This window comes from Cibotium barometz, chromosome 49 (genome assembly GCF_041138505.1).
Source record: "Cibotium barometz isolate CiBa-2024 chromosome 49, ASM4113850v1, whole genome shotgun sequence".
NCBI lineage: Eukaryota > Viridiplantae > Streptophyta > Polypodiopsida > Cyatheales > Cibotiaceae > Cibotium > Cibotium barometz.
The window spans coordinates 40826152-40898240 of NC_141094.1; the positions used below are offsets into that span (position 1 = coordinate 40826152).

The 72089-nt window shown below is 40.4% G+C and overlaps 3 protein-coding genes across 3 annotated transcripts; 2 read left to right on the forward strand and 1 right to left on the reverse strand.

The window, feature by feature from the left end:
* The first annotated feature begins 25173 nt into the window (after window positions 1-25173).
* Window positions 25174-25849, forward strand: LOC147610590 (uncharacterized). The gene is made up of 2 exons (XM_086786030.1): window positions 25174-25618; window positions 25711-25849. Exons 1-2 carry the CDS (start codon window positions 25199-25201, stop codon window positions 25834-25836), a joined length of 546 nt encoding a protein of 181 aa, XP_086642156.1. The 5' UTR covers window positions 25174-25198; the 3' UTR covers window positions 25837-25849.
* A 1126-nt stretch (window positions 25850-26975) lies between these two features.
* On the forward strand, window positions 26976-31751 carry LOC147610591 (triacylglycerol lipase 1-like). The gene is made up of 9 exons (XM_086786587.1): window positions 26976-27188; window positions 27479-27586; window positions 28384-28524; window positions 29079-29189; window positions 29454-29597; window positions 30785-30825; window positions 30924-31006; window positions 31107-31202; window positions 31456-31751. The coding sequence occupies exons 1-9, from the start codon at window positions 26976-26978 to the stop codon at window positions 31749-31751; spliced, it is 1233 nt and encodes a 410-aa protein (XP_086642713.1).
* A 1683-nt stretch (window positions 31752-33434) lies between these two features.
* Window positions 33435-35333, reverse strand: LOC147610592 (uncharacterized). Its single transcript, XM_086786531.1, has 3 exons — window positions 35219-35333; window positions 34906-35138; window positions 33435-33962 (listed from the first exon to the last, which is right to left on the reverse strand). The coding sequence occupies exons 1-3, from the start codon at window positions 35316-35318 to the stop codon at window positions 33795-33797; spliced, it is 501 nt and encodes a 166-aa protein (XP_086642657.1). The 5' UTR covers window positions 35319-35333; the 3' UTR covers window positions 33435-33794.
* Between the last annotated feature and the right edge of the window lie 36756 nt (window positions 35334-72089).

Genomic DNA, 72089 nt, shown 5'->3' on the forward strand with positions numbered 1-72089 from the left:
TGGCATTGAGGTCATTAGGATGCCTGAGGGCATATAGTTGTCACATAGAGACAATATGCATTGGACATGTTGTCCAAATATGGTATGGCTCTGGTATGGCTCTGAAATTCCACTATGTACAAAAAGATAGTGGGAAGCTTGATCTAACCAGGCTAGACACAAACTACATAATTGGATTAGAGAGTCAATTTATGTAGGTCCTCAAACGCCACATTTAGATAGTGTGAGGCACACACTACACTATGTGAGGTCCACAATGGATTATGGTTCCTTATATGAGGTTAGTATATACAGTTTGCAGGTGTATGGATACACTGATGTAGATTAGGCTGGTAGCATGTTGGATAGAAGATCTACTAGTAGGTTTATGTTTTCCTTTGATAGTGTTGTTGTTACATGGAGAAGTAAGAAGCAACCAATGGTTGTTGCCTTGTCGAGTATAGAGGTAGAGTAGAGGGGTGCTGCAATGGTAGCATGTGAGGTAGCTCGGTTATAGAAGTTGTGTTAAAAAATATGGCAAACACCTTCACTAAAATGATGTGTAGGGCACATATACCTTGTAACTAGCACTATGCACTAAAGTCATAGATTATGGGCAAATGGATACAAAGGTTATTATGCAACCTTACCATGATGTAAAAGAGTCATTTAGGATCTCAACATCAGCCAAAGGGGTCGTGATCCCTTGATTAGGTAGCATTGGTGTGATTAGCAAGATTCTAGGGTTGGTGGTCACTTTTAGGTGCTTGAATCTAGGAGGGAAGGTGGAGATGATTTAGATGATGATTAACACCTAATCTTGAGCTTAATCCTCATGTACTTCAGCCTATATAAAGAGGCTCTCATCTATTGAAATCAACACATATTGCCCCTCACTTATGTTGTCATTATGCTCATCATTATGCTAATTACTTCTTGATTAGTAGCTTAACTTCATCTTCTTCATTTCTATTCAACTATGCAATGGAGCTAGTGTTTGATCCTCCTTAGGATGGTTTTTTTAACATGGTATCAGAGCTAGTACTAGCCCATTCATCTAGAATCAAGCCCCATCTTATTTGCTTAGCAAGAGATTAGTGAAAATTAGGGTTTCATTAGCTTTTATGGGTTTCCTAGAAAATAGGATCTAGAATAGCATCTGAGTGGAGGCCTTGGTGCTCACAAACCACGTAACCATTGCCAAAATCCTTTTGTGGGCACTTCACCAGCAATATTGCTAAGGGGCATGGCACCTCAATTGCACCATTCATAGCTCCACGTCGCCGGCAACTTCGTTTTCCCCAAAACAGGCACGTTTTTGATAGGCGACCACCAAAAGTATTGTTGCAGCTCACACACATCAAATTGGTCTAATTCCTCTGAGGTGTGGCTTCATTGGAACCTAAACTTACTCCTCCTAAGAGGGTTTTGCAAATGATTGAGTGTGCTTCACACACCAAGCAAAAAACCAGGGTGCTGTCCAGAACTGCCATAGCCAGAAAAGGTACTTTGGTAAATTTGAGATTACTCATTGATTAAGTTGCTTAAGCAAGTGTTTGTGGGCTCTAAAATCATCTAGACATACTGCTATTCAATGCCCTTGAAGCTTTTTAGCTTATTCTTTGTGCAACTCCTTCAAATATTGACTCCAAGTGAGCTCATTTCTTTGCATAGTGAGCAGAATATTCAACTCCACTAATCAATGATTAATCTATCCTAATCCTTATCATTTGGTGCAATAAGTGGTTCATACATGTCATTAGGGACTTGCTACATCCCCTTATTACTTCACACTTAATTTTCCCCTTGATTAGGTGTCTCCCTTGCTTCCCACAAATCAATATATTTTCTGGTTTTATCTTTTGGAAAGCATATGCTAAATAACTTGATTTAGCACTATTCTTTGGTCTTAATCTCTCTTGTAAAAGGGTAGACACTGCCTCAATCATCAGAGGTAAGACCCCCTTCATTCCATATCATAATGGCTACCAAGGATTCTCCATCAATGCGCTTTAAAGGTCATGGTTTTCACACATGGCAAACCCGCATCAAGTTAATGCTCATGAAGAAGGGGCTCTTCAACATAGTAAATGGGAATGAGAAGAAGCCAAGGACTCTTGCTGATGTTCCTTGTTGGGAAGTAAGAGATGACAAAGCTCGTGCCATCATCACATTGGAGCTTGATGACACTTACATTCATCATGTGGATGGATGCGAAACTTCCAAGGAAGTTTGGGACCAACTCACAACTCTATTTGGGGCTCGATCTAAAAGTTCAAAGTTTGGTTTGCTCATTGAATTTTTTAAGCTAGAAATGAAGTCTGGCACATCCCTAGCCTCACATTTGAACTACATGAAAGGCCTATTAACACAACTTGCAGGAATAGGTCTTAAGATGGATGAAGATGTCTCCATTGGTGTATTACTTAAATCTTTACCTGAAGAATATGACCATGTGGTCACAACCTTGACCAATATGCCAATATCAAAGCTTGTGGACATTGAAGCATCTCTTCTTGAGGAGGAGAGAAAACTAAAGACCAAGCAAATGGAGTCTCCATCGTCATCAACCTTGTCTACTGAAAAATGCTTATTATGCAGGATCTAGTAGGTATGGCAAGAACAAAGGCAACTACAACAAGGGCTACAACAAAGGCAACTACAACAAGGGCTACAATAACAACAATCTCATTTGTGACTTTTGTCACAAACCTGGTCATGTAGAGAAGAATTGTTTTGCCAAGAAGAAGATGCAACGAGTCTACATCATGGAAGAAGTGCAGCAGGAAGAAGACCAAGAAGAAGAAAAAGATGAAGACAAGGGCCACCATCATGAGGCCCTATCTATGATTAGATCAAATCATTTATTCTAAAGTGCTAAAAGCAAGGGCATGCCCTATACACATGGGTGTCCTCTTCACTCATACATGTAGCCACGTCTTGTCACACTCTTCTAAAGTCGTCCCATACCTCTTTTGTACGCATGACTAAAGCCTCTGAGTTCACATTGGCATAACCTATGTATGGCATTGCTAGTCAGACCACGCTCATGCATGCTATCACTGAGCATTGGGTGGTTAATTAGGCTCATGAGAGTCAGCATGACCAACTGCATCATTGAGTGGATTCAGTGTTTGAGGAGGGGTGTTAAAAAATATGGCAAACACCTTCACTAAAATGATGTGTAGGGCACATATACCTTGTAACTAGCACTATGCACTAAAGTCATAGATTATGGGCAAATGGATACAAAGGTTATTATGCAACCTTACCATGATGTAAAAGAGTCATTTAGGATCTCAACATCAGCCAAAGGGGTCGTGATCCCTTGATTAGGTAGCATTGGTGTGATTAGCAAGATTCTAGGGTTGGTGGTCACTTTTAGGTGCTTGAATCTAGGAGGGAAGGTGGAGATGATTTAGATGATGATTAACACCTAATCTTGAGCTTAATCCTCATGTACTTCAGCCTATATAAAGAGGCTCTCATCTATTGAAATCAACACATATTGCCCCTCACTTATGTTGTCATTATGCTCATCATTATGCTAATTACTTCTTGATTAGTAGCTTAACTTCATCTTCTTCATTTCTATTCAACTATGCAATGGAGCTAGTGTTTGATCCTCCTTAGGATGGTTTTTTTAACAAGTTGCTTGGAGATTGAGGGCTGCATGTGGATAGGCAGGTTGTCATCTATTGTGATAATCTTACTAGCATATAGTTGGCCCACAAACCCAGTGTTTTAAGCATGGACCAAACATATAGAGGTCCATTATCACTTCATTAGAGAGAAGTTCTAGGGAGGAGATGTTAACCTTGTGTATGTTAGCACAGAGGAGCACGTAGCTGACATTTTCACCAAGGCCTTGGGAGCACAAAGGCTTTGCAATTTCTACACTATGCTTGGAGTCTTGGAGATGGAGTTGAGCTTGAGGGGGAGTGTTGAGATGTCAGGCTCAACACAAGCTGACAGTCATAATGCGCTTGGGTGATCGTTCCACATTTACGCCACTTTGGCTTGTTTGGTAGCTCACATGACAAATTTCTACGAAGGATTCTAGAGCTAGACTACACCTGCCTAGTCCAACAGAGTTATGGCATACTTATCTTGCCAGCTCACCTATTTAACATGTTCACATTATGGACTGCTAGTACTTATGTTGGGTTTTCACTTATCTTTTGTAGCCTTCTTTTGAGAATAATAAGGAGAAGAAGATTTCAGCCTTCCATTTTTGTGTGTCTTATCTATTTTTGTGTAAGTGTGTGTGTGCTTGCAAGAGCTCAAGCTCTCTCTCCTCCCCCAATCTTTTCACTAAAGAGCAAAAAAGTGCCACGGTCCAATATTAGCCTATGTCCACACATCACTACCATATAACTGGCTACAAATTTGACTTACATATACAAATGGCTACTACTGCTCACACGGTCGTCCATAACTTAAAAATGTTATAAGACCAGTGTTTCTAGTTGTAAGAAAGTAAGTATATGAAGTATGTGGCTTTTCTATTGAGCATTGAAAGCACAAGTTAAGGCTATTCCATAAAATCTAGTATCGTCACAAAAGATGATCATTATATGTAAATTTAAGATGGCAAAGTGCATTATGGCAGTGATAGGACGGTTTGCAAAACCATGGTAACCTTGGCGAAGTGGTTAACAATCTACTCGATAAGAAGGCAAGGTACTACGTGGAATTCAAATGACATTGTACAAGCTTAAACAAGCCCCTCGGGCTTGGTACAAGTGTATTAACAAACATTTTATGAGTATTGGTCTTTCTAAAAGATCGTTAGATGGTAATTTACATATTTTCTTTAAGCATGGCAAGTACATGATCATAGCCCTTTTTGTGAACAACCTATTTTAACATGGAAAACCACGAGGAGAAGATCTTGTAGAAAAAGGAGTTATTTAGATTAGATTTTGAAATGATTCACCTTGGAATTATATATTTTGATTTGGGGATTGAGGTCTAGCAAGAGGTGGACTATATATCGTTTCTTAGTAGGAGAAACTCATGATGTATCATTTCTACAATAAACCCATTTGGTATGGTTGCAAATCATTTGGGGACCGAAGGCTATGGAGGTTGTTGAAATATATGATGCACAAGTGATAAAGGGTGAGAGAAAGAGGTCATGTAGGTGTGAACACACCCTAAATAAAGTGGGCATGTGGGTGGAAAAGGGATCTAGGGTTGGCCCAACCCTAGCCTTTGGTGGACCCTATATAAAGGGCAGGATGCCTCACTTTTTGTAACACAACACAACACAACCAACACATGAAGGTGAAGGTTAAGCCAACTTTGGAGTGGATGAAATAGAAGGTAGTATAGAAGCTTTCTATACATCTTGTGTTCTTGCTCTCTCTTATATATGTTGCTTTATCTTGCCATCAACTATTATTTTCGTTATGCATACTCCCCATAATTTTGACATGGTATCAGAGCCTTGCAGAGGCTAAGTTCCCCTTCAATACCTTTTTCTCTCTCTCTCTCACTACTATCATAAGCCATTCACATCCTCATCTCAAGAAGGATGGTGGTAGAAGAAGGTGAGAAGCAAAAAGGCATCAAGAAGGAAGGCAACAAAAGAGCTTCATCAAAGAGGAGATTTCATCATCATCAAACAAGTTTTTGAAGCTTGGAAGAAGAAGAAGACGATCCTCATCAATAAGAAGAAGAAGAAGAAGAAGTGGAGGAGAAAGAAAAAGAAAACGCAAGAAAAATTGGTAATTTTCTAGTTTTTCCGTCAAAAAATTTGCGTTGAATCTTTCTTCGAAGGTGCATGGGAGCTTCATGATCGGTTCAAGGTGTGGAAGGTTGTTTAGTTTCTCCTCTTCTCTCCTATCAAATTGGGGAGCAAAAAAAAACACAGTTGCCATTTCTACATTGTTCCGGTCCGCCGTGTGCCGTCCGTGTAAAGTTTTTGTCGCTTTCACCATTCCGTTTGTCGCCTTGAGCACAATATGTGGGCCACGGTCTTGAGTGTGGTGGTTGTTACTTATGCAATAATCGTGTTGTGGTGGTGAGCAACACTATGGCAAGGCAACATAGAGCGAGCTTCATCAGAGCCGGTGCAACACCAAAACGACAACATCGTCGTCGTCCACCCCCCAAACAACAGCCACGTGTCAACACGATAATCGGAATGGTCTAACGATCACCAATACATAAGGCGAGCCTAAGCTATGGTATCCTTCCAAGCAAGGTTTTATCCTTTAGAAAAAATGTATAAATAAGTATATCCTTCAATTAAAAGGAACAATATTGAAAATAATAGTAGTTATCCTTCATTTACTCACTCTTTTGAAGGACTTTTATGTAGTCTTTTATGGTTTCTCTTTATGCAACCAATTTCTTGGTTAGTTGTAACATGCCCATCTTCATTTAATAAAAAAATGTCCTTGTTAAACAGATGAATTTATGAGTTTTTATGGTGTAAAATTAGTGATTTCTACTAAGAATCTTTAAATTTTGAGTCTAAATTTGAAATTTGCGCACGATTTTCCCTAATATAAGATTTTACAGCATCCAAAATGGACATCGGATCAAGCTTATACGTGAATTTTAGTTATTTTTAATTTAAAAAATGATGATCTTTAAACCTTAATAAATGCACGATCAGGATCCAATTGACGGACGGTTTGCACCCCAACGACCAGGGGAACATCCCGGACATTTTCACACTGAAAAACAATTTCACCCCCCGGGCACTTCGGCATGCAAATCGAGGCTGGCGTCCCAAATTTGGAGACCGTGCCCCAAAAAGGACCATACATACTCACCAGGGTGCCCGTACAATGGCCGCATAAGGACCAAAGGCCAACCACCCATTGTATGGCCACATGTACCGCCACGTGGACATCCATGCTGCCTCTGACCAAAAGGGTACATGCATATCACACCTTTGCCTATGCACTGCCACCGTACCTTTCCCGGTGCCCATGTAGACCACTGATCGGTGCACTTTGACGGCAAACCGTCCTTTCAATCATACTTTGCTCTGTACCCGCACCCGCACCCGCACCTCCTGCAGCTATATAAACCCCCGGGTACTCCATGGCCAGCATCCCCTTGCGTAGAGTACACCCTGCACAAGGTCGTACCGCCAATCCGTACCATCCTTCTGTGCCTGCATACTGTACTTGTTGTAGTACCTGCAGCCGTCCCTTTGCAGCCTTCCTCTCAGCACCCCCTAATCAGCCAACTCTCAAATAAGCCCATTCTCAATCACACCACCCTTGTGAGGAGAGAGTGTTCTTAACTCTTCTCTCCCCCCCCTCCCGTGTGAAGAGACTTACAGCAGCCCTCACCCCTTCAGCAAAACGTTTTTGCCCTTAAGACATCTTGCAATCCCCCCATTTGCGTAGACTTTAGCAAGAGGTTTTTGAGTCTAGAGGAGGTTCCCACGATGTAGTTGTTTGCCCATAGAGTGAGCAAACGATCTCGGAATCGAGATCCGTCTGAAGCACTACCTTCGCAATGTCAAGCACTATGAGGCGGTGATTAAGATGGTCCATCCCGAAAACGCCAAAATGTTACCTCAGGAGAAGCACACAACAATGAGATTATAGAAAATGCTCTTAATGCGCCAACCCTCCCGTTGCAAGCTCCACAAGGAAACAGTGGCCAGGTTAGCTTGGTTATCTTTTAAAAGGAGTTTTAAATTATTCTTTAATAGTAATATCAATAAATCAAGAAATAAGGTGTGAAATTTTCCATTGAAAAATGTTAGAAATTCTATGAAGTTACTATTTGAAGTGATGTATTTTGTAATCAATGGTTTGTATTGAAATTGCTATCTTTAAGAGAAAGAGTACATGTATTTTTTCTCCTGGCTTTGATGTTAACTCTGTTGCCGTGCTTGTGTAGCTGGGAGGCGTTGTTAGTAAAGCCCAGGATCGGCCCATGGTATCCCTCATACCATTGGGAGAATGAGGTTTGTCGATTAAGGCGAGTGATTGTGATGCTGTCTAGTTCTGAGGGCCCAGGCTAGTGCGGTGAATATGCCCACCCTAGCGCGTAGATATCCCTTTGAGGGGCGAGAGGATCGGGTTTTGCCCAGCATGTAGAGGCTAGAAGGCCGAATTCTAGATCATTGGCAGTATAAAGGAAAAGAATAAGAGAGCTGGTTTAGCTTGTATGGAATTGATTCTTGTATAAACTTTTTTTTCTATAAATCTTGTCTTTGACATTATTATATTGTGGAAAGAGGCTGTTTTAAGGAACCTTGTGGAAAGAGGCTGTTTTTAAGGAACCTTGTGAAAAGGGCCTTAATTAAGGAACATGTTTATTTATGTCAAACACTGTGGTAGGATTAATTAGAAAATAAATTGACACGTGAGTAGGGTGGAAAGTGGGAGGATGGAACGCCCTGATTGCACCATTCTATGGACGGGTGGATCTGATTAGTTGGGTAGCTTTCCAACAGATTAAGTGAAAGCCCTATGCTAGATAAATAGGTTCTCAGGCATCTAGAAGACTAGGCCAACGGCTATGCCTTGCATGGATAAGGAAAAAAGCATTGTCTCTAAGAATCAAGATTAGTAGTTGCCCAAATTCTGATCAATTACCCTATGGGTGATTTGATTTTTAAAAGACCACGCTCCCCCTGCGAGATAGGACTAGGTCTTACCTACAAATCGTATCCTTGAATCTTTACATGGTCAAGGTGTCAACGAGTAGGAAATTTTCTCCAAGTTAAGACTTAGTAGACTATCTTAAGTGTTTCACCTATTTTAGAAGGGGGAAACCTTACAATTGGTATCAGAGCCGATCTTAGCTCCTAGGACTTGCCATTTAAGGACTGTTTTGCAATGTATGTTTGACCTAACATAATGCTAATTAATAAAAACACCTTACTAAGAATAATTTGAATTGATGTTTGAATGATTGTAGGAAGAGGAAGATGCCTACTCGAAATTTCTAGTTTTCCAGTGCATCTTTGAGACCGCTTGTCACTCCTCAAACTTCGCGTTTCGTGACACCATGGTGCAAATACTAGAGAAGATGTTCCTCCTCCTTTTCTCTTCTATCGAAAGAGAATGGGGTAGAGATTTCTAGAGTCACAGGCGGAGATATTTCTAGAGTCACAGGCGGAGATATTTCTTCATCCGAGCGGATCGAGTTGGGAACCTTACCACCGACCTAAAGCGGATTCGTTGGATTGAAAAGTTGAAGATGGTCCGTTTATTTTGGTTTGTGGTGGGTACTCCCAGGCCCAACACCTCTGTGACTTTAGATGGGATTTACATACCACGGGATCATTGGGTGTATGACCGAGTGATGCAGATCTTACCTACCCGACAGAGTGGCTGTGTTGGGACCTAGCCCAATCTAGAGTCTACTACCCTTACCATCAATTTTTTGAGTCTTAGAAACTATAGCGGAACCCCCATACTTCACCTATGTGGACCGCTCTACCCTTTTCATAGTCGAGCTTAGGAATTTCCCTTTATGAGTGAACGAATAAGACTAATTATATTAGTCTCACATCTTTGTAATAAAACTTATCCTTGTAAATATTTAGGAAATAAAATGATTTCAATGTTTCCAAAAAAAGCTTAAGCATTGTGCATAATATGAATCTTCTAATCTTAAAAATTTAATCTTACAATGATGGACAGGATGATCAGCCTCCACTTCCCAATACGCGTTACACTGATATACAGGAGAAGAAGCTCCTGCTCAAGTAAATGTAACCTCCCTCCTTTAAGGGAGAAGGTTCAAAGATTGAGAAGGATGCTAAAGTCTAGATTGAAGGTTCAAAGGTTCAAAGATTGAGAAGGATGCTAAAGTCTAGATTGAAGCGATAAGATAATTATTTCTCTACTGTCGGTACTGGAGCAGCAAATCAGTCTATGCTTGCACGGTTTTGCCTCGCCGAAGATGCTAAACTCTAGTGGAAACAATGGTGCCGTGACAAGGGAGTCGTCGAGCATTCTAAAACGTGGAAAGACATCAACTAAGTCGTCCAAGGAAAGATATCTTCCCCCATCCCATGAATCCATAAAGATGAATGAGTTTTTTAGTCTTAGGCAGTGCAGCTTAACTCTCGAAGACTACTATTCCAAATTTATCACTCTTTGGAAGTATGCCCCAGCTATGACTACTTCCCAGCAAGTTGCTCGTTTCTGCCAAGGTTTAAATGAACCCTTAGATTCCTGCCTCAAAGCAATGAGACCAAGCTCGTTACAGGATGCTCTCATACGAGCAAAGCCTCTTGTGAAATAACTGAGGACCGTTAAAGCTAAGCCTCAAAAAAGATCTTACCCTGAGGTAAACCCTAAGGATCAGCCCTATAAGAAATCTTCCAGAGAAGACCCTCTATGTTTTGAATGCAATCAGCCGCCGGGACACTTTAGGGCCAACTGTCCCAAGCTGGCAACATCGTTTCCCCAAGGTGGCAGAGAAAATCAAGGCCGTGGAACCCCTATCCACGAAGGTGCAAGAAGCAATGGACGTGACAGAGACCGTGGAGGAGCAGTTGCTAGAACCGCATGTACTATAAGTGAAGAACCGACCTTGGAAATGGCTGAAGAAGCGCACGCCACCATCCATGCGACGGTAGAACATCAAGGTCTGAATCAACAATTTGGTGTAATCCAAACCCTAGCCACTCATCGCGGTAAGCCATTCCAGCTTCTGATTGATTGTGGTAGTACCCATTCATTTCTTTCTCCTAGGTGTTTGCAAAATTAAATTGAGCTGGGTAATGAGCAAACTCATGGCCACTTTAGAGTCCTGCCATTAGGAATTTATGATGGAATCCTTGGGATGGGCTGGTTAATTACAAACAAAGCGAGCATTCACTATAACCAAGGGAGTATCACTTTTGAAAATGAGCATGGCCAAGTAGTATCTGTTCAAGGAAAAACAGGTAAACCTAAATCTAGGGTAGTCAAGGCAAAACATCTTCTCAAGGGAGCACATAAGGGACATCAAGTTTTCCTAGTCAAGCTCAACAAAACCGTTGAACCTAGTAAGGAGACAGAACCCTCTTGGCTCCAAGAATTATTTGACATCTTTCCTGACGAGCTTACACGGCTACCACCTTCTCAAGAAGTCGATCGCATGAAATCGAGGTGATCCCTGGATCTCAACCCATCTCAAAGACGTCGTATAAAATGTCCCTCCGTGAAGCCATTGAACTTAAGGAGAAACTTTCTCAACTCATTGAGCAAGGATTTATACGTCCCAATAGCTCTCCTTGGGGAGAGCACCTATTCTTTTCCAAAAGAAGAAGGACGATACTCTTCACCTCTGCATAGATTATCGAGGGCTAAATCAAGTCACTGTCAAGAATAAGTATCCTATCCCTCACATCGATGAGTTTCTTGATAGGCTTCATGGGACCAAAGTTTTCTCAAAAATAGATTTGAGGTCTGGTTACTATCAAATCAGAGTCAAGGAAGCAGATATACCCAAGACAGCCTTTAATACCCATTATGGCCACTATGAGTTTACTGTAATGTCATTTAGGCTAACCAATGCTCCTGCAACCTTTAACCACCTAATGCAAGATATATTCCATCCTTACTTGGATGAATTTGTGCTTGTCTTTTTTTATGACATTTTGGTCTACTCCAAGTCAATGGAAGAGCATGAGGAGCATGTGTGTAGGGTTCTGCAATTGCTACACGGACATAAACTCTATGCTAAGAAGAGTAAATGTACCTTCTTTACTCATCAAATTGAGTATCTTGGATTCATCGTCTCCAAAGATGGTATCTCAGTAGATCCCACCAAGGTCAACGATATACTACAGTGGCCACCCCCTAAATCAGTTTGTGAAGTTCGTGGGTTTTTGGGAATCACAGGATGGTACAAGATTTTTATCAAAGATTATGGCCTGGTAGCTACACCCTTGATGGATATTCTTAAGAAGGATTGCAAAATAGTGTGGCTGCCAATCCATCAAAATAGTTTTGATCAGCTCAAGGCCATTATTACTTCTACCCCAGTCCTGAAACTTCCTGATTTCACTAAGGAGTTTGAAGTGGTTTACTGATGCCAGTAGGCTAGCACTTGGTGATGTCTTAGGCCAAGAAGGAAGACCAGTCGCTTGCAAGATAAAGCAATATGAAGCAAATTATGCCACCCATGATTTGGAGCTCTTAGCAATTGTTCATTGCCTCAAATTATGGAGACATTATCTCTTGGGGGGCAAATTCCACCTTATAATAACTGACCACAAAAGTCTGAAGTGGATCTTCACCCAGCCTAACCTCAACATGTGGAAAAGGAGATGGATAGAAATCCTACAAGAATATGACTTCGACATCAAATTCCACCTTGGGAAAGATAATGTGGTAGCAGATGCACTTAGCCACTGCAAATCTTTCTTAAGTGCAACTTCGATGCCAAATGATCCCATACTGGTCAAGGTGAAAGAAGTCTCATCTCATGATCCAGATTATCAGAGGATGGTGAAGTTAGTAGAAGAAGGGGAAAATTTAGAGAAAGAGAAGAATCTAATCAAGGGATACTCCACTCATGAAGGAAGCCTCTACTTCAATCACAGGCTATGTATCCCTAAGGATCTTACTTTAAAGAAACTAATCCTCCATGAAGCTCATGATAGTCCCGCTGCAGAGCACCCAGGCTATGTGAAAACATTAAATGCCATAAGGAGGAGCTCTCATTGGGTAGGCCTAAAAAATGATGTCCTTCGGTACTTGAAGCAATGTCTCTCATGCCAAAGGATCAAAGCTGAAAGGGTCAAGATGCCTGGGAAACTTCAACCCTTGGATATTTCCCAAATGAAGTGGGAGTACATTAGTATGGATTTTTAGTCTCCCCACTGAACAAGGAGGATATGACTCCATTTTGGTAGTAGTGGACTTGCTTACCAAAGCAGCTCATCTTATACTAGCAAAGAAGACCTTCAAAGCTTCTGATGTTGCTTGATTGTTCATCAAGGAAGTCTTCAAACTTCATGGTCTCCCAAAGAGGATAGTAAGTGATCGGGATTCTGACTTCACTTCAAAGTTCTGGTAGTCCTTATTTCAAGCCTTGGGTACTCAACTTTGTTTAGCATAGCTTATCATCCAGAGAGTGATGGCCAGACTGAGACAGTCAATCAGGTAATTGAAGACATTCTCAGAGCATATTGTGGACGGGAACCAAGAAGATGGATTCAATACCTTCCTCTAGTAGAATTTGCCTACAATACATCTTATCATCAGAGCATAGGAATGTCACCATTCAAAGCACTCTATGGAAGAATGCTTATCTCCTCTAAATTTCTCCGATCCAACCATGAGTTGAGGCATCCAGGAAAATGCTTGAAGAAATGGAGGAATAGACCAAGGCAATCCAAAGGGATATTAAAGCTGCTTAAGATCAGCAAAAGCATTATGCTGACACCAAGAGGTTTGAAAGGATCTTCAAGGAAGGAGATAAAGTTCTTCTACGAGTGCGACCCAATCGAAGTTTTCTATCACTTGGCAAATCTGAGAAGCTCAACCCTAGGTATTGTGGTCCCTATACAGTTATCAAGTGTCTAGGTAAAAGTGCTTATAAACTCCAGCTCCCATCCCATATCCAAATCCATAATGTATTTCATGTAAGTTTGTTAAAGCCTTATGTACCCAGTCTCGATCATATTCTTGATGATGACCACGTTGTAATCCCTACTCAGGGAGTCCTTGAATAACAACCTAGTAGGATCATAGATTCTAGAGATAGGCAACTCCGCAATAGAACTCTTGTAGAACATCCAGTACAGTGGAAAGATTACCCGAAGAGGATGCAACTTGGGAAGATGAAGCTACACTCTTAAAGGATTACCCCCAATTTATGATGACGAGATGAGGACACCTCTATTTCTTTAAGGGGGGAAGGATGTAACATGCCCATCTTCATTAATTAAAAAATATCCCTGTAATAGTTGAATTTATGAGTTTTTATGGTGTAAAAATTAGTGATTTTATTAAACAAGCCGTTTCTACTTAGAATCTTCAAATTTTGAGTCCAAATTTAGAATTTGCGCGTGATTTTACCCTAATATAGGATTTTATAGCATCCAAAACAGACACCGGATCAAGCTTATACGTAAATTTTATTTATTTTTGTTTAAAAAACAACAACCTTTAAACGACCATGGGAACATCTCGGACATTTTCGTCAAATTTTTTTTTTCCCCCGGGCGCTTTGGCAAGCAAATCGAGGCCGGCATCCCAAATTTGGGGACCCGCTCCAAAAAGGACCGTACATACTTACTAGGGCACCCGTACAAATGGCCGCGTAAGGACCAAAGGCCGAACACCCATTGTATGGTCCACACGTACCGCCACATGGACATCCATGCTGCCTCTGACCAAAAGGGTACATGCGTACCACACCTGTGCCTATGCACCACCACCGGTGTACTTTGATAGCACACCATCGTTTCGACCGTACTTTACTATGTACCCGCACCCACACCTTTTGCAGCTATATAAACCCTCGGGTACTCCATGGTGGCCAGCAGCCCCTTGCGTAGAGTACACCCTGCACAAGGCCGTACCGCTAGTCCATACCGTCCTTCTGCACCTGCATACTGTACTTGCTACCTACAATACCTCCATTCGTTCCTTTGCAGCCTTCCTCTTAGCACCCCCTGATCAACCAACTCTCAAATAAGCCCATTCTCAATCACCCCACCCTTGTGAGGAGAGAGTCTCCTTAGTAGCCCTCACCCCTTCAGCAAAACGTTTTTGCCTTTAGGACATCTCGCAATCCCCCCCACCCCCCATTTTGTGTAGACTTTAGCAATAGGTTTTTGAGTCTAGAGGAGGTTCCCACGCTACAATTTTTTGCCCATAGAGTGAGCAAACGATCTCAGAATCGAGATCTGACTGAAGCACTGCGATTGCAATGTCGAGCACTAGGAGGCGGTGATCAAGATGGCCCCATCTTGGAACTGCCAAATTGTTGCCTTGGGAGAAGCACACAAAAATGAGATTAGAGAAAATGCTACCAAATTGTTGCCTTGGGAGAAGCACACAAAATGAGATTAGAGAAAATGCTCCTAATGCAGTTCCAACTCTCTCGTTGTTGCAAGCTCCACAAGGGAACAATGGCCAGGTTAGCTTGGTTATTTGTTAAAAGGAGTTTCAAATTTTTTTTTAATATTAGTATCAATAAATCAAGAAATAAGATGTGAAATTTTTCATTAAAAAATGTTAGAAATTCTATGAAGTTACTATTTGAAGTGATGTATTTTGTAATCAATGGTTTGTATTGAAATTGCTACCTTTAAGAGAAAGAGTACATGTATTTTTTCTCCTGGCTTCAATGCTAACTCCGTTTCCGTGCTTGTGTAGCCGGGCAGCGTCGTTAGCAAAGCCCGGGATCAGTCCAATGGTATCCCTCATACCATTGGGAGAATGAGGTTTGCTGATTGAGGTGAGTGATTGAGGCAAGTGATTGTGATGCTGTCTAGTTCTGAGGGCCCATGCTAGTGCAGTGAATAAGCCCACCCTAGCGCGTAAACATCCCTCTGAGGGGGCAGGAGGATCGAGCGACCGAGCCCGAGGGGGCGACATGCCGGCTTGAGTCCTCGCCAACGCCGACAACGAGGTGTATGATCCCATAGGGTTTTGCGCAGTATGTAGAGGATGGAAGGCGGAATTCTAGATCATCGGCAGTATAAAGGAAAAGAATAAGAGAGCCGGTTTGGCTTGTATGGAATTGATTCGTGTATAAACTTTTTTTTCTATAAATCTTATCTTTGGCTTTATTATATTGTGGAAAGAGGCTGTTTTAACAAACCTTGTGAAAGGGCCTTAATTAAGGAACATGTTTATTTATGTCAAACAGTGTGGTAGGATTAATTAGAAAATAAATTGACGCATGAGTAGGGTGAAAAGTGGGAGGATGGAATGCCCCAACGGTACCATCCTATGGACGGGTGGACCCGATTAGTCGGGTAGCTTTCCAACAGATTAAGTGAAAGCCCTACACTAGATAAATAGGTTCTCGCGCAACTCTATTCTAAAAGACTAGGCCAGCAGCTGTGCCTTGCATGGATGAGGAAAAAAGCGTCTCTAGGAATCAAGATTAGTAGTTGCCCAAATTATGATTAATTACCCTATGGGTGATTTGATTTCTAAAAGACCACGTTTCGCCTGTGTGCAAGATAGGACTAGTTCTTACCTACAAATCGTATCCTTGAATCTTTGCATGGTCAAGGTGTCGACGAGTAGGAAATTTTCTCCAAGTTAAGACTTAGTAGACTATCTTAATTGTTTCCCCTATTTTGGAAGGGGAGAACCTTACATTAGTAGTTGGGCAAGCAAGGTGATGTAATAAACTTAAGGAGATGTGTGAGATTCTAGTGATTCTCTAAATGATTACCACATGGATACATTGTACTAGCATATAAAATCAAAGAAATTGAGTTTATGTTTGTAACATATATAAAATCTTAAGTTTTTTTATTAAAGATTTGAAGTTTATCATATGGTGTCACTTATATTGAAGGAACTCTTCTCATATAGTGTGGTTTAGGTTGTAAATAATTACCTAAAAATTATTTTCAAATTTTTCTAATAAGTATACATCCACTTTCTAAAACCCTAGGAGTGTCACTCAAATTAATGTATGATATCACTTGAGTGCATAGGGTACCATTTTTTAATAACATTCATTACAGCCTTTTTATTTAGCTCTTTTATTATTTATGAGTATAATTTGACTTACATTAGGGGTGTTAAATATTTATCTCAAAAATGTAAACATACAAGAAATTATATATGTATGTATGTATGTATATTCATAAAACCATGTATACTTAGTACGTTCTTTTTATGGCACTATGAACATAGACTTATGAGGGTTCTTTACAAGTTATTCCCCCAAGTCAAAAATTATTCCATCAAGTCAAAAATCAAGAAATGGAAACTTTTGGCTCAAGGGGTTTGTGCATCATTTTGAGTAGAATTTATTCAAGAGTTTAGTGGCTACTTTTTATAACACTACACACATAGGTTTCTGAGGTTCTCTTACAATTTAGGCCCCCACTTCAAAAATCAAGAAATGGAAACTTTTGGCTCAAGGAGATTGTGTATTATTTTGAGTAGAATCGTGGGTTTCCCGCGATCTAAAGCAAGTTGTTGGGGTAGAGAGCCGTATGTGCGGCGACGTGCTCCTATGTTAATGTATTCAAGAATTCCATAATAGATCTTTCATAATAGATGTTTGTTGGAGTTCTTAAAAAGGAAAGACTTTAGTTTTAATTTATAACTTAATATGAATCACTATGTTTAAAGGTTAACATCAAAGTTATTCATATTGAGGCCATATTTAAATACGCTCTCTCTCTCTCTCTCTCTCTCTCTCTCTCTCTCCTCTCTCTCTCTCTCTCTCACACACACACACACACACACACACACACACACACACACACAAAATACAACACAACATAACTCACAAGTGGGGGGGTGAGTGGGAGGGTGTGGGAACTAGATTTATTTAGAAAGAGTATCCAAGTTTCTCCCTATCAATTTTGTCTTAATTGAAAATCCAAAGGTCATCTAATACAAACACATTTTGTTGAAAAGTTTTAAGAAATTTTGTTTATTAGAAAGTTTTAAGAATGCATTTATAGACGTTATGAGTCTAGACCATATTTATAAGCTAAGTTACCATTTCTTGGATATGTAAGTGGCTTTGAGGCCGCAAGTTTTGACAAAAGTAAAGCTTCATCAACAAGGCTTGAAATGTCTTTTTGATAGTTTTTCCTCTATGGCATATTAGTGAGTGGCATAAATCACATTTGTGTGAAGCCTTTTTAACAATTATCCTATCTATTTTAATTGACTACTTTGTGAATGGTGTGTCCACTGCATGTAGCATGTATGATATCACTTGAGCGCATAGGGTACTATTTTTTAATAACATTCATTAGAGACTTTTTATTTAGCTCGTTTATTATTTTAGTATAATGACTTACATTAGGGGTGTTAAATATCTATCTCAAAAAATGTATGTATGTATATTCATAAAACCATGTATACTTAGTATAATGACTTACATTAGGGGGTGTTAAATATCTATCTCAAAAAATGTATGTATGTATATTCATAAAACCATGTATACTTAGTACCTTAATTTTATAGCACTATGCACATACGTTTATGAGGGTTCTTTACAAGTTAGTCCCCCAAGTCAAAAATCCAGAAATGGAAACTTTTAGCTCAAGGGGATTGTGTATCATTTTGAGTAGAATGTATTCAAGGGTTTAGTGCCTACTTTTTATAACACTCTGACATCTTACAATTAGGCCCCCACTTCAAAAATCACGAAATGGAAACTTTTGGCTCAAAGGGATTGTGTATCATTTTGAGTAGAATGTATTCAAGGGTTTAGTGCCTACTTTTTATAACACTATGCATGTAGGTTTGTGAGGTTCTCTTATAATTTAGGCCCCCACTTCAAAAATCACAAAATGGAAACTTTTGGCTCAAGGGGATTGTGTATCATTTTGAGTAGAACGTATTCAAGAAGTCCATAATAGATGTTCAGTCACTCACTCTTTCACTTATGTTTGTTGGAGTTCCTTGAAAAAGCAAGACCTTAGTTTTAATTTACAATTTCATATGAATCACTGTGTTTAAAGGTTAACATCAAAGTTATTCATACTGAGGCCATATTTAAATATGCTCTCTCTCTCTCTCTCTCTCTCTCTCTCTCTCTCTCACACACACACACACACACACACACACACACACACACAAAATACAACACAACAAAACCCTCAAGCACGCGCTCGCATTTTAATTAAGGGTGAGTGGGAGGGTGTGGGAACTAGATTTATTTAGAAAGAGTATCCTAGTTTCTCCCTCTACACTACAAGAGCTTGAGGGCATACCGACGCTAAAATACCGACGCAAATGTCGAACGTCGGTATGCCCGTCGTAATGTTGGAGGAGACAAGTCGGGCTGGGTATTTTCAAATTTTCATTTATCGATGCGTATACCGACGCGTATTTCGACGCATATACCGACGCACATTCCGTAGTATATACCAACGCATATTCCGACGTATATTCCGTAGCATATACCGACGCTCGTAATTTTTTTACAGCCGAGAGCGTATTTTCTGATTTTTTCGCAGACAGCGCGTTGCAGAGAAGGTCTCTTTCTCTCCCTCTCCTCTTTTTTCCTCTCTCCTCTTTTCTCCTTCTTTCTTCTTTTCTCCTCTTCTCCTTCTCCTAATATGTTCTTGCTTTTACTTTTTAATTTAAGAATTAGGACGTTTAGGGTTTTGTGTTTTTTTGGCTCTCTATGCATGTTGAGAGCTCTCTATGTATGCATAGATCTCCTAATGCATGCATAGAGATTTTAGGGTTTTGTATTAGTTCTTATTCTTGTGTTTAATTTACTAATTATTTGTTTAATATTTTGTTTTGCAGCTCTTTCACCTCACCAATCTTTCACCAATCCTCTCCTTCAGCTTCGCAAAAAAGAGGTAGATCCTCTTTCGATTTTTCTTGTTTATGCTATTTTCTATGAATTATTGCATCCCTGTTTTATGGTTTAGGGTTAGTTTTGGGTTCTTGTAAGCTTATACATAGGATTAATTTAATATCTATGCATAAAACCTATCATAAGCTTGCAATCTCTATGCATAGCCTTCTTGCAAGCTTTATGCATAAGCTCTATTCATAGAGCTTGCGAGCTTGTGAAATCTCTATGCATAAGCTCTATGCATAGGCTTTATGCATAGAGTTTGCAAGCTTATAAAATCTCTATGCATAGGTTTCTTGCAAGCTTATAAAATCTCTATGCATAGGTTTCTTGAAAGCTTGCATGGACATTGTACATAGAGCTTGCATAGCCTTCTTGTTGAAAGCTCTATGCATAGCCTTCTTGTAAAAGCTCAATGCATATGCTCTATGTATAGGCTTTATACATAGAGGTTGTAAGATTATGAAAGCTCTATACATAGGGCTTGTAAGCTTATGCAAGCTCTATACATAGAGTTTATGCATAGAGCTATATGAATCTAGCTGAATGCATGAATTAAGATCTATGCATAAAGCTTAATACATAATGTTTTATGTATAAATCTTGTGGATGAGCTTTATGCATAAGGCTTCACATGCGTTATGTTTTTTTGCATAAACCTTTTTTTGATGTAGAGTGCCTTGCATGGATGGAAAGCATAAGCTTTTTGAATGTTTATACTCTCTTATACATATAACATATAGGTCTTATGCTCTGTTTTTCTATGCATAAGGTATTCTCTTTATTCATAGAGTTAATATATGTTATCAAGGTAAGATCTCTTATCCATGTAAAACAAGATCATGTTTATTACACCATTGGGTGATGGGATTAAGGGTTAGCATAGTGCATAAGGCTTATAGCATAGAGCTTATGCATAGAGCTTATGCATAAGTCTTGCATAGAGCTTAGGCATAAGACTTATGCATAGAGCGTATGCATAAGACTTATGCATATGGCTTATGCATAGAGCTTATGCATAAGACTTATGCATAGAGCTTATGCATAGAGCGTATGCATAAGACTTATGCATAGAGCTTATGCATAAGACTTATGCATATGGCTTATGCATAGAGCGTATGCATAAGACTTATGCATAGAGCTTATGCATATGGCTTATGCATAGAGCGTATGCATAAGACTTATGCATAGAGCTTATGCATAAGACTTATGCATATGGCTTATGCATAGAGCTTATGCATAAGGCTTATGCAGTTGGCTTATGCATAGAGCTTATGCATAAGGCTTATGCATAAGACTTATGCAGTTGGCTTATGCATAGAGCTTATGCATAAGTCTTGCAGCCTTATTATGCAAGCTTATACTTATGGCTTACAAGCCTTACTATGCATAAGTCTTGCAGCCTTATTATGCAAGCTTATACTTATGGCTTACAAGCCTTACTATGCATACGATTGCATAAACCTTATTCATAAAGCTTGCATAAGACTTACGTATAGAGCTCAATGTGTAGGCTCTATTTACAGAATCTATGCATTTAGATTTTTGCATAAGGCCTTTATAAATAGCTATTTATGAATAGAGATAGCTTCTCTCTCCATCCTTGTTCAAATTCGAGTTAATTTTGTATGGAGAGGAGATAAGCTAATGTATAAGTTATTTTTAAAATCTCCCTCAACGGCTGGGGAAAAGAAGCCCGTTTGACGCTTTTTTAAATATTTTTAAAGTCTCCCTCAACGGCTGGGGAAAAGAAGTCCGTTTGACGCTTTAAATGTTATTTTTTAAAATCTCCCTCACACGGCTGGGGAAAAGAAGCCCTGTTTTATGGTTTACATAGTACCAAATCTTTCGAAAACGAAGGATTTGCAACCAGCATGTTCATGACGCTGGCATATTTCCAATGGAGCGCTTGCAAAATTTACGGTTTCAATCGTACAACCAAGCAAGTGTGCAGCCACATCTTGATAACATTGCGCCTGTGAATTCTCGTCCCCAACAAAGGATGAGGATATCGCAGGAGGGAGTGACAGATGGAGCTCAATTAACAGCACCCGAGGGAATGGAAGAAGGTCAGGAAATGGAAGAAGGTCCAATGGAAGAAATGTTGGATGCCTTCATCGAGCAACAAGAAGCTCTCTTCGAGGAGCATGAACATGAAGATCATCAACCACGACATTCTCAACAACGGTCAAATTATGAACCAGAGGAAGAGGCCATGCGTAAACTTGCACGCCTTCCATTATACAATGGTGCCAACATATCTGTATTGCGTGCATCTCTTACGATGCTAAATTCAATTTTTGGATGGTCTAATATAAGTGTCACTGAACTATTCAAGTAAGGACTTTTTTTGGAGATTACACCTACTGTTGAAATGATAAATTATCAACTTGTATTTGAGAAAATCTTAATAGTAACGATCAGATATTGCCATACTTGCAGGCTTTTGAAAGACCAGATATTGCCCCCTGGCAACGAGATGCCTCCATCTCGTGCAGATGCCAAGAAGTTATTGAAATCCATAGGCATGGATTACAATAATATTCATGCTTGTCGCAATGATTGTTGCCTCTTCCGCCATGAATATGAGCATTTGCAAGAATGTCCCCATTGTGGCTCTAACAGATATAGAGAAGATGTTCAGGGGGAAGCTGTCCCGGTAAAGGTTCTCAGGCACTTTCCAATCATCCCAAGAATAAAAAGCATGTTCAGGTGCAAATCTATAGCAAGCTTGATGACATGGCATGCCATAACTCGATCCACAGATGAAGTGATGCGTGTGCCTGCTGACTCACCCGCATGGAGACACATTGAAGAGAAATGGCCGGCTTTTAAGGAAGAACCTCGAAACCTCCGTCTTGGCCTAGCAATGGATGGTGTAAACCCTTTTGGTTTAAGGAGCTCTTCATGGAGCACATGGCCTGTTTGCCTTGTGAATTATAATCTTCCGCCATGGTTAGCAATAAAGAAAGGTCATTTGTTGCTCTCATTAATAGTTCCAGGAAAGTACAAGGTGAAGAACATGGATGTATATTTGGCACCACTTATTGATGAGTTACGCACCTTGTGGAACGGAATTGAAGTGAAGGACATGTCAAAGCAGCAGAGTGGCCAAAGACTTACAACAACTGTGCAAGGTATTCTCATGTGGACAATGCATGATTGGCCTGGCTATGGAGAATGCTCAGGTTTGTCTATATCGGGTTACAATGCATGTCCTGTATGTGGTCCTCGACTTGATTCAAGATACTCAAAAGCATTACGAAAGAATGTCTACCAAGGACATGTTAGGTATCTTCCAGAAAATCATGAATTGCGGGATGGTAATCTAGGAAGACCTCCTCCAAGTGCATTGAAGGCAAGCGATTGGAAGATCAAATGGGAGGAATGTGGCAACTTGGCATGTCCTGGGATGAAGAGGCTCTCTATCTTTCACCAACTCCCCTATTGGGGTGATCTCCTTATAAACCATTTGCTTGACCCGATGCATATTTTCAAGAATGTAGCTGACATTCTGTGGAAGACCATGACAGGAAAAAAGGAGACTAAAGGCCAAAGGGATGAGTTGGAAGAGATTGGTTGCATGCAAGAGTTGTGGCCTCTCCAATGGAAAGGTGCTACTTCCAAGAGCCCCATGGATTTTTAGCAAGATGGAGGAACAACAAGTTGCTGAAACAGTCCATTCAAGATGGATGTTCTTTTTGGAGAGGTTTATGAAGACATTAAAGGGATTTCTTCGCCAAATGGCTCGCCTAGAGGGTAGTATGTCAGAAGGGTGGCTGATACAAGAGTCCCTTGTTTACATCACTGAATATTTAAGTTCCTCAGATCCAAAGATACCTCGACTATGGTCTCAAGAGTCTAACAGGCGAGTCATTGGTGAGGAACCTCAAGGCCAAGGCATTAAGAGAAAGATGGATAACAATTTGAGGGAAAAAATCAACAAATTTTGCATCTTGAACTCTCATGTAATGGAGAAGTGGATTGAGACATATGAAGCTCTCAAGCGACAGCGAGTACAAAATCGTTTAAGTTTCAGAAGGAATCGCACTACAAGAAATCTCCCATATCCAGAAGGTATGCAAGCTCTTCCGGACTTTCCCACAGGTAGATGGCTAGAAGCTACAATTTTAGAAGCCAAACGTGCTGGTTTAACTATAACAGAGGAGGAGGAGGAGCTTACAAAAGGATGCGATTGGCATGTAAGTGTTTAAGTTCTACATGTCTCTCTTTTTTTTCTCTACATGTCTCAGTGTTTGATTCTCCATCAACAATCTTTTTGTGCTATTTGTAGTATCACAAATATGGGGCGTTTTGGTCACATGGACGTCATTTTCGAGTAGAACAAATAGACCAAAGAAGAGCAACCTTTGATTGTGGTGTCACAGCACAGTTTGTTCAAGAAAGTCGTGCAAGTGCAAGTGATGATAACACAATTACTGGAATGCTTGATTACTTTGGAACCATTCAAGATATATTAAAGGTTGGCTTCACAAGTTTTGAGTTGTTTATCTTTGATGTGAAGTGGTTCAAGGTAATCATGAATGGGCCACATGCAACTGTACGTAGAGACAAGAGTGGCCTCATCCAATAGACTCCACAAAGGTATGGACCGATCAGCAAGATACTTTTGTGCGCCCAGAGCATCGTGAGTAGGTTGTCTTTAAAGCGGATCCAAAAGATCCACGCTGGCTGTTTGTGGTTCAAGTCGCCCCCCGCAGTAAGCAAATTTTTGAAGAATTTGAGCTACAACAAGGTGATGTGGATGCACAGGGTAATGGAGAGCAGCAAGAACAAGCCGATATCAACAATGAAGAGGAGCAAGCAATTGAAGAGGAGCAACTAGAGCAAGATCCAAATGAAGAGGTGCAAACCAAGGAAGCTGAAAAACATGTTGAGGAAGAAGACATAGATGATGAAGACATCCTTCATCAAGGGACTTTTAATGATGAGGATGCTGAAATGTACATAGACATAGATCTCTTTGGGGCTACTGATCTTAATGAGGATGATAGAATAGATAATGATTTTTAAAATGATGTATCTTAATGATTATGCAAATAGTTATGACATATTTGTAATGGTTTTATGACATTGAAGGCCCTTTCATTGTTTACCATTGTTAATGTTTACCATCATAATCACTACTGTAGGAGCAAGTTGATATAGTTTTACCAATATTGTTTATCATTGTTAATGTTTGTCATATGGTTCTTTCATTGTTTACCGTGTAATTTTCATTTCGCACAAGTTTGTCATATGGTTTTTTGTCCAACAGGCCATGGGTGACTCACCGCCCTACGACTACAGTCCAGATTTCTCATTTAATCCTACACCGCAGGGCATGAGTCCCCAGCAGTTATATGGTTTTCTTTCGTCCATGACTCCAGAGTAGAGAGCCATGGCTCAGAGTTATTGGGGTTCTGGAGCAGGGACATCTGCCTCACCATCTGGCTTCCCGACGCCAGTTCCCACACCCGTGGGTACGACAACAGCTCCCACACCTCATACCACACAGCCTTCCACTCCTCTTACAGCTCGATCTACCACCTCTTCACATAGACGGCGCTCACGTAGTAGGTCTTCAGGGGGAGGTTGTTGTGGTGGTAGTGCCACAGATGCTGTGACACCACCACCACGTGAGCGTCGTCCTTCGCTCTCATCTGTTGATAGCACACCCATAGGGTCACCTTCCACTCCCTGGGGTGCACATGACCATGACAACAGCAAGATTTACACAATTAGGGATGGGGCACCAATAATGGATAGTGCAGGGAAGGCAATGAAGACACGCATTCGACAATTGTGCACTATACAGTTTCACGACTCTGTCATGACTAAATGGGATCAGCAAGATAAGGGGAAGAAAAATTATATAAATACAAAGATAAAGCAAGAGTTTCAGCCATCTGACCCTATGAATGTCGTCTCTAATGAGTGGATACAGTATACAGCTCGCATTTTGATGGGGCATCGTAGGTCAGAGGCGAGGGACGCATTTAGAGAGGGGAAAGAGAAACCTGTTTGGCTAGATGACAGGGAGTGGGCAGCCATTGCTCAGGAGCTCACCGAGACACCAGAGAGGTTTCAACAACAAAGAGAGGCGGCAAGGGCAAGACTCCAAACAGTAGGGGCTTCTCATCTTGGGAGTGGTGGTTACGAAACCATGCGCCATGAATTCGTAAGTATTTATAGCAATTTTATTTATGTAAATGTATGTATGTGGGCTAAATGTTGATTTCTAAAAGTTATAATTGTTAATCGTTTGTGCAGGAGTTGGCCATGAATCGCCCACCAAGTAGGCGAGAGGAGAAGTACGCTCACAAACATGGCCTTGTGGCCTTGTTTGAGATGCTTGAAGAAGAAGGAGAGACCGTCAATTGGGAGGCATTACCATGATGTAAGATGACCTTCAAACTAATGAAATATGATCAAAACATTCTTGAGTATTAATGTTTAATTTAATTTCTTGTTTGTCGATCAGGAAAATAAAAAAACGAGCACGGTTGTTTTTGTGCTCTATTTTAGACAGAATGGTGCTGTCTGTTTGCTGTTGTTGATCCTGTTCATTGCAGGCAGCTAGGCAACAGCCAGGCAGCACTATTCTGCCCAAAAAAAAAATTCTGGTACAGCGTCGGTATATTCCCCGGTACTGGCATCGGTATATTCATTGGTATATGTCTCGGTATTTGCGTCGGTATAAAACCCGGTATACACCCCGGTATATGCACCGGTATAGACGTCGGTATTACCCTCGGTGAGCGTCGGTATAGACAACGGTATAGGCGTCGGTATTGTTACCCGACGCTTATACCGATGCTGTGGTTCCGGCGCTTATACCGGCGTTTATACCGATGAGACGGGGCTTTTTTAGACCCCGTTAAATGACGTCGGTATAAGCGCCGGTATTAGGCTAACATGTAGTAGTGCTAAGGTTTGTCTTAATTGAAAATCTAAAGGTTATCTAATGCAAACACATTTTTTATATTAAAAAGTTTTAAGAAATTTTGTTATTAGAAAGTTTTAAGAATGCATTTATGGATGTTATGAGTCTAGACCATTTATAAGCCAAGTTGCCATTTCTTGGATATGTGAGTGGCTTTGAGGCCGCAAGTTTTGACAAAAGTAAAGCTTCATCGACAAGGCTTGAAATGTCTTTTTGATAGTTTTTCCTCTATGGCATATGAGCGAGTGGCATGAAATCACATTTGTGTGAAGCAATGTTAACAATTATCCTATCTATTTTAATTGGTTACTCTATGAATGGTGTGTACAAGCGAAATGATATCAAAATGCATTTGTACATGTGTCACAATCTTTTTTTTCCCCTAGCAATGTACATATCTTTAGCATGATCTTTTCCCTTTTGGCAAGCCACCTTACACTCTTAGTGTTTTATACATGGGGGTTAGGAAGGTCTTAGAAGAGGGTTAGTTGCCATCACGTGGTGTCTCTTTTCACCCACAAAACCATAATCTCAATATTTAAAAGATGCCTTGAGCCTAAGGCCCTACTTGCTTTCAATTTTGTGCTATACTATGGGGCCTTATTATTGTGGACAAGCCAAGCTCATCAATCACCAATATGCATTCATGAAAAATACATCATTGAGAGATATCTTGGTGTGGGTGGTGGCTTGGGTTATGTGTGGTGCATTAAGAGTGGCTGGGCAAGCTGTAGCAAACAGAAGTGATGGGTTATGTGAAAGCCTAGTACTCACCCAAGGAAATTACAATTGTATAGAATATGTGGTAATGCATGATTATTATTTAAAAAAAATGAGATACCACCTGTCTTATAAGCTCAACATTCTAATCATACCTGTGTAGGAAGTTAATTGTAAATATAGCAATATTAATATGAGCCCCAACGTTATAATCAAAGTTAATCTCGTATGGATTAGAGGGTATTATATAGACCATTTGGGTGGCTACTGAACAATGTATAAATCCATTTGGGTGTGGTTAAACAATAATGTTTAATGTACCATAAGCTTAATGAAGCTTGAAATCACTTAACACGATTTGAATTGTGTTTGCAGGCGACCACAGGAGATGGGTTCTTGTTGGGCGTGCAAAGAATGTCGAGTATCCGCCCATCTGCATCATCCGTGGGACAGACTGTTTTCCTCATGCATGGGCTTTTAGTGGTAATACATAACTAATCTCACCACTAGGTTTAGCAAATAATCTGTAGCGCACACGGTTACCATTAATCTAATCAAGTCTATGTTCTTGAGTTTAAGGCTGAATCTAGTGAGTTTAACGGCAGCTTCGATCACATTGTTTTTTTGTAATGCAATTAAGGTTGCTAAATCGTGAGTCTCTAGCTATTAAACGATGAAGATTAGTCTTGTTAAATCCTGTTAATTAGTTATTCTATTGATCTTTAGCTGAATCTAGTGAGTTTTAATCATCGGCAGCTTGTTTTTTGTAATGCAATTAAGGTTGCTAAATCGTGAGTTTCTAGCTATTAAAAGATTAATCTTGTTAAATCCTGTTAATTAGTTATTCTATTGATCTTTAGCTACAAAACGATGAGATAAGTCTTGTTAGTAGTACAAGTAATTAGTTGATTCAACTGGTCTTTAGCTAGAAAAAGGTGAAAATTGGTCTTGTTACTATGTCAGTGGTAAAAGCTAAGACTAATTAGAGGCTGTATTAGTAAAGCTTAGGCTGATTAAATGATATATTAGTGAGTCTTCCAAAATGTGAGTCGTATTTCCGTGTTGGTATTAACAAGTTGACGGTTGGGTTAATGATCATGATAATTAATGATGATTATGATGTTAGTGGCGAGTGGATAATTGAAATAGGACTGATGATATCTTTGTTACTTGATGTAGCTAGGTTTATTGATCTCTATTACTAATCAATGGTGATCACCTAGAGTTTAGTGATGATCTTGCTGACTAATGATGATTATGATGTTAATGACGATTCAAAGGGTGGTGATGTGTGGGTGCTCAACACGCCCTCCGAAGCCTTGGGATTCATTTTAGCAGATGCTGGCTATGATGTGTGGATAGGCAACACTCGCACAACCAAGTTCAGCTATGGCCACACAACCCTCCGAAGCTCTGACCAGGTATAATATGGTACACCCAACCGTCTTAATCTTTTATTAATCCAATATATCAACCGTCTTAATCTTGTATGGATCCTAATCTAATCCCCTGTAAACAACGTAACGTGCCTATCTTAGGTAAGACAAGGCCCCCACTGAGGGGCTTGTTATCTATCCATACCCCTCATTGTAAATAAGGTTTTCATAAGTAATTAGGTCACTAATCCAACCTTAGCTAGCTTCATCACTCCAAATGATTTAATTAGCCTTTCTTAACTATCTGGAAGCGCTAATCCTTATATTCTTAATCATATCCTAATCAATCTTAGACAGGTAGTAAGGAATGAAGAAATGGTCATGTTAACATAGTAAGAAATCCAATGGAAAACCTTCTACTATGAGAATACCCTCATGTCATGGGTGCTAAGATGATCTACACACAAAATAATTTGTCATATAAATCTTAAGGTAAAACATAACAAAGGGAGGAATGTCTAGGTAGATTTATTGGCAAATAGGATGAAATAATGATATAATTGGGGGATTTTTTGTGACAAATTGTTCATTTCTTGTAGGCTTATTGGGATTGGAGTGTAGATGAGATGGCCCAGCATGATCTGCCTGCCATGTTGAGTCTAGTTCACAACATTGTTCGTCAACAGATACATTACATTGGCTACTCCCAGGTACCAATCAAAAGGGGGGTGGGGGGAACATGACAAATAGATTTATAGAATGTGATTAATTAGGTTGGTATAGTTACCTGAATGTGCTTCATTAGGTTGGTATAGTTACCTGAATGTGCTTCATTAGGTACCAATAAAAAGGGAGAAAAAACATGGCAAATAGATTGATAGAATGTGCTTAATTAGGTTGTATAGTTATTTGAATTTGCTTAATTAGTAGGGAAATGTAATCCCACACGATGAGATCTGTGATATATGTTGCAGGGCTCACAACAAGCTTTTGCAGCATTCTCACATGGCGAACTACTATCCTACATAGATAAAGTGGTCATGCTTGCCCCAGTTGCCTATGTAGACCATGGCACTGCTCCCCTTGAATTGGGCCTTTTCAATTTGCATGTAGACCAGGTAACTTTCCAATGATGTGTCCAATGAATCCCCCTATATTGTAATGTGTTTAGTCAATGATCAAAATTTTACCTAACAGACCTATAAAATCCCAAAGTTTTTGGAGGTAGGAGAGAATTGATTTGGACCAAGAGGTCAAGGCAGTGCTAAAATTTGAATGCTCCAATGGCCTTCATAGCCATTTTAACCTTCAAGCAAAGGTCCTCATGAAATAATGGCCTTCTCTTGAAGGCCATTAAAAGTGGATTTTATTCAATAGTGGATTTGAAATCTATAAAAATGTAGGCCAAGGTACTTTCTAGGTCTTAAGTTGAAAGTTAGGGCATGCCTTGGTCAAAGGGGCATGACTCCCCACTAGGTGCCATAATTCTCATAGCCCAAGGACTCAGTAAAAGAACAGATTGGGGCCAGTGTGTTCATGAGTCCAACCCTAGTGTCTATAATCATGTGCACTTGCCAAATGAGAATATTAGGTAACAATCAAAGGAAGAAAATGCCCTACAAGTGAGTGGGTTGTGTGAAGAAGATGACATTGGAACTACCATTCATACAATCATCCCCAACATACTGGAAAAAAATGAGGGTTATTATGTGATCTCTCATCCAAAATCCTTTAAAGTAAGAAGACATTCTCACGTACACCTTTCACATTTTAAAAAAAAAACATTTGCCTCTCTCTCTCTCTCTCTCTCTCTCTCTCTCTCTCCACACACATTTATGCCACAACATCATGGATGATTTCTACTAGTGATAGCTTATGAGATGGGAAATTTGACTTCTCTCTAGTTCTCTACTATCTCAAGAACTTATAAGATGACATATGAAAACAAATGTCCTTGTTTTTGGGGGAATATATGTAGCTTTTAACTCCTCTTTGTGACAGGCTTATTATAGGTAATGTAGGCAATCAAGCAATGCAAATGACAAGACGAAAATGTTGGTATTATTGAACACTCTTAGTCACAGGCTTATAGGTAATTAAGGCAATTAAGCAATGCAAATAACAAGAAAATGTGGGTATTATTGAACACTCTTAGTCATAGGTTGTATTAAAGAGATATATTGCCATATCATAGTTTTATTGATAATGCTAAAACTTTTCATCATAGGTTTACAAATTATGTAAGCAATTAGTTGATTAATGCAAAGTGTGAACTAAAGAAGCTTGTGCTAAACTTACTTTGCAGATCTTGCAGGCTGCCCATGTGAACGAGTTCAGCACTCAAACGTAAGCTTCTAGTTAAATGCTTAAATTTTTGTCAAACAAGCGGTGGCTTGATTGGTCATGTAATAAAAATATGATCCAAGATGTATGTGAAATCATAGGAGGATGGGAACTCAAATTGTGGACCTTATATGTGGGCAAAGCAACCTCAGATGCTTTCAAAATTGGATTTTCCTCTTTGCAGGCTTGTATTTCTGTACCCTTGTAGATGCTGTCAATTATATTATTAGCATGTTATTATTATATTATTGTAATATCAAGAATTAAATCAATATCTATCCCAGGTGACAATTGTTGCCTTAATCTTACCAAGCGACAAATTGTGGAGAAGTATGAAACACAGCCAACTTCAGTCAAGAACCTAGCACACCTTGCACAACGTAAGATCTCTCAACTATGTTCCAAATCCCTAGTTATGTCCCCATTAAACAGTTCACTGATAGTTTATCAATATTAATACTTCATACTTTACTCAAAAAAATTAGGACAAACCAAGTAGAGATTGTAGAAAATAGGTCATATGGAACATACAAATGTTTGTATGTTTCAATGATCATTGGTGTTGCTTTTGTTCTCACTAATTTCTGAATTGGATATGAAGTAAGAGTTTAATTCAACCTTATTGTTTGGCAGAGGGGAGGAGGTCCAATTTTGCACACTTTGACTATGGGAGGGCAGAGAATATAAGGAGGTATGGCAGCTCCTCCCCACCATCATATGCACTTGCCACCATTCCTCCTCTCAAAATGCTGCTCATCAATGGCCTAAGGGATGCACTAGCAGATGCAGTTGACGTGACAAGACTAACTGTGGAGCTACGTGGCCATGTTCACACGTATACTGACCCTTCCTTTGGCCACCTAGACTTCATCCTTGCTGACTCAGCCAACACCCAAATTTATGGCCAAGTCTTGAGCTTTTTACACTGACCTTGATCAGGTTCTGACACATAAGCCTGAAATATGCTGTGTATCCCTTGCTCAATTATTTCTTTTCAATAATAATAATAATCACTCAGGAAGCCTGCAAAGCCACTCCAAGTATCCACATTTGCTAGGACTCCTTATCAACTTAACAGATTGCCACTTCAGGCATCCACATTCTTAAGGATTTCTTACCAACTTTTCACATTGTTCCTCTTTTTAGTGCTCTTCTGAAGACCATTTTTTTCATGTGACCATTGGAAAACTCAATCTCGTATTACCCTTGATATGGAAGTATTTATATTTCATGTTGTGTGATGTGGTAAGACAAACACCCGACTTAGGCAAGGTAAATCAGTTGCACTCGTGTTACTTTGATATTGCGAGGAGGTTCATTTCTTGATATCCCACATCTTATGGTGTGGGATGTGATTACATTTCGTGATGCATTGGTGTTGTCATTATGAACAAGAAATTTGTTTCATCCATGGTGTAGCATACATGCATGCTCTCCCTATAACCACACATAATGTTTGGTCAGTATCTCAAATTGGACCCAGAATATACGTCAACATCCCATTCAGAAAGTACTATCTGAGTTGTCCTGCCAGTTTGACAGCCTCACCTCTGCTCCCCCTAACAGTAATGTATTGGAGGCAGCTTTTCCTCCCCCAAAATATTGTTTTTGTCTGGGCCATAATCGTTAAAGGGCGCAACTGAAACCTAGAAGTAACAATTATGTAATGTCAAGTCTGAACTATCTGAAGTTCTTGTTAAAATGTAACAACATTTAGGTTGGATCTGAAGCGTCAGCTTTGTGTATGGATGAGGTGGTCTTGGTATATTGCTACCTGCAATGCGAATACACAGACATACAGAATGTATTGTTGTTTTCAAACTATTCCTAATGTGCAGTACAGTTGTCCAAGCACCCATGCATTGCCATGACACTAATTTCTATGTTAGAGTGATTTCTTAGTCTAAACGTTTTCCTCTTGGCTTCCATCCTTGGTATCATGCAACACTTGGCCACAAATGCAAATTTTTGATGATGTAGTGTTGGCAACTCAGAACTAAACTGCTTCAGCGAGAGATTGAGAAGCACAAAGTGAAGATGATTATTTAGCTATGAGAGAGAATGAGAGGGTATGTCCTCAAGATAGCTCCTGCAAACAAATACCACAGAAGTTGTCCAAATCAATATCTTCTTGGTATTCTTAAAGTCATAGCAACATGTGCCTTGTGGCACAAGTGCAATCTTGAAAACTCCATACACAAAACTGTATTACTCCAACCGAGAGCTCAAATGGCAGCATGTGAAGACACCCTGAGAAAATATAGGAAGGGTATAGCCCCCATGTGCATTGAACTCAGCTCATACCCAATTGCTTGTTACTACTGCCATTACTTAATGCTGGCAGCTGACCCACAATACCATGTCATTTCCTGCTTTCCTCAGTTAAGACCTGGGCTCCCTTCGCAGTAATGGCTCCTGCCACTGTTACATGCTCAACTACTTCACACCCCAGGCTGCTCCCATTTAAAGGTCAAACTTGACCTGTCAACTTGTCTTAGACTCACATGCAAAGTGAACTCAAAATCCTGCTGTTCTTACCGTAAATTTCAAGCAATGTTTTACAGGAAAACACGAACACATAAAGCACGCACAAGCCATTTAAAGCAGGCATAAATACCAAGCCAACATGTTATAAGCTAAATGAAGGTTATGGAGTTCCTACCTTCACTACTAATTTCTGGAATCTTTAAACACAGTATGTGTATTATCCACACTTTTCTAAGTAAAGGAAAAGCAACACAATCAGAATGCAGAGAGCACGCAAAAGATTTCTTTGAACAGGCTCAATGACCGGACAACACAAGCCATCATGTTATTCATGATAACATATCCTGATTCAACCAGTAACTGCTCTAGGCAATCACATCCTCAACCCAAAGAAAGAGCCGAGAAGCACCTACACATAAAAGATAAAAAAAGGCTGCAAAAAAATTTCTGCGGGCTGCTGTAACTCCACACTAGATAAACGCAAGCTATCGCGGAGCCTTCTTTTTCCCTGCCACAGTCTTCTTCTTGCCTTTTCTAGTGCATGCATTGCATTTCGTGTGCTGCCCTCTGCAGGGTAAGTTGGCAATGTGCCGTCTTCCACTGTAGCATCGTATCTCCTTCAGCCGCCTGATATCGGCAGCAACATCTCGGCGCTGCCACACGAAGGGGTATTGGCAAGTCAGCATATGGATGAGGACTACAAAAAACATGCTAAAACCCTCGTAGAGATGAGGCTTTTCTTCTTGCTGAAATGTGTGATTCACCTAATACTCACAATAATCTTGGGTTTCATGCTGAAACATGTAATTGATATAGCCATGGTAGTATAAAAACCTGTACATATATTATGGCTTCCTAGTTGCTCTTACTGTATGTCATATGCACAGGAAGGGGTATTAGCAAGTCAGCATACTTATGAGAACTACAAAAAACATAATAGAACCCTCTACAGAGATGAGGTTTTTGTGCTCGCCGAACTGTGTAATTTAGGTCTACCGAATACACATAAGTTATGTGATTGATACCACTATGGTAATATGAAAACCTATACACAGATTAGGGTTTCATAGTTGCTCTATGATCTATGACCAGAACTACCACACATACCAGAACCCTAAGCAGAGGTTAGGTTTCTCCCTGCTTTCTGAAGTGTACAATATGCATAGATTAGAGTTTCCTGCCCATACCATGTGCATGGGCTAGAATTTCTTTTTTGCAGAAACGTATGTCATAGGGATAGGTTAGGACTTCCTGCTTGATGAAATGTATGAAGAAATGCATAGGTTAAGGTTTCCATACCCTATGCCTAAATTAGGTGCTGAAGCCTGAAAGGTACACCTTATGCACAGGTTAGCATGGGGCTTCTTGCTTGTTGAAATGTACATTCTCAGTATAGACTAGTGTTTCCTGCTATGCCCTCTGCATGGGCTGGGGTTCCTTGCTTGCTGAAATGTATACCCTATGCATAGGCTGATGTTTACATGCTAAAATTGTCTCATGTGATGTCGCCGGGGTAGTTAAAAAACTAGTGTTTCCAACATGCTAGACTTACCCTGGCTGGTAAAACTGAGAAGGAAGAAAGCATGGCATGCTCACCAGGTCTCCTTCGATTTTGAACTCCTTGGGGTTCTTGATGATCTCTTCAGGGACGAGGGTGAGCTCTTCTTCGGAAAGCTCTCTTGTAATCTTGTTCTCCATCCCTATGTTGAGCAGGATTTGCCGTGCTTTCGTACGGCCAATGCCGTGCACGTCCTGCAGGGAAGCCTCGATCCTCTTGGTGTTGGGTATCTCAACACCGCCCACACGGGCACATCGGATATGCAGGCAAAAAGGCCTGTGAAATCAGAGAAAAAATACGCACACAACACACGTTTCGAGCCAAATGGATGAGGAAGTAGGCGCGAAAAACTACTTGCCTTTGCAAAGGTGCCTGTGTTGCGGGAAGGTAGCGAGAGGGAAGTAGAAGCTGAGAGAATGGAGAGAGCCGGTGCCAATGTAGAGGCCGCCATAGCCAGAGCTTGCCTTCAGTGAGAAAGGCTTATCCAGGGGTGGCTACCATTGGTTTAGCCAACAAACTACTACCGAAAATATTCTGAGTGAAAATGTTTCAATTCCCAATCCACTTCTCTTAAACCTCTTCATCAATAAGTCCACTTCTCTTAAACCTCTTCATCAATAAGTCCCCTCTTGGGAAGGTGGAAGAATCCATCGCCTCACACAAGCAGCCCCCGCCGTGTAGTTCACACGTATCGAACCCGGCCCCTACAATGAGGTTCTACCAGCTCGACTACATTCCCCCAAGAGTTTTCTTCATACAAAAAAAAAGCACCTTAGTTTCGAGGTATATTGTACATTGAGGTTTGAAACTTTTATTTATTTTGAAAAAAAAATATTTATATTAGTATGCTATCCATCCACACTTACAACAGTCATCTGTTTACACATACCGAAGGACCAGTTCAATTCTCAACCAAGAAAAAGGAGAACCTAACACCCCCATGCTCTTCTCATGTTAAATCCATATTCCCCCTCTATGTTTTAGGCAATCCAACTCTCCTATTATTATGTGTTACCAACTCCTTCAAATATTTCCCTGAATATACGTGCAACATGCCATGAGTTGTTAGGTTCCCCTAGTATGTGCAACTATCCCATCATCTTGTGAGTGGCTCATTCTATTCCAGCCTGCAACAATGACTGTACCAACTCCACAAATGTGTTATTATTCATCTTATTCACATAATATACAGACTAGTAGTAGTGCACACAACTATACATCAACTCAACACCATCTAATCCCTGCCTTAAACCCTTCTGAAATACCAGACAGTTCCTAGAAATCTAGATTTCCCACAGACAAGTATATCTAACCAAGCTAAAAACCACATCAACTACCCCCTCTGATCCAGTTAATTTTCCCATTAACCAGTCCCCCCAAGAGCCCCTTAGACCTATGTTAGCACACACCCGATTGTTTATCTTGCTCCACATACCCCTGGTTTGTAGGACATCCCCAAAAAGCATGTTTACCATCCTCTACTGCCTGATCCACACCTAGGACAAACTCCTGAGGTAAATTAGTTCATGTGCACCAACTTGCAACCAAGAGGGAGAGCCCACATACATACTTTCTACAAAAAGGTTTGAGCTTTCAAAGGTATTCTTAGACCCCATAGCAATTTCCACCTCTTCTTCCAAGTACCCATGCTCCACCTTACCCTCCAAATTTTGTTGCAATAGGCCACATTCAACTCACTCTTTATCATCTCCTCATACAAACATTTGGTAGTCACCCTCTCCAACTTGGATCCATTTATCCATGCCCAATGCTTTAACCAACATGCCTCATTAAAGGTTGTAGAATTCCAGCCCCTCCCCACCTCCTCCAAAGCTTGTCTTGCCACCCCCAGGTCTCTGTGATGTATCCCAAACTCATTCCTTACCTACACCAAATCCTTCCACCCCACTTGAGACCCATCCCAACAATCTCCAATCCATCTCATTCCCTTGTTGTTTAGCCTCCTAGCTATTCTTGCATTCACCTAGGCTAAACAAGGAATGAACTTGTGTGACCACCATATCCCTAAGCTACACAAAGAATTCCATGTGACCCTTATACATCCTTACCACTTCATTAATCCCATCACATCTTTCCACTTGTAACATAGGAACCTGCAAAAGGAAGAGCTTTAAATTCTCAGTGGAGTGAGAATAGCTTTCCTCTCTCCAATCCAGTCATGTCCACTTCCCCTTACATTGTACACTAGACTCCTTTATTACCTCCCTTACCATTTTTAGTCCAGATCTCCTCCTGCTACTATGTAAAAATTTTGGTAGGCCAGTTGCCACACTAGCCTTAGCATGAATGAGAAGATGTAGTATTCCTAGCCCCCTCCCAAGTCTTTGGGCATACTTACTTTCTCCCAAGTAAGCCAAGCTAAATATCCCCTCCTATTGTTGTTCCTTTTCTAAAGGAACTTCCTTATTGGAGACATAGTCCTCTTCCAATGGCATTTTATGAAGTCCACCACTGGAGACAAAAACATCATATATGCTTTCAAAAGTGAGTTTATAATAGCCATTATGTCAAAGACACCTTGACTCCTTCCCATTTCTTTATTTTATCCAGGATCCTATCTATTGCCCACAGGGATTTCATTAACGTCTTCACAATTTCGTGATCACGTTAACAAAACCTATTGTTAACACATTAAAACTTGTGATCACATTGTATATTCACATGACCTGAGCAACGACCTGCCAGAACCCACTAGTCCCGTAACACCTCCGTGCTTTTTATTTTCCCGGTGGGCCCGCCGGGAAAACAAAAGAACACCGGCGGGGTACTATTCTGTTTATAAACACTGCCCGACACCCATCGTACAACTTTTGGGGAGATAGTCCTTGTTTTGGGGGCGTGATATCTGTCCTCAAAGTACTTGTAGAGCTCTCGAGTTGCTAGAAGTGTCCTCTTGGGAAGAACGTCCTTATCTTAGGGGCTGTCGTCTTTCCTTGTAGGCACTCCTAAGGCTATTGAGCCACTCGTCCTTAATTCTTTGAACTGGGGGCAGGGTGTGGTTCGTAGCTAATACTTGCAGCAGAGATTTAGGGACAAATTTGGAGTCATTCAGCTTTGAGCCACGTACGTAATCTACCTCATTCTGCTTTATGAATGGTTTGATGGAGCCAAGAGTCCTGCTTAGGGGCTTGTATTGGTTCTTGATACTTGATATAGTTTAGAGTAGACAAGGGTCTATTATCCTATACTAGAGTATTGGGCAAGCATAGATCTTTGATTTTCTTTGTGAATGTTAGAGAAGGTCTATTGTCCTATACTAGAGTATTGGGCAAGCATAGATCTTTGATTGTGTAAAGTATCCTTAATTGGGTACAAAAGGCATCCTTCATTGGGGGTGCAATGTGCATGATAGTTTCGAAGTAGTTTTGTAGTAAGACCTTGCAAGATAGTTTGAAGTAGTTTTGTGTTATGTGATCTTTTGTATTTGTCAAGATAGTTTCGAAGTACTTTGTCTGCTAATGTATGTTTTGTAATACGTGAGTGATTTGTTGTTTTTTCATTTGTGTATTCATTATTATATGCTTGGTTGAATAGGTTATTTGTTGAGATGGAGGACAATGTTGGATCCAGTGATACCTTCAATAGAGTCCAAATTTCAAATAGCAGGAAAAAAAAGGCACTTGGGATAGAGTGGCAATATGCAATTAACGTTGGTGATCGATTCATAGATTGGGAGTGTAAGCTATGCCATGCAGTAAAATCAGGTGGGGCACCTCGACTAAGAGAACACTTTTTAGGCAGACCGAAGAAAAAGTTATGTACCCACCCCTCTGCACCTATAGTGGCCAAACGCATAAGAGAAGAAATTCAAAAGAAAGATTTAAGAAAACATGACACTCCTACCGTTAATGTATCAAGGCAGCAAGAACACTGTTGTTCTAATCATCAAACTCCCGCTACATCGCCTACTTGTACCCCGAACGGCAATGTGCAACCAGAAAGTAATCTACCCAGTGCATCTTCCTGCAAGCGAAACTTTGACGTAGGAAATATACCCATGCGTCAAACTTCATTGCAAGAAAGCCTACGTCAAGGTCGACTCGATGATGCACAACTCGCCCTTGCTGAAGCGATTTACTTTTCTGGGAGTGCTATGATGATGGTGGACAGTGAGCATTGGAAGAGAGCATGGAAGAAAATTGGTGAGTTTGGACCAGGGTTTTCACCGCCTACCTACCATGCTATGCGAAATGATCTATTAGAGAAATGTTATGCGCAAGTAAAAGAACGTGTACAAAGAATAATTCTTAGCAATATAGAGCTTTCTGGATGTAGTATAGTAAGTGATGGATGGTCTAATGTACAAAGAAAACCATTAATTAATATAATGGTTATTTCACCTAGAGGTGAGACTTTCATCCGTGCCGTGGATTCAGCTGGTTGGGGCTTACATTGCTCAAGTCATTAGCTCTGTGATAGAGGAAGTGGGTGCCAAAAATGTAGTCCAAGTCATCATGGACAATGCAAAAAATTGCAAAAATGCATCCAAAATCCTACAGCGACAATATCCACATATTTTTCCGGTAGGCTGTAATACTCATAGTTTGAATCTTGTATTAAAAGATTGGTATAAATCTGATGATACCAAATGGTTTGCCTCAATCGTCAACACTGCTTACCAGCTTGTGAGATTCATGCTCAAGAGACAGAGGGTGTTAGATATTTTTCGACCTCGCATGTCAGTTATGTTAAAGCTTCCAGCGGAGACTAGGTTTTGCACTCACTTTTACACTTTTGAGTCTCTTCTTAGAAATAAAGATGCAGTTTGCGAAACATTTACATGCATGGCATTTCATGACTAGGAGAACACTCAACTTGAAAAAGTGAAAGAGAAAATCAAAGTCTTGAAGGCGGCGCTTATTACGAGAAGAAGTTGGTGGAACAGTGTGATGGATGCATACCATGTAATGATGCCTGTTATGTATGCCGTACGAAGTCTTGATCAAAGAGCGCCTAGTCTCGGAAAAGCATGGATGCAATGGTGGACTGTCCACCAGTGGAGTTTGGAGTGTCCTGAGAAATTAGAGCATTCAGTGGTGGAAAGGCAATGGCGTGTACCATTCTTCAGTAGACAAAGAAAAGTTCTATTGAAGTACTTTCATGCTAGATGGATTGGAGCGCATTCACCACTACACAGTGCTACTTACATGTTAGATCCTGAATATTGGAATATGGATTTGATGTTCAACGTTGAGGTGGTGCAAGATTTTTATAAAGTGGTAAACACTTTCTATAATAATGATGATGATCGTGTAAAGTGCATAAAGGAGATGACCTCATTTCGATTGAAAGAGGGTTTATTTTCCAACTCCCTTGTTCAACAAATGGCTAAAGAGCAACCTGCATAGAAGTGGTGGATGATGAATGGTGGTGAGCATTATGCTTTATTGCGCAACCTTGCGATGAAGGTTCTAAGTCAGTGCTCTTCAAACTCAGGCTCAGAAAGAAATTGGAGCATGTACAAATATATTCATAGTACTATTCGCAATCGACTTCTTGCAGATTGAGCAGATAAACTTGTTTACATGTATTGCAATGAAAAGATCTTGCGTGACATTGAAAGCGAAGAGTATGAAGAAGATATGCCCAGATGGATGTATAATTGTGACGATGTAGTAGACGAGAACTTTGATGTTGGACGCACGTTGTGCACCACCCTTGAGATAGAAGACAATTTAGACATTGACTTAGATGAGCTTAATTTAGCAGACGAGAGAGTAAACGGTGAAAGAATTTAGCAGACGAGAGAGTAAACAGTGAAAGAATTTTGGAGCAAGATACTGACATAGAGGAAGAAGTCATTTCATTAATTTCATAAAAAGTACTTGTACAAATGATCGTGTTTGGAGAAATTATCAATACAAAAGTAAGATTTGTCTTTCTTAGCTTTCATCTTGAAATAAATTACGAATTGCACTAGGAGTTGCATCTAAAGGTCCTGGTGGTTTATATTCGCTAGCCATGCCGAACACTATATAAATACCTTGATTTATTGGGACACTGCACAATGCACATGTGGAAGTATTTTGCATTTGCCTCACTAAACATATTAAGTGGTAGTAGTGTCCATAGGGTAGTATATACTGGCCGCTCCACCCATCGAATACTTTGTAACATACAGGACATTGGGGGGTGGAGGAACTAGTAGCCTCAGCAGAAACTCCCACAAGATCAGGATGTATCAAAAAATGAGAGATGTGGTTTCCTTGGCGCACAGGAGCAATACGTGAAGAGATGCTCTGTACATCTTGGCTGATCTTTGTGAGCTGCTCTTGAATCCCTCTATTGGCCGGGGGAGGAGTTGACGCTTGAGATAATCGCTCAGCTTCTTTCTCCTTCTCTGCTAGCTGTGCCCTTAAGCTTTCTTTAACCTTGTTTAACTCCAATCCAGCGCCCTCCACCATGAGAGCAAGTTCTTCCCTTGTGAATGTCACTGTCTCTTCATGTATGTCGTGGGTGTTGACAGTGGCCTCTCTGGAGGCGAAGTCCACTGGAGTTTCTAGGATAAATTGAGCATATAGCATCTTAGCAAAATAGAGTGGAGCGTCGGCGTTATGGAGAGGACGACCGTACACCTCCAAGAAAATGCGCTCGGCATTAATTTTGATATCATTGTGAGTGTAACGTGAAATCTTCCATCTTCCCTTCTTAATCTCGCCATCTGGACATGGCCATATTTCCTTTATCATTACGTGTTTGTTTATGTCTTTCCATTGGGCATAAGTAGGATTTGTCCATTTTGACAACCTGCATGCTGTTCTTGTGGCTTCGCGGGCTGTCAGGCCATGTGCAAGGGCCTTCATTCGCTCATATGCCTTCTTGGCTAACTCTTGATGCTCGTTTGCTTGCGCCTCTGCCATATCTGCATGAACATAAATGACTTTAGGATTTTAATGAATTGTAAAGATCAACGTAAGATAAATTGACCATTACTCTCAAAAACTTAAAGTTTAACACCACGAGAGGAGATATGTATTGCAAAAATTCAATGAGAAATATCCACTTGACTCCAAAAATACTTCAAACAATGCGCACACATCAAATTTTGAAAAGAAAACATAAACTTAAACACCACAAGAGGAGAGAGATATTGCAAAGACTCAATGAGATAATATTTCAAACAATGGACACATCAAATTTTGAAGAGAGAAACAAAATGCCATTCCTGAAACTTAATCTCCTGATATTGTATCATTACAAAATTGGGGTGAATGACACCGATAGCTCTACAAGAGGACGCTGTGCCCTCGTTGGGTCAGTATTTAGTGATCTAAAAAATTCAACTACTTGCAAAATTGATTTTCGCTCATCGCGATTAGGTAGAAACATCCAATTTTTGACTCTATGAATAATAGTATCCATGGTAGCTTTGTCATAGGAACTATTATCCATCCACAACTCTTGTACTTTCTGCCAAAAGTCATATAAAGTTTGTAATAAATATCCCAAGAAATAAAGAAATGGAAAGGAGTCAGGGTGTCAGGAACTTAGGGCCTCCTTTTGGGGTTGGGATGACTTATAAGGATTTGTCTAATTGGGCAATCAATGATTTTATATTCACGTGATCACAATTTTTTTTTTGTTAATAACATGTGTTAACATGTTATTAACATGTTAACATGTTAACATGTTCCCAAAAAAGCCGGTGGCAAGCGACCTGGTAACCGGCTAAAATCCCGCCAGGCTTTTGCTATACCCGGAGGTCCCGCTGGGAAAAAGAAAACCCCGGCGGGTCCCTGCGGGGTCGTCATCCAGCCCGGCGGGGTACAATTTCCTATATATATGGGCCCGAGGGGCCCTTTGGGAGTTCATTGCTGACAGGATACACAGGTAATGAAACTTGTGTGTGTGTGTGTGTGTGTATGTGGGTGTGTGTTCGTGCGGGCAGCCGCCCACTGTCGCAATGTGCAGCAGGATGTGGGTGGTCCGCCACACGAGGGATGTGTGTGTGGGTGTGTGTTCGTGCGGGCAGTCGCCCATTGTCGCAATGCGCGGCAGGATGTGGGTGGTCCGCCATACGACAGGTGTGTGTGTAAGGCCATTCTTCGGAATGGTGCTTACCCTGGGGCACTTAGTCGGTAACGCGGCTAGTCTGTGTCCTATGGTAAGTATGGCACGCTGTAGCGGTACTAGTCTCGGTAACGCGGCAAGCATAGTATCGTTATGGCGATGTCACCTTCCCTTCCCTTCCCTTTGTCAAATGCGGGCATATGGTCGGTAACGCGGCCAGTGTATGTTCGTATCCTATTCGTATTCCCATAGAATCGGGCGGCATTTTATCGTTAACGCGACAAGTTGGTGTCGTCCGCTAGTGCATAAATTGTTTTTTGCATATTGCGGCATTTGATCGTTAACGCGGTCGAAAAAATGTCGTAAATTTGCTTGCATATTATGGCATATGATCGTTAACGCGGTCGAAAAAATGTCGTAAATTTGTTTGATTTGACTTGTATTGTTTTTATTGTGTTTGATCCATGCGATACTTGGTTGCTAATGCGGCATGAGTATTTCATGGATCAAAGTTTACATCATATTGTCTAAACGTTTTATTTTATAATATCGTGATTCGTAACTCAAAAAAATGAATTTCTCTCTCTTCCTACCCCCCTCTCTCTCTCTCATGATACACTTCACAACTCTTTCTCTCTCTCTCTCTCTCATGATACACTTCACAACATGATAGATGTGTAGATAAGGATTTGTTTTTTTTTCTCTTAAAATATACATAATTCTTAATAATTTCTTTTTTCTCCCTCTATTTACTTAAAAATTAAAACAGTACATTATTTTCCTCTTTAGGAACTCACAAAAACATTAAAAATGTCATCTAATGTTTCTTCTCTCTAACTGTCACAACTCTCTCTTCCTCTCCTCTCTCTCTCTCTCTCTCTCTCTCTCTCTCTCTCATGATACACTTCACATCTCTCTCTCTATCATGATAGGTGTGTAGATGAGGAGTGCTTTAGGATTACAAAACATTATTTTTCTCTCTTTAGGAACTCACAAAACTATTAAAAATGTCATCTAATGTTTCCTCTCTCTCTATCTGTCACTCCTCTCTCTCTATCTGTCACTCCTCTCTCTCTTCCTCCCCCTCTCTCTATCTGTCACTCCTCTCTCTCTATCTGTCACTCCTCTCTCTCTTCCTCCCCCTCCCTCTCTCTCTCTCGTTCGATAATGTATACACTTGATAAGTAATAATGCACTTGTTGCGGTTCTCTCACGTTCGATAATGTATTGCATGATGTTGAGTTCAGTAATATTGTTTGATATTCTGTTTTTGTTTGATCATTGATAAGTAATGATACACTTGTTGCTGTTCTCTCACGTTTGATGATGTATTGGATGATGTTGAGTTCATTAAAATTATTTGATATTCCGTTTTTGTTTGAACATTGATAAGTAATGATACACTTGTTGCTGTTCTCTCACGTTTGCTTGATGTTCATTTCAGTAATGTTTGATATTCTATTTTTTTGTGTTTAGTGATATTTGCTAGATTTACGAAGACGACCAACATGCTGAAGAGCGTAAAATCATTCTACGAGCAATTCGCATTGAAGTAGTCATCACAGTGTCACAATGTGCTGATGATGTCGTCAAAAAGATAAATGAGTCTGAGATACTCATGCGAGATCTAATAGACCAGATATGGAAAAATGCACAGCGTCGGCTTCGAAGCGGAGGCAACACTGAGTTGCTTGATAGACAGAAGATAGCAGATTTCAACCATCAACATATAACACGAACCATTTTGGGGAGCATGCGTGTAGCATGCAGTGATCTTAGAGATGCTGCCCCGCCTGAAGCTAATATGCAACGTCTACAGTTATGGGACGTTGTATGGAGCGAGCAAAGAGCCAAGAGCAAGCGCATGAAGGCGTTGGATGCAGAGTCCCTCCCCAAAAGAGTGCGCATTGCCCAGGACGTCGCTGCAACGTCCAGCCAGGCAGATGCAAGTGGTACAGGTGTCATAAATCATACCATCTACAATTCTATGTGCACACACCTCATTGGCATCCCGCACGAGGCTCTGTTTGAAGGGCGAACAATAGGCTCTGGTGTTTTTGGCACAGTAAAAGAGTATACAGTTAAAGGTATATCATTTTTGCCGGAGCACATTACTTTTTGCGGAAAGCACTACAAAGGAGAAGGCAGCACCAAGTTCGAGAGCTTCCAGGCAGAGCAGGGCATGCAGGTTCTACACCCATCGATTGTCAGGTGTATTGCCTTCACAAAAGAATCTCCTTGGATCACTATTTTCCCGTACTATAATGGCGGCTCGCTTGAGGATCCTATCTAATTCCCAATTAGCCAAATCCTTATAAGTCACCCCAACCCCAAAAGGAGCCCCTCACCTAGAACACAAATTTATTTGTTAGATGTTATTTCATACAGTGGTATACTAAGGTTCATACATGTTGATTATAATAATGGATAGAAGATATAAACATTTGTGGTTAGTCCAAAGGTCACTTGAGACCTTCTGACATTCCATTGGGGGGCTATTTGAGCAAGCCCACATTATTGGTTTAGAACAATGTATGAACAATATATACACACACATAATCATTCTAGTTTGATGCTTCTTAACTGTGATCTAAGCTTGTGGTGATGATGCATTTTTTGTGATCCCATTCCATCAAATTGATATCAGAGCAAATGGGTCTGTGGGGAAGAAAACGAAATGTCATTCCCATTTTTTGTGATCCCATTCCATCAAATTGATATCAGAGGCAAATGGGTCTTGTGGGAAAGAAAAGCTTTAGAAAAACATTAATTTCCTCCTTGATCTTGGGTAAGGTCCTTCCTTCTTTTAATAGTTAGAGGTGGACTTGGTATCAATCCAATATATTGAATAGTATTAAAAGCAAATGGGTCTTTGTGGGAAAGAAAAGCTTTAGAACAACATTAATTTCCTCCTTGATCTTGGGTAAGGTCCTTCCTTCTTTTAATAGTTAGAGGTGGACTTGGTGTCAATCCAATATGGATAGTATTAAAATCTTTATTTTTAAAAAAAACTTTAAGGACCATGCAAATTGTGATCTAAGCTTGTTGTGATGATGCATTTTTGGTGATTCCACTCTATCAAATTGATTCAGAGCAAATGTGGGTCAAATTGATGATGATGCATTTTTGGTGATTCCACTCTATCAAATTGATTCAGAGCAAATGTGGGTCATGTGGGGAAAAAAAGCTTTAGCACGGCATTAATTTTCTCCTTGATCTTTGGTAAGGTCCTTTCTTCTTTTATTATGAACATGCCATTAAAAATTTCCAAAACAACTTATTTACATTGTTTTTGGGAGGAAAATGTGTGTGAGATCAAGAATCAATAAATGCGTTTTAAAGTTGCATAGTCCTTAAAGCATTTTTTAAACATTTACCTTAGAGGATCCTATCCATATTAGATTAGCACCAAGTTGCATAGTCCTTAAAGCATTTTTTAAACATTTACCTTAGAGGATACTATCCAAATTAGATTGACACCAAGTCCACCTCCCAAAGAATTAGTAAGATTTCTTTCCATTAATTATTAGTAAGATTTCTTTCCATTAATTACAAGAACAAATGGGAACGAAAAAGAAGAGAACCAAGCAATATCAAGCCTGCATTGCAAGCTCCTTGGTGTGGGATATTGGCATAGTTAAGGAAATGACAAGAATACTCTCTAATCCGAGGGCTCAAAGATGGGAACTCGCAAAGAGAAGAGAATCGCCCAAGAGCAAGCCTGCATCAATTAACGTTAGTGTGTCATGTCGAAGATTTTTCAACCTTTTTTGGTAAATTCTCTTTTTCGACATGACACCATCCGAAACTTCTCGCTCAGTAACACTTTCAAGGACGGAAGCTAGACTAGGTAGCAGGGTTATTACTCCTTTTCTTTACACTTTTTATAATTGCCACCCTAGCTTAGATATTTCACATTGTATATGGTCAAAGGCCCACTTGTATATTGATAGCTAGACATATAAGGCTTGTATATGAACATCGCTCTGTATAAGTGTGGGTGACCGGGCAAAGCCCACATGTATAAAGGTGACTTATGAGGGTATGTAAGGACACTTTTGATAATACAAACTATTGAGCTCAAGCTTGGGAGCTCCTTCCTTCTTGCTTGTCTTGTTCTCTTCCCAATTCTTGCATGCTTCCATGTTTTTGTCTTTGGCTATGGACTCTTGTTGAGTTACTTGCTTACATGTGTGAGTTCTTGAGAGTGTGTGTGTGCTTGAGGTAATCTTGCTTGATTCTTGCTGTTGGAGAATAGCTAAATGTGGAGAGAGAGAGAGAGAGAGAGAGAGAGAGAGAGAGAGAGAGATGAAAAGATGCAGGGGGGAAGAGAGCTTGAGCTCTTGCAAGCACACACACACACTCACAAAACCCTAATAGAGAACACACAAGGTGAGAGGCTGAAAATCTTCTTCTTCTCTACTCAACACTCAACACACCATATACAAGATAAGAGTACACAATAATATGAAAGGTACTCAACCAATACATACACGGGTTCTCTATAGTGTGAACCCGACTAAATGAGCTGGCGCTATAACTATGCCAGTCTCTAGAGTGGCTGTCACACAGCCTGTCATCCCACTGGCTGCATATCACCCAAGATCTCACCAACCATGCCAGTGGTGTAAGTGTGGGGCCTATCCCCCAGGCGGGTCATCAGTGTCCACCGCCTCACTAGAGCTCGATATCTCAACACTCCCCCTCGAGCTCAACTCCATCTCATGTACACCAAGCGAAGCCCTGAATCTGCGGAGCTTCTCTGTACCCAATGCTTTGGTGAAGATGTCAGCTACCTGATCCTCTGTGCTGACATAAACAAGGTCAAGGTCTCCTGCCAAGACCCTCTCTCTGACGAAGTGGTAGTGGACCTCTATGTGCTTCGTACGAGCATGAAAGACTGGGTTCCTGGCCAACTGTATACTGCTAATGTTGTCACAGAAAATGACAACTTGTCTATCCACTGATAGACCCAAATCTGCAAGTAGCTTTCTCAACCAAGCTACCTCACATGCTGCCATAGCAGCTCCTCTGTACTCGGCCTCTGTACTCGATAGAGCAACCGTAGGCTGCTTCTTGCTGCTCCAAGTCACAGCAGCACTCCCCAAAGAAAACATGAATCCACTGGTAGATCTTCTGTCTGAGATACTACCAGCCCAATCAGCATCTGTGTACCCATGTACACATATCTCTGTCCCAGTCTCATAGAATAGTCCACAGTGCAAAGTAGACCTCACATACCTCAGTATGCGTCTCACAGCATCCAAATGCGGTTTCCGTGGAACCTGCATAAACTGACTCACCAACCCAACAGCATAGCTCAAATCTGGTCTGGTGATCGTCATGTAGATCAAACTTCCTACTATGCGTCTGTACATAGTAGGATCCTCCAAGATCTCTCCTGAATCTGCACTCAACTTGCCATTCTGATCCAATGGCACAGAAATAGGCTTACAGCCTGTCATACCATACTTGGACAACATGTCCAAGCCATACTGTCTCTGCAGTAATCCAATACCATGTGGTGACCTAATCACCTCAATGCCCAAGAAATATCTGAGCTCCCCCAGATCCTTCGTCTCAAACTTCTGTCTTAGCAAGATCTTTACATCAATGATCTCTGCATCATGGTCCCCCGTAATGATTAAGTCATCCACATAGATGACAACAAGCACAACCCCTCTATCACCATGTCTCACATACAATGAGAAATCTGCATTGGCTACATGAAAGCCAATAGTGACAAGATATTCAGAAATCTTGTCAGACCATGCTCTTGGTGCTTGCTTTAAGCCATACAAGGCTTTCTTCAACCTGCAAACATGCTCGGGGTGACCCTCATCCTCATAACCAGGTGGCTGCAACATATACACCTCTTCTTGCAAATCCCCATGCAAGAATGCATTCTTTACATCCATCTGATGTAAAGACCATTGCTTTGACGCAGCCACTGCTATCACAACTCTCACCGTTGCCATCTTGGCAACTGGGCTAAAAGTTTCCTCATAATCAATCCCATATGTCTGCGCATATCCTTTGGCTACCAATCTAGCCTTGTACCTGTTTATGCTCCCATCACTGTTATGTTTGACTTTGTACACCCACTTGCATCCAATGGCTTTCTTGCCTTCAGGCAATTGCACTAAATCCCAAGTTTCATTTCCATATAGTGCATCCATCTCCTCATCCATAGCTTTCTCCCAATGCACATTTCCAACAGCCTCATCAATGCATGTGGGCTCAACAACCTGCACAACCTTTGCCATATATGCGTAGTGATGTGCCACATAACCATCATATGTAAATCTCTGCACAGGGTTCTTCACTCTCCCTGATCTTCGCAGCTTTTCATTCATGGCTTCCATAGCCTTCTTTACACCAGGTGTTCTCATAGCTGGGATCCCAAGCTCCTCATCAAGGCTCATATCTGAGCCACTAGACTCTCCATCAACATGAGAATGCCCTGCAGAAATGTCAGGCATACCAAGGGGCTCAACCACTTTCTCTTTTCCTTTACGTGATGTAGTAATCACATTTGCAGGGCTGGTATTATGATGCAGCCTGCCACTCCATGGTCTATCAACAGACCCACTAGATGAGGACTCTCCTGGTCCACTCAAAGACTGTGATTGATGTCCTGCATTCTGTGCAACCACACTTCCACTCACATCAGCCCCAACAGCTTCTTTTTCAGCAGCATACCAGCTGCTCATCTCATCAAAGACAACATCCTTGCTTACCCTCAACTCACGTGTAGAAGGGTTATAACACCTGTATCCCTTTTGCTCAAGGGAATATCCAATAAACACACATTTTTCAGCTTTCGGATCCAGCTTAGTTCTCAGCTCATCTGGCACATGCACATATGCAATGCATCCAAAAACTTTCAGATGAGACAAATCTGGTTTTCTGCCAGTAAACCTCTCCTCTGGAGTTACATCATGTATGGCTGCAGTTGGAGTCCTGTTCATGATGTATACTGCTGTAGAAACAGCCTCAGCCCAATAGCTATGCGGCATATTCTTCTCTTCCATCAATGCTCGCGCAATCTCAGCAATGTGCCTGTTTTTCCGCTCAGCAACTCCATTTTGCTGCGGAGTATATCTGCATGTGAACTGTCTCCGAATACCATTCTTCTTCAAGAATTCAGAGAACTCATTGGAGAAGTACTCTCCCCCTCCATCTGACCTTAGGCACTTTACATATTTCCCTGTTTGCTTTTCAACCAAAACTCTGAAATTCTGAAAGTGAGTGAATACCTCACTCTTCTCCTTCATGAAATATACCCACACTTTTCTTGTGTGGTCATCAATGAAAGTGACATAGTACCTGCAGCCTCCCATAGACACGGTCTTCGTAGGACCCCATACATCTGAATGCACAACATCTAGTGCATTTCTGCTCACATATCTGTTACGTGAAACACATGCTTTGTTTGCTTCCCAAATTGGCATGCTTCACAGATTTTCTGCATACCTTCCACTTTAAATTTTGGCAGCCCTGTCACGATTCCTTTTGTCTGCATAGACTTCAATCTCTGAACATTTACATGTCCAATTCTTTTATGCCATATGTCTGTGTCTGCAACAACTCCTGAACCATTTGCAAACATCGCAGCACTCATCTCAGGCATGTCTACATTCAACGTAAACATTCTGCCCACTCTGTTGCCTTTTGCAACCAACCTGCACTTGTCTTTGAAATCTTCAACATAACACCCATCAGGATTAAACCGAACCTGCAACCCCTGCTCAATCATCTGGCCAACTGAAACCAGATTCTTTGTTATGTTCGGTACATGAAGTACATCTGCAAGGTACTTCACTTTGCCATCCTGCATAGATAATGGCACATCTCCAACGTGGGCAATTGGATGAGCAGTGTCATCCCCTGTTTCCACAAAACCTGGTCTTTCTGGGTTCTTCATCTCCTTGAACCACTCCCCATGACTCGTCATGTGGTTCGAAGCGCCTGAATCCACATACCATACATTATCTTTTTGTGCTGCATCAACATTTTCAGACATGGCATTCACAACATGCTGCATAACAAACAATCTTTCATTGTCCTCATTATTTCTGCTTGAGGATGCATAGTTGTTTTGCTGCACTTTCCCATTTTGCATGTCAGCCTGCTTCTTATAACATTCTGACTGCACATGTCCTGGCTTACCACAATAGTAGCATTCACGTGCATCATTATATTGCCTTTGCCAATTTCCACGACCTCTTTGACTCCCCCTGCCTCTGAATTTGCCTCTTCCACCTGTGTGTTGTTGTTGTTGTTGATTCTGGGACTGTTGTTGTTGCTGCTGCTGCTGGCCATAATTCTGATTACCTGTTCGGCCACCTCCTTGACCGCGTCCACGGCCTCCTCTACCTCGTCCTCTTCCTGAACTCGTGTAGAAGGCCTGTTGCTCTGAACTGTTTTTACTTTGTGAAGACTGTTGGTCTTCACCCAAGCTCTTCTCTTCGATAATCAGCATAGACACCAAATCTGTAAAGTTGGGAATGTTTTCCCGAGTCTGAATGGACGTCTTGAACGCCTTGTATTGTGGCCCGAGACCACGTAGACAGACTTCCACCTTGTCATCATCATCTACTGACACACCAATAGATGCAAGGGATTCCACAATACCCTTTATCTTCAACGCATAGTCATTCACAGACATGCTCTTTTTCTCCACAGTATGAAGTTCATTCTTCAACTGTATCTTACGTGCCTTGGTATTTGTTTCATATAGCTTTACCAAGGTGTCCCACGCCTCCTTGGGGGACTTGGCATCCTGAATGTTCCCAATCATGGTGTCCTGTATACTAATGGAAAGCCAATACATTACTTTCCTGGCTCCTTGGTTCCAATCTTTAAACTCTTTCACATCTGCAGCAGTCGGATTTATATCCGGTATCTCCGGTGCCTCTTCATGCTCACCTTCTATGTAGTCCCAATAGCCTTTTCCCATCAGGAAATTCGTTAACCTGAACCTCCAAGCATGGAAGTTATTCTTGTCAAGCTTCTCAGCCACAATCTGTGTTATGCCATCATTAGACATCTTGCCAAACACACAATTTTACCAAAAACTGCACTCTGGTTTTTCCTGCACAAACTGTATTTTCTGCACAGCGGTACTGCTATCCACTCAAATGTCACAACCAGTGACCTCAATGCACATACATACACCCAATGGCAACTGTAGACCTCTTTGCAGCACCCACAGTGTCTGCACAGTCAATCTGTCTTCCTGCAGTACTTGAAACAGAGTTCTGCAGAGAATCGATGACTTACCCGCAGTGCTCGAAATCGCCTGCTTTCTGAAAAACGGAGGTCCGGACGCGCCCGAAACGCGTTTTCGGCCCGAAATTTCAGTCCGTAGGACCAGTCCGTAGGACTGTATAGTTGCCCTGTAGCTTCACTCCCGCGAAGAAAGCTCCTCAATCGGAGATCGTTTGCCGGTGCCTCCCGTAGAGCTCCCGACAAGGGTGTAGTCACCAACACAATAGGGAAGAGTAGTTGAAGCTCTTACCCTTGTACCGCTTCCTGTGGTTCTCTTGCTTGCAGCTCAGCCCTTAGCACGAACCAGGCTCTGATACCATGAAAAGATGCAGGGGGGAAGAGAGCTTGAGCTCTTGCAAGCACACACACACACTCACAAAACCCAAGGTGAGAGGCTGAAAATCTTCTTCTTCTCTACTCAACACTCAACACACCATATACAAGATAAGAGTACACAATAATATGAAAGGTACTCAACCAATACATACACGGGTTCTCTATAGTGTGAACCCGACTAAATGAGCTGGCGCTATAACTATGCCAGTCTCTAGAGTGGCTGTCACACAGCCTGTCATCCCACTGGCTGCATATCACCCAAGATCTCACCAACCATGCCAGTGGTGTAAGTGTGGGGCCTATCCCCCAGGCGGGTCATCAGTGTCCACCGCCTCACTAGAGCTCGATATCTCAACAAGAGAGAGAGGAGAGGATGCTTACTTCTCCCTCATGTGTGATTGGATCATGAAGGTCCAAGCATTGGATCAATAGAGATAAGGGCTTGACCACACCCTTGAGGTTTCTATTATCATTGTGAGAAATGCATTGTGATGACTCTAGACGAGTTTGTACTCTTTGGTGTTAACATGCTTGTTGTGAGATTATAACTTTACACAACTTCCATCTTCACCCCATTAATTGTTATGAGAATGTATTTTAAGTCCCCTTAAAAATATTATTCTACTCTCTTAGATAATTCTGAGACGCTTGGATTGTCTTTGTGTCATGCCAAATTATGTTAATTTATGGGTGATACCATTTTAAATATTAATACATTAGGTGCACATTGACGTATTCTTGGTGGCTTCCTATCATTGTTTGTTATAGTTGGTTTGGCAGGGTGATTCTTCAAGTACTTATGCCTAATGAACATATGCATGGTGATGGTTTGTATATGTTTTTGGAAGGTATTCATTATTTTGGACAAGCTTTGTATATATCAGCTAGCTTGTGCACATCCATTTAGTTATTTTTACAAGCTTAGACTTGAAGCATAGACTTGCAAAATAATTATTTTTTAAAGCTTAAAAGCTTTCCCCTAGTCCCAAGTAATCTAATATTTAAGAGCTCTCTATTTTGGGTAAAGAACGAGAATCGTGCAAGAAATAGCACACTTTTGTATTTTTGGAGGCTATGGCCTATTTTAGCTACTGTAAATGCATAAAATTACTCATATGTGGGGAATAGGCCACAGTGAGGGGAGAAGATTGCACCTAATGTTTTTGGCATACAAGAGCTAAGTATTTTCACGTGCTAATTTCTAAAGCTTGGTTTATGTTGAATTTATAGCAATAGCTTAAGTTGAATGGTTAAATAATTATTTTGCTTTAGACATTGTCTTCTGCAAATTCCTAGATGGGGATCCTCATGTTAATGGTATCGTAGCACAGACTAGGTCAATTTGTGGAAGAAATTGAAAAGGATTGAAGAGATTAAAGGCTAAAGGCAAAGGTTGAAGAGTAGAGAGGTTTTTGTGATTCATTGATTAATAACCAAAGGGCAAAGAAAGGTGGAAAACCACTATTGTTTACTCAAAATCACTAAAGAATCAAAAACCACTTTTCAATCCCTTAATCCTCTTCTTAATCAGATGCCATAGATGTGTTTAATTAGCAAGCAAGGAAGGTGCCAAAATCGCTTAAATCTTATTAAAACAAGCTGTTTCATCTTCTCCACATTATCAAGGGTTATAGGCGACTCACTTCAAGCTATTCTTCTTTCCAATATGTATCTACTTTTAGATATTGAGGTTTTGATTAATTATGATTAAGCCCCATAATTGCAAAAGCCTAAAAAAGGCTTTAAAAAGGTTCAAATCCTCAATTTTTGGAGTTTTTGGTGGTCAAATGAGTTGCTTTGAGGTACCAAAAGGTTAAGCCAAAATTTTCAAAATTTCAATAATTTTTCAAGGCCTGAAACTTAGGTGTTTAGTAGTAAGGATGGTTATGTATATGTATATATATGCATGTGTGTGTGTGTGCATAACATATATATAGGTATGTATGCATGCATGTGTATATGTGTGTGTGTGTGTGTGTGTGTGTGTGTGTGTGTAAAATATGCTACACACATATATAGATATTGAGAGGGATTTATTTTCTATGCTTACAAAGTATTTGCAGTGTGCATAAGTGGTGTTTGGAGTTCTTGTGTGAATGAGATTTGGTGATGCCATCCATGAGATGAGTTTGTTGGATTGTACATGTGTGCACATGTATGTCTCTCTTGGTGTGTATTTTCAAACTTGGGAAGCCCTTGTCACATATGAAAGGTATTTAGACCTTAGGGGGTCGTTATAGGTGGGTTCTCAAAGGTTGAAGACCTTAAGAATAAAGATCATTAATGTATGGAGGAATAGTTGGTGGCCATACTGGGCCAATTTTGGAAGCCAATCATATGCTTTCTAGAGCATGGAGAAAATGCGAAGCTTGTCATGGGCCAATTAGGGGCTTTAGCATGCACATGGAGTAGAATTTTCTGGCAATAATGCTTGAAAGGATCCAAGTAGCATTTTCTCTTTGGCTCTATATGACATTACAATAATTCTTGAAAGGACCCGATGTAGTGTGTGTGAAGAAAATGCTCGTTACCTAAAACATTAATAAAGATAGTCAATGACATGTTATTGTTGCTCACATACCAAAACAATCAAGATGCATACTACAATGCTCTTCGTAGAAAGCAATATGTCGCAGATCTTGTTTGTGGCATACAAGAGCATGGCGGGTGCACTCAAGACGACATCAGCACACACACATACATACATACATACATATGTATGTATATATATGTATACATATTCATACATATGTGTGTATATTTATGAATATATATATATAATGTAATGACAAAGCTATTTTCCATTAACACATGTACACATTGGGCTTGAGGCACATAGGCTTTGAGCATGGGCTAGTGTGGACATATTTTAGGGTAAGTGGCTACATAAGTCAACTAGTAGACATCTATTGTATCTGTTTGATACTCATTATGATCTTTTCACTATTATGTCATTTCTTATAGCTTATGCTTCTATGGTGGCTAATTCATGGACGTCTTCCCATGTTTAGGTGGCTAGACTTTGCACATGTGTGTACTCCATGCTAATGGCAACCCTAGATTTCCTTCATTGCATTGGTATTAGAGCCATGATCCCTTTCTTGAATTGGTATCAGAGCCATAATCCTTTCTTGCATGTGCTAGATATATTAAGCTATTATGTGGAGATATTCACGATACCACTACTCGCAGTTCTCATAGTTTACTTGGAAGCGTTTATGTAGGTATAGTGAATATATTTGAGTAATAAGGCATTAAGCATGAGGGTAGTGATGACTTTATTGAGGTGTGATCTCATAGGAGACACATGATTATACATATGTATCTATAGAGTTTTACTTTTGACTCAGGCATTTTCTTAGATCTAGTATTGATGGAGATAGACCCAACCTATGAGGATTACTTCAGTGACCTTAAAGATTCTAAGGTTAGTGACTTTGTGGATGATAATTCCACTTATCTCTCATGTGTCGATACATTGTTAGCCTTTAGGGATGATAACATTTATGATGATCTTGTAGATCATATTGTTACCTTGGAGGATCACACACACATAGAGGGATTTGCACATGAGGATGTGGCGTGTAGTTTAGATCAAGCACATACACACATGGATATAGTGGATTGTGCCTTGGATGTTTTCAGTTGTGCTACATTGGGCAATGGCATCGATTCCCATCTAACTTTGCATGTGTTGACTATGAGCTATGTGCATTTGATTGATTGTCACACGACCCTAGGTTTTACAGAGCCGGGACATCTTATTTTGGGTACATCGTTTGCCATTTTGTAGTGTATGGTTTTTGACTATGTAGCTCAACATTCAGATGCACATATGGCACATCCTAGTCTTGGCCTACACAACCCTTCTTTTGTGCTAGGACAATTTGACATTCTAGCCATGAGTTTCTAGCCCATTTTGTGGGTGCTTTTAGTGCCATATTCACATTATGACTATGAGGATGGGCTAGTTGTTAGTCTTACCCTTCAACCCAAGAGGATTTGGGGCTAGCCTCACTAATCAACATTAGCCTCCCATATTTACCATTTGACCCAGGTGGTTGGAGGACCATTCTTTTGAAGTTTAGATGGTTTGGATTTCCCTTTGATCTAGGCAGTTGTAGCTTCATCATCCATGGGAGTCTATTATCCTTTCCATTTGATATTGGGGGCCATATGACTCCTTGGCTTGACATTCGATCCGGAGACATATTGTTAGCTTCATCAGCATTGCACTACATTCCTTCCCATATTGTTAGCTTCATCAGCATTGCACTACATTCCTTCCCATTTGATCTAGGAGGTGTCATATGCCCTTGATGATGACATTAACACTTAGCCATGATTTTGGCTTTGTATATAGCCTACTATATGTGTTTGTTATGCATGACCACCCTTTGATTTCGAGGATGAAATCATTGTAGGAGGGGATGGTTTATAACAAAGCTTTTTTCCACTAACACATGTACACATTGGGGTTGAGACACATAGGCTTTGGGCATGGGCTAGTGTGAACATATTTAGGGTAAGTGGCTATATAAGTAAGTTAGTAGATAACTATTATACCTTTTTGATACCCATTATGATCTTTTGTAAAAAGGGGGGTCATGTATATAAGTCAACATAAGCCTAGTTGGGTACCAACAATGACTTTGCTAATGAAAATTACCATTTATCTTCCCCTAATTATCCTAAGCTAAGTTAATCCAAGGCTAAGCTAGGCTAATCTAATTGTAGCTAGATATAGCTTTCTTTCATTGGTATCAGAGCCATGTTTTTGATCTAAACCTTTATCCTAATTTTCTCAGTAATCTAATTGTAGCTAGATATAGCTTTCTTTCATTGGTATCAGAGCCATGTTTTTGATCTAAACCTTTATCCTAATTTTCTCAGTAATCTCTATTATTCTAAAAATTAGGAGGGCTCTTGATTTTCTTGATGATTCTTGATTGTGAATGAAGAGAGAGCATCAAATTTGTGTAAAGATTGATTATTTGGGGGACAGAAGCATAAATTTGAAGAAGTTGGACTAGAATTGAGGACCGAGACCAAAATTAATGGGAGGACCAAATTTGGGGATGGATTGTTCACAAATTTGGGGATGGATGGGAGGACCAACTTTTTGGGGATGGATTGTTCACAAATTTTTTTCTGGTTTTTTTTTGCACTTCTCCCTCTCCTGAGGTTTCCATGGTTGTTTCCAGCCCTATTGGCGTGAATACCTTGAGTTGCCATGGAGAAGATGCTGTGTGTCAACTTAGGGCATCACACAGGTGTTCTTGTGGTGAGAGCCTACTCTACAATAGGCAGCTGTGCGAAGTTATTTTTGGTGTGTAATAAGCATGGGAAGCACTAACGCGTGTTGTTGTTGTGCAAATAGCAAGGGGAGCTTCCGGATGTTGCCTAGCTATGGGGAGTCAAGTTTGGCCAAAGTGTTTGTTACATGACTTCATAACCTCAAAAAGCAACGGATGTCAACAATCATGGTTGAAAAGTGGAAAAACCCTAATTACATGCTACATCTACTACTTGATCTTCTCCATTTTCAAGGCTTGGACGCATCGGTGAGCTTCCATTGAAGGTTATGGGCTACTTTTCATACTTCTTCTATTGATTTTCATCAAGAAATCAAGAAAGGGCCACTTCTTACTATCATAAGCTTGGAGTTTCATCATAATGGCAAATTTAGCCTTATCCTTTACCCTTGTTGATCAAGAAATCATTCCAATGGAGTTTCATTGCTTGAATCTTGAGGGTTTTGGCAAGTTCCTCATAGCCATGCAAGCCACATACATACTTATGTTTGCCATTGGTGGTCTACACTTGAGCCTACATGCATAGCTTTCTTCTCTTGAGGCATTGGAATGCTTTTCATAATTATTTGAAGCATCTACTTGATTCTAATCAAGATTCATGCATAGAGAGCTTCCTTGACACTTTTTGTATGCAAGATAGCCACCATTAATTTCCCATTGGCATTGTACACTTGTATCTTGTGGTTCTTGTGGTTTTGGTTGGCTTGTATAATGCTATTGGAGAAACTACATTACAAGGATCAAATGAGGAACCGTATGATATATACCATAATGTTATAAAGCATGAATGCATATACTACTTTTGTAAGTGACCTCTCTCACATACTTGGATTACAAGCTTTCATTCCATTCGATTTCAATTCCAGAATTTTTGTAGAATCTAGTATGGTGGAGGTATGGTGGGAGGGTACCTTTGGCACTAGGTGGAGTGGCCAAAGGGGAGTGCGCCTTGAACCTTTCGTGCCAGTGAGTGCCTTGGTAAAGCGATACGAAAGGGGATGTGAAGACATGGACCCAACCCTTGCCATTAGATTCTAAACTCTGGGGTGGGAAGACTTGGCCGGGAGATTAGTAAATAACACTTCATCGACGAACATTGATTGGTATTAGCATTGATATCAATTTGGCAATGATTATGTGAGACAATGCAATGGATATGTTTATGGTTTTACATTGAGAAATGGACTTCATAGTTAGATAGTACACTCTTAAAAGATCCTATAAAGCCAAAGAACTCCCAAGTCGGACATTATTTTGAGGGTTAAAAGGCTAATCTACTACTGGTTGACTTTGTATAGAAAAGTCAAAACAAAGAGTACTATATATTTGACCAAGTCAAAGGTGACTCCATAAGTGGATTGTACACTCTGTTACCTCTCCATAGAGCTAAATATCACTCAAATCATAGTTTGGGAGATTATCCAAAGGTCAATTGACACTTTTAAGATGATGCCGAAGCCAAAACCCAAAGAAAACTACAAGGAAGTCCTTGAGCACAAAGCAGTCACATCAAATGCAAGGTAAGATGTAAGGCAAGATGCCTAAGGAGCTATGCACAAAGATATCAACGTCAATGTCAATGAGGGAATGGCTAATGTACCACATATACTTCATGTTCCACAAATGCCTCAGGATGGTAGGGACATGAACATGAACACCATGATGTACTTCGTACAAAACATGCTTGATAATAGAATCATGGACTAAAGATTTTAATTCATGGTGGATAAGTTTGATTTTATTTTCAAGAAGTTGCCTGATGGACTCTCGCTGGTTTGAGGAAAGATGTGACCAAAGGCAAAGAAGCTTATGGTGGACCTATGATGCATTCATATGCACCAAACATAATTCAGCCAATGGGACCACAAGCATATGTGCCTTTTGTGGGAACTTCACATGAAAATGCATACTTTTGTGGGAACTTCACATGAAAATGCATCGCATACTCCTCAAGCTATTATGCACCTTGGTGATAGAAGTCATGGATCTATTCTTGGAAATGAGAACTTTCCTCTATCATTGATGCATCAAGGTGGAACAAATGTGTTGGGTTTGCCTATGCATGGTGTCTCTTCAATGCAAGGAAGGAGTTTGGACAAAGGCAAAGGTATAGTTCTGGAAGAACCAAGGGTGGATGGAATTTGTAATCCTTCACACATGGGTGGTTCTCACTATAATGAGATGGGAGGTCCTTACTTCAATGAGATGGAATTTGGAATCCTTCACACATGGGTGGTTCTCACTATAATGAGATGGGAGGTCCTCACTTCAATGAGATGAGAGATTATCACTTCACTGAGATGGGTCATCATTATATGGATTAGAATCTAGTCACTGAGATGGGTCATCATTATATGGATTAGAATATGGTAGACCACACCATTTTAATAAGTTAGGGGCCAATCATGTTAGACCATTTAACCATAGACCGCATGCTCATCATTGAGGTGGTGTGATGAAGATGAATTTAAGGGAGTGAAAGACAAGACAACATTCACTAAGTTCAAAGGTGGTCTCAACCAATGAGGAATTTGAAGACTGCTAGATTCCCAATTGTTTATGGAAGAGGTGGGAGAAGAAATTTCAGATTTGGAAACTCTCTTCCTAGATCTTCAAATGTTGATGGGAAGTAAGTTGATGCGAAAGCATTTAACAATATCAAGGTTATTAGTGAGGACCACATTCATGACTTGAAGGACAAGGGCTTGTGCTTCAAGTGTGGTGAAAAATGGAACATGGATAATTGGAAGGTTTACAAAGCCGAGAAGATGACCCTAAGCATGATTCTCACTGAACCATGCCCACAAAGACACAAAGGAGGATGTGTATGGTTATCGTCGTGAGTGGTTTGAAGATGCCAACAATGAAGTTGAAGATGTAGAGAATGATAATGAATTTGTTTTTGATCCACGTGGATCAAAGAAGAGTGAAGTTGACTATGATGATGGGTTATGAAGAGTGCTTTGAAGATGCCAATAATGAAGTTGAAGATGTAGAGAATGATATTGAATTTCTTTTTGATCCGGGCAGATCAAAGAAGAGTGAAGTTGAAGATGTAGAGAATGATATTGAATTTCTTTTTGATCTGGGCAGATCAAAGAAGAGTGAAGCTGACTATGATGATGGGTTATCATTGCCTATGTGTGTTCATGGTGACAAGAATAATATGGCCACCTTATGCAATATCTCTAGTGATGTATATGCCGGTTGCAAGGGTGTAATTACATTAAGATTGAAGGCATACATAAATTGGAGGATGGCACTTGTTTTGGTAAATATTGGGAGCACACATAGCTTTTTCAACGTAAAGTCCATGTGCAGTTTGAAATTACAACCCATAACTTTATCTTTGTGGCATGAAGTTCAAGTGGCTAACGGGCTAAATATGGATTGCACATTGGTGTGCAAAGATGTGAGTTTGATATTCACAACAACAAGTGATTATACTTGTAAGGCCAATTTACTTGTCTTGGATATGGGTCCCATTGACATCGTATTGGGATGTGATTAGTTGGCAACTCTTGGGATATTTCACATGAATTTACAGTATGAGTTTACAAGGGTACATTTATGGCACAAAAGGTTAAGTATCTTTTATATATAGTGAGGAAGAAAGGCATTATGGTGGATCCAAAGAAGGTGGAACATGTTAAGAATTGGCCCACACCTACATATACCACTCAATTGAGGGGATTCTTAGGCTTGTCATCATTCTATAGGAGGTTCATCAAGAAATATGCTCATATTACCGCTCCTCTTTACTGAGACAAGCTTAAGAAAGAGGCTTTCTTTTGGGATGTCATAGTCGATAAGAGCTTTCAAGAGCTCAAGGGACTACTCACATTACCCCCATACTTGTATGCTCGGACTTTACGTAGCCATTTACAGTTCAAGCTAATGCATGTGGAAGAGACACTCAGACTGCTTTGTTTCGAGGTCATGGAGTAATTGCATTTGAGAGCCAAAAAATCTTGATGAGAAAGAGATGGTTATGTGTGTCCATGATCAAGAGATGTTAGCAATTCTTCATGCAATAAAGAAGTGGCATCATTACTTATATGGGAGATACTTCTTTGTGAAGAGTGATCATAAAGTACTTCAATATTTTTTATCTCAACCTACACTATCTCCCAAGAAAAGAAGATGAGTGGCTACATTTCAAAACTATGATTTCAAAATCTCTTACATGAAAGGGAAAGAGAACTTTGTAATGGATGCATTGTCATGTATGTGGGTATGCACAGCATGGCAATTTTGGAGGTACATAAATATTGGATATTGGATATCCAAGAGGAGTATTTATTGGATGAGGAAGCGGCACCAATGTGGCAAAAATTGCATCAAGGGTCCCATGATGATTTACAGCATTTTAAGCTTTGCAATGGACTCATTCTACTACAAAGTCAAAGTCCACCTTGTGCCGTCATCGAGCTACAAGAAGAGGGTGCTAGAAGAGATGCATTCTTCTCCATTATTAGGGCTCATGTGGCTGTTCAAGACCTTTGAGAAGGTGCGGAAGAGTTTTTATTGGAAGGGAATGTGGAAAGATGTGTATGCTTTTGTGACAAGTTCCAAGGTCAAAATTTTAGCATCGATGGTTGCAAAAAACAGTTTGTGGATCATGTGTTCAAGTTACATGGAGTGCCACAACAAATTGTTAGTGAACGAGATGTGAAGTTTATGAGTACATTTTGGAAGATATTTTTTGAGATCATGGGGAATGTTTTGACACCTATAGCACCATCTATCATCCCGAAACCAATGAATGGACAAACCAAAAGGGTAAACAAGTGGGTGGAGACTTACTTGATGCATTATTGCCATGATATGCAAGTTGTTTGGGATGCGTGGTTGTCGCTTGTCAAGTTTGCTCATAATAGCATGCATCATGAGAGCATTAGCATGTCACCTTTTGAGGCATTCTATGGATATAAAGTGAATATGTCAATGATGGTTCAAAAGCAAAAGGGGGTGAATCCTAATGCAAAAAAGGAGATGGAAAAGTTGGATGAACTCTTACAACAATGCAAAGCTAATATGAAGCAAGCTCAAGAAAGGATGAGACACTAGGTAAATGCTCATAGGAGTCCATTCAATTTGGACTTCAAGGTGGTAGATTGGGCTTTCTTAAGAATACCCAAGACTACATATGGAGATCTTAAGGGTAACACAAACACCAAGTTAGCTCATTCATACTATGGGCCATACAAGGTTTTGAGATGAGTCGGTGAAGTTTCTTACCAATTGGTGCTTCCACTTTAACAAGAATTCATGATGTTTTTTGTGTATCATATCTTAAAGCTTACCTTGCTCCGGAAGTTCTTATAAGCTACCTCCAATGGATGAGGAGGTCATGAATGAGTATGTGCCAGAATTACAGAGAAAGGATCCTTCATAACCAAACTTTAGTGGAATACTTGGTCAAATGGAAAGGATTATCTAAGAAGCTTCTTGGAAACCCGTCTCTACATTGGAAGGGTTTGAAGGGCTATTGGATGCATTTGAGGGGTCCAATAAGGCTTGATAACAGTGAATTAGGTTGCTAGAATTCTTGTAAATTCAATGTGGACACTTCTATACCCTTGAGTTTTGGATGTATAGTGTTGGGAAGTTACACGAGGCACTTATGCCATTATGGGGTAGTTGCTATGGTTTGTTTTGAAGGCTTTTGGGAGAGCCATACACATGCATTTTTAGAACCACATACATGGCATGAGAAGAGAACAAGATGTTCACATAAGTCCTTAGTGACATATTCCATCCATGTGGATTATATTTGTATACATCAATGGTTTCGACACACGATTAAACCTCTTGGGGTGGGGATGGTTTGTAACAAAGCTTTAAAAAGGTCTCATGTAATTTGGCCCCAAGGCCAAATGGTTTAGAAAGTGGGAAAGGACCATGCCCATGGACACATTAAAGTGTAATGTGAAAGGGGGGGTCTTGTATATAAGTCAACACATAAGCCTCGTTGAGCACCAATCACTTTGCTAATGGAAATTACCATTCATCTTTACCTAATCATAAGCTAATCATCCTAAGCTAGGTTAATCCAAGATAAGCTAGGATAATCTAGTTGTAGCTAGATGTAGCTTTCTTTCACTAGGTGGCTACTCTCTATAATGAGCAAAACATGTGTGTACTCTATGCTAACGAGTGTAACCCTAGATTCCCTTCATTACATTGGTATCAGAACCATGATCCCTTTCTTGCATTGGTATCAAAGCCATTATCCTTTCTTGTATGACACACACACACACACACACACACACACATGTATGTATACATATATATATCTATATATTTATACATACATACACACACACACACACACACACATATACATATATATGTGCATGTACATACATACATACATACATATATATATTTATGTGTGTGTGTGTGTGTGTGTGTGTGATGAAAAAAGATTATCTTATTACTCATTAACACCTGGTATTAAGATCACCCACCTAATCGGAGTCTCTAAGGGTCTTGTCCACATGATAGGATGATGTCATACTTTTGAGTACCTTCTATTTTTTTTGAACGCCCACACATACTTTCCTAGGAATCTTCCAAGGCTTATTAGAGAACCTCCTCAAAACAGCAATAGAAAAACTAATTTCTAGTCTTTTATTTCTCAAAACAATACAATGCATAAGAAGATTAGACTATGATCTAGCTTTCTAGATAAGGACTTATCCACAAGGTTTGAAGTATCTTATGGATAAGGTTTGAAGTATCTTATGGATAAGTTTAGATCAAATGGCTTGAGTATCTCACCTATATACCTTGGTAAGAGATATAAAAAATGTCTACCTTCTACCATATCTCAATCCCCAAACAATAATGCATAAGCCTAGCATTAATCATCACATAAATGTGTGTGAATATATATGTATATATATATATTTATAATATAATATATATATATAATTACATTAGTAGATACATAGATAATTACATTAGTAGATACACTCGTGATTACACAATAATCTGATAAGTATTTTTGTGACATCGGCTAAAGAGACAAAGCTAGAGAACTATGTGGAGAAGGAAAAGGCTAGCCAACTATGTGGAGAAGAAAAAGGAAGGTTTCTTTTTGTGGGAACATAATTATAATTATATTTGTAAGCTGTGTAGAAACATATATAGTAGTATACTTTTTACAGAGGCCACTCAAATCATATCACAGAGGCCACTCAAATCATATCACAGTTCACTAGTAAACCACAAATTTGATCCCACCTCTCCTCCTCCCAAACAAAAGATGAATGTCCCAAGAAATGTAATACCCCAGCTGCCAGCTAGCCACCACAAGCAGAGACTCAGTAGTGCATCCTTTAGGAGTCTGTTCCTCCATGAACTCTTTCTTGGTCTAGATCTTCACATTAGGTCTCATTCCAACAAGATTCTCTATCAAGGCCACAAAGGTATGAATTAGTTGCTTCTCCTTCATATAACACCTTTGTGTCATAGTTCCAAACTTTGGCATGCTTTCCTTCACATCTTTCCCTACATAACCCTGTCACATGCCAATAATTGGTTAGGTTACCCTAGTATGTGTAATCATCTCATCAGCATGAAAGTGGATCATCCTATCCTAGATTATAGAGTCTGCACTACCTCTACAAATGAATTGTCATTCATCTTAATATTAACATAATATATAGACTAGCACTGATGCACACATCTATACATCAACTCTACAACATCCAACCCCTACATTAATCCTTTTTGAAATACCAGCCGGTTTCTAGAGTTCCAAATATCCCAAAGATAGCTATATCTAACAAGGTTGAAGACTATATTGATTTCCCCCTCTGCTTCTATCAGTCTCCCCAACCATCAACCAGTCCCCCCCAAGTACCCTTTACCCCTATGCTAGAGGATATCCATTTATCAATTCTACTCCACATCCCCCTAGTAGCAGGGCATCCCAAAAATCATGTCTACCATCCTCAACTACATCTCGATGTCTAGAACACACCCTAGAAGCAAAATTTATATGTACCAATTTGTATCTAAGGGGAAGAGCCGACATATAAACTCTCCACAAAAAGGGAGACACCCGAAGAGGTTGATAAAGGAGTGTTTAAGAGACATGAGTAGCAAGGTGCAAGGTGGGGAGAGCTAAGGGATGGTAGGGACGTGAGAGCAAAGCAATGATGCCAGAGAAGTTAGCTGGGGGGACTGGGACCCAAATGAAGAAACAAAGAGGGTTCGAGAAGACGAAAAAGGCGGCATGGAGGCAAAGAAAGCACAGTCTAATTGGATCTCCTCGACATTGAATAGTCAAGCTTAACAAGAGGGAATGTATGTGCAAACATCTCATCTGACCTTGTGAAGAGGTAAATAGGATTATTCTCTATGTGTAGTGCAATATTGTTATGGCTCACCCAAACCCCCCTTGAAACACATCCAACAAGAAGATTACCTAGTGAACCGCAACTGTCTCATGAGGATTTTTCCAATGGCCGAGCTCGTAACCCTTGAGGTCTCCAAGCTCCACAATCCTTGAGAAGCAATTCCACCGTGCCTCCCATGAGTGTTGTCACACCGCTGCGTTGCACTATGTGTACTCGTCCCTCCTCTCACCTCACTTCACTCGCACACACTCACTAGCATGGATTAGAGAGAGATAAGCAAGATGATTAGCAAGAGCAAGACTCTATTGCACAATGGGAGAGTTTTTGTATTATGAGAGATTTTCACTTATATACATGGCCATAAGTGTTCACACTCACTTAAACTATCGCCGATCGGGCACTTTAGGCTCATAAGATGCCTAATGATATTATAATGACTACTCTCATAATATATCCATGAAGTACATCACTTGGGACTTCATCCTAACTTGCTACCACATGCTCTTGAAGTGGGAATCACCATAACTATTTTATCAGACCATTATGGAAATCTTCCAACTTGGGGTGTGCATCATTTGTGATAATTGTTGCATAGCCCCCTCTTGTGTGGACTGGGTGAGTTTTCCTCCACCTAGCGGGGAAGCAATAAAACTGATCATAAATGTTACCACTCTGATTTCCAGCAGGTCAGCCAATTGTGGATTGGCTAATTTGGTCTGCCGTGCCACGTTAGACCACAAGGTGCCCTCTCTAGCCAAAGGTAGCAGTTCTTCTAAATCTGGGCGAGTTGTCGAAAAGGGTACAGTACATAATGTTGCTTTGTTGGTGTGACATCGGAGTAGGCCTCTAGTAGAATCTTTTGAGTTGGCTCAAATGGTGTTATTTGCATTAACACCTTGAACATTAGCTTTGGCTTTAGTAGTGGATTGCTAGCTCATATGAAGTCTTCATACTCTGCACCAGATAATGACTCCAAAATAGTATCATTAGTAAAAGCTTCAATATTGTCTTGGGGAAGAGTATGTCGTACCTCCTGAGTTTGCCGTGGGGGAGACAGGTCAAGTGCCGGTACCTCCTCGGGGGGGGGGGGGGGGGGGGGGGGGAGAGGGTGTGGAAAATTCTATATTTTGAGAAGTGAGAGTAGAAAAAATGCAGTCGGCTTGAGACTTGTTAGTAGGCGGTGCATTAGGATATGGATTAAGAGTTTACTAGCTACATTAGAATATACTGGGTAAGTAGGGATGGATGATGAAGTTGGTGTCTTTTCTTGACCATGGCCTGAGCTGTGGGGTGGGTGGCTAGGTTTGTGGGATTTCATAAAATCTTGAAGCTCACTGATATCCTCAGGACTTATGTTAGGATATTCAATATGGGTGTTATCAAAAGTGTAAAGGACACTGGTTAACATGCATTCTAAATGTTTGTAGATATTATGGTATACTTTTAGAATACCAAAAGGGTGATATAAAGAAGACTCACATAAGTTTAAGTGCTGGTGGTGAGTATTGTAGACTTCTGGTGTTATCAAAAGTGTAAGTGCTGGTGTTATCAAAAGTGTAAAGGACACTGGTTAACATGCATTCTAAATGTTTGTAGATATTATGGTATAGATTTAGAATACCAAAAGGGTGGTATAAAGAAGACTCACATAAGTTTAAGTGCTGGTGGTGAGTATTGTAGACTTCTAGCTTACAATCCATTGATAACTTTGTGCTACCACCTCGTAGTTGGCTGGTGTTTTGGGAATGTTATCTGGAACAAACAGGTCTAATTTTTCAACATGTTGTCCAGAATTTCAGAGTTTTGGAGTACCCGACACCAACTATGAAGGTTTAACAGAATAGGGTGCAATGGATAAAAGTAAATATCCTGTGGATTAGTTAATACTACATCCCCCCACAAAATTCCCATAATGATAGTGGGATCATCACGCTCAATATTTTCTTAATGAGGGTTAGATCACCTAGCCTTAGGTCCTAAGATAGATTTATATCATATTGAAGCAATGAGAGGGTTAGTGTAGACAAAAAAAGAGTAAGAGTTTGAGGAGGGACCCAAGGAGTAGGTGCATTTCATCTGTAGGCTCTTGTCTTTGACTTCGATCCTATAGGAACAGTTGTCATTCCAATTCTTGTATACGGGAGTCATTGGTGCTGAAGAGGTTTGATATGGCTATTTCTCGGACCATCCATGCAGCATCCAATTCCTTGAAGCACCTTGTTGCTTCCTCTTGTGCATGTCTGGTAGTAGCCTCTCTTTCTTGAGCTTCTGTGATTCTTTGAAGTCTTTCAGCAGCCAATCTTTTGCCATTGCCTCTTGGTGTGCAATCACCATTCTCTGCATCTCAACTTGATTGGTGCTAATGGTATCATTAAGGGCTCTCACCTTCTCTGCATGGGCCTTGTTTGTATATTCTCTTTCTTGTTGCAAGTGTGTAGCTCTGCTTTTTGCTTCTTTTAGACTTAAGGATGGCATCTGGATTTGGCTTTGTAGCTCCTCTTCTTTGGCTATGGACGTATGTTGGAGCTCATGTACCTACTGGGCATGAATGGCTGCTAGCTCGCGGGTTATGGGTAACCTCCTTCTGAAGTTGCTCTTTAGCCTACTCCAGTTGCGCTTTTAAATCCGTATTCTCTTTAATTCTTTGGACAATAGCTTGGATGAGAACCAAATTATTTTTTTCCAGCACTTAGTACCTGGTCTCTTGCTCCTCGTCGGTGGCCTTTTAACTCTTCATGATCACATCTTGATGTATGGCCTCTGCTTGACGAGGAGTCATCTACTGTGTTTCTTCTTGTGGCCTCACTGATAGTGGCTTCTTGCTATTCAAGTACTTCTTGGTACAATTTGATCTCTTGTGCGAGCCCAGCCTCAATCCGTTGTGTTCCCTCAGCCACTTCTGGAATGATGCCTATCATATTTCTTTACTTCTTCTTTTTTCTTTCTTTCTTGATCTCCTTCATTATAGCTTTTGTTTCCATGAGGACATCTTGCCCTTCTTGCATCTCTGCAGAGAGCAGTCAGGTGCGCGCTGGTTGCTCTTGAAGGAGTGCCAATTACATTTGCTCTGTTAGTTCTGGTTCTGGAAGGGTCCTTTGAGCCACATGGTCCAGGACTTGTGTCATGAGGTATTGGTTGCATATCTTGGATTGATGGGCTTTGAGGTAGTTCTCCATTTCCCAGTGTATGTAGTATGCCTAATCCTCCTCCTTTTCTTCAAGGACTTTTGTGATTCTGTTCAGTCGTAACCTGTTGTATTCAATCCACTGGCTTCACCTGCATGATTAAAGACATCGCCCTACATGCCTTCTCTGTTTCTTTATCTCTTATGTTTTCATATTAAGCTCCATTAGAGTTGTAGGAGCTCTTCTTCAACATAGCATCCAAAGGCATCTTGTCAAAGGCATGGGCATGTATCTTGACTGGTGGTGGGAGTTGTAGAGCTTCACGAATTAGATCTTCAGTGATTAGGATTTGCTCTGTCGTGCCATCGGCTTTCGTTACTGTACCCCGCTTGGTGGCTTTGTCATATGTCTTTATGTATTTGGCACAAAGCTCTGTGTCGATATTCCTGGGAACCTGTGCATTCTACTGAGGCCCACCTTCTCCAGAGCTTGTCCTTTACTTCTTCCTTTTCTAAAATCTGGAGGCACTCCAGGCTACGGTATTGCAATGCCACCTTTCCATGTGCCATATTGATCTCCATGTGATGATGATGACACCATGGAAGGCTTGGGCGTATGGACCCAGGTAGTTCATCTTTGGGCCCTGTGTTGGCCTTTTCTTCTAGCTCACCGAGGAGCTCGTAGCACTGGCCTGTGTTACCGCGGGAGTCTTTGCGGCTTCTAGGTCTGAGGTCAACATCTGTACATGTAAAAAAGATCAGTCTATAAACTGGTGGGGCATGTACCACTCCTTGTTGTTGTCTTTTTCTTTTCTTTTTTTAATGGCCAAAAGGTTAATTGTGAGGAAAAGGGTGCTAGTGGTGTGAGAAATAAACGAGGTGTGTTAGTTGTGATATTGAAAAGGTCGAATTATGTAACATGAAAGTACAGGTGTTAAATCCGTGAAAGTGCAGGTCATGAGGGGTAATCCCATGAACTAGGGAAAACCCGTGAGATGGATTTCCATGAGAAGGAAATCCGTGAGGTTTATTTTCATGAGAATTAGTTGCATGAGATGGGTTTCCGTGAGACGGAAATCCATGAGATGGATTTTCGTGAGAAGGAAATCCATGAGGTTTAGTTTCGTGAGAATTAGTTATATGTGAGATGGGTTTCCGTGAGACGGAAATCCATGAGATGGATTTTCGTGAGAAGGAAATCCATGAGGTTTAGTTTCGTGAGAATTAGTTATATGTGAGATGGGTTTCCGTGAGAAGGAAATCCGTGAGATGGATTTCCATGAGAAGGAAATCCGTGAGAATTAGTTTCGTGAGAATTAGTTGCGTGAGATGGGTTTCCATGAGAAGGAAATCCGTGAGATGGGTTTCCATGAGAAGGAAATCCGTGAGATGGGTTTTTGTGAGAGAAGAAACTTCGTGAGGTTTAGTTTCATGAGAGTTAGTTGCGTGAGACAGATTCCCATGTGAAAAGGAAATCCGTGAGATGGATTTTCGTGAAAATGAAATCCATGAGGTTTAGTTTCATGAGAGTGCGGTTCTGGCCTTTTCCGTGAGACTGCAAGTTTTACCATTTCCATGAGACTGCAGGTTTTGGCCTTTTCCGTGATATTGTAGTGTTTGGCCGCCGTGAAGTATTTATGTTTTGTCTTTCTTATAGATTTTATTAATGCATGATTGGATGAGACCGCCTAGCAGAGTTTAAATTGATCTCACAGAGCAAATAAAAATAAATCCTTTCTTGAAAATGCAAGATGGTTGTTTGACATGCAACGTCTATGTGTGCTCGAGACATTTAATTCTTTATGATCAAAGTTTGGAAAGATGAAAAGAAAATAAAAACAAAGAAGGGCCCAATCTCCCACCTCAATGCACGAATGTCGATTAGGATTCGAAGAAGCGTGGAGGGATGCGATGCAAGAAGACGAGATTGTGTTTAAGCACACAATGGAAGACTATTGCAAAATGACAGAAAAAGGAAAGAATTTCGAATTTATGGCACAGCCGTTGGACTGGGTGGCTACCTTAATGAAGAATGCCATATGTCATCCTGTAATTGGTCTAGAAAAAGTAACCGTTTCACTGCGTGAAGCACTTTGGACTAGTTCATGACGTGAGCTGTTTTGCACCAGTTCATAGTGTAAACTGTTTTTGGATTAGTTCACGGTGCGTGAACCTTTTAAGATTGGTTCACAGCGTGAACCTTTTCGAATCATGAGTGTGCAAGATTGATACCTTCTATTTTTCTTCATGCTCAGACATTTAAACGTGCATATAAAGGAATGAATGATACCTAGTTTTACCTTGTATCCATTTTGTGACTAATGGATACCTTCATCTTTTATTGCCATGGGAACCAAGGTGACACCTTGGCACTTCTGGGTAGGTGTGTTGTTGCAAGAATTTTAGTTTCGTGTGGGAGTGTTTGACTCGTTCGTCCATCCAACTGAACAATTTTTCTACTGAGTCATGTGGATTAGGGCTTGTATCAGTGTCTATTTTGTTGAAATATACAAGTGAATTGGGTATGTGCGGGAACAAGCCCTTGGTTAGAGGCTATAAAAGAGGGTGTGTAAATGTGAAAGAACCTGTGAAAAGGTGAGAAGAATCTACTGGGAGAGAATAAAGGGTAGCATGAGAAGATTTAGGAAGTGTGGAGATATTCTAGGAAAAGTGAAGAGGTGGAGAGAATCAAGCAAAAGAGGTGGAGTGAATCAAGGAGAAATCAGTGGGATTTGATGCTTGGATATAAACACTATAAATTGAGGCATTGT

What these genes read in the sequence shown, in the direction of transcription:
- LOC147610590 (XM_086786030.1), top strand. Translation starts at nt 25,199, where the DNA reads ATGGATAGTGCAGGGAAGGCAATGAAGACACGCATTCGACAATTGTGC. An exon ending in AAACCATGCGCCATGAATTC is followed by an intron (nt 25,619 to 25,710) that starts GTAAGTATTTAT and finishes TCGTTTGTGCAG; the next exon opens with GAGTTGGCCATGAATCGCCC.
- LOC147610591 (XM_086786587.1), top strand. Translation starts at nt 26,976, where the DNA reads ATGGGGCCTTATTATTGTGGACAAGCCAAGCTCATCAATCACCAATAT. An exon ending in TCAATTTGCATGTAGACCAG is followed by an intron (nt 29,598 to 30,784) that starts GTAACTTTCCAA and finishes CTTACTTTGCAG; the next exon opens with ATCTTGCAGGCTGCCCATGT. An exon ending in CCTAGCACACCTTGCACAAC is followed by an intron (nt 31,203 to 31,455) that starts GTAAGATCTCTC and finishes ATTGTTTGGCAG; the next exon opens with AGGGGAGGAGGTCCAATTTT.
- LOC147610592 (XM_086786531.1), bottom strand. Translation starts at nt 35,318, where the DNA reads ATGGCGGCCTCTACATTGGCACCGGCTCTCTCCATTCTCTCAGCTTCT. An exon ending in CACCTTTGCAAAGGCAAGTA is followed by an intron (nt 35,139 to 35,218) that starts GTTTTTCGCGCC and finishes TTCACAGGCCTT; the next exon opens with TTTGCCTGCATATCCGATGT. An exon ending in TCAAAATCGAAGGAGACCTG is followed by an intron (nt 33,963 to 34,905) that starts GTGAGCATGCCA and finishes TTCGTGTGGCAG; the next exon opens with CGCCGAGATGTTGCTGCCGA.